Here is a 72,089-nt window from a genome sequence, read left to right as displayed (position 1 = left end):
GAAGGTGCTGACCTCATTACTCCATCTAACTGTCTTCTTGCTGTCCACTGCGGGGTCTTCTTCTCTTTTTATTTGCACTCCAGACATTGCTTTTTCCAACATCAACAACTTTTATCCCACCATCAACCTGGCAATGGACCAATGAAGGAATTCAGGAAGTGTTGCTCCAAGAAAAGTGAGGCATCAACTCATTTTTCATAAGCACATAGGGCTGCCAAGCTCCCGGTCCAGGCAGGGAATCCCCCGCCTGGGATGTTCCCAACCTGCCAGCCCACATTGAGCCAGAGGGGGGAACCTCCCCCTACATCGCTGGTGCAATGACATTACCCAGAAGTGATGTCATAAAAATGGTGGCCCCCATGCGGGGACGATCTAGCCATTTGGGAGGGAAAATTCTATGGTACAATAGGTACCATAGTGTTTTTACCTCCCAAATGACTAGAGCATCCGGGAAAACCATAGAGTTTTCTTGGAAACACCTAGAGTGACCCTGCACAGATGCTGCCATTTTGATGACATCACTTCTGAGTGACGTCATTGCAAAGTGCACAGACTTTGCACGCGCGAAAATCCCCCACTATGGGAAGCTGGGGACTTGGCAACCCTATAAGCACATCATAAGATAAATCACAGGCAACGATAATTACTGTCCCCCTGTCTACTCTTGTCACCCAGCTGAACTGCCCCTTCTATTTGTCTATTTGTAAATAAAGTAAATATTAGATGTTAAAAGTCTATCACACTTCTATTCTGCCCTTCCTCCAAGGCACTCTAAACAGCGTGCATAGGGTTCCCCCTTCCATCTTATCCTTGCAACAGCCATATGGGGGTAGGGTGGAAAGAAAAAACTGCAGTGCTATTCCAAGCAAATGTACTCAGAATCATATGCAGGTCTATTCAATAGGGTTTAATCCCAGGAAAATGTTTTTAGGAATATGCTGCAAGTAATCTAAGGACATGTAGGGTGCAGTCACACTCACCATTAAATACATCTGCAATGCGCCTCTATTATAATCTGCACAACCAATTTTACGATCAGACAACAGCCAGGCTCCCGTTCTCTCCCATGTGGGTCCCGTCGCTGGTCGATCAGAGTGCTCTACCAGACCTCGTTTCATGAGACGTCAATCTGCATTAGCGCAGGCGCGGTGATGCCCGCTATCTGCAGCGTGTCACTTTTAAATGGGTCGGACCACTAACAGTTTTGCTAGTCCATTGGCACTACTTTTCCAGCACAAGCACTATGCGTGCAGAAAAAAACCCGGGAATTCAAATCAGTTCACATCTAGTTCACATCTACTTTCAAATGTGAGTTTTGTTTCCGGACATAGGGGCGGGTAAACGATTTATCGAGCCAAAATTCGCTCGCTCATTCACTGGCGCAGTGATATCACTTGCAGGGGAGGGAAGCCGTGGAAAGAAAAAACTGTAGTGCTATTCCAAGCAGATGTACTCAGAATCATATGCAGGTCTATTCAGTAGGGTTTAATCCCAGGAAAATGTTTTTAGGAATATGCTGCAAGTAATCTAAGGACATGTAGTGGATTTGAACCTGGTTCTCCCCACTTCTAGTCCAGCACTCTAACCATTACTGCTATTGCATCCCTTGTATTATCTCATCCAAAGGAAACAAACACAGGTTTATTTGGAATTGTTCCCTTCTTGTTTAAGGTGGCAGTACATTGTAACAGAACAAACAATGGTATCTCCTTGTGTCACAAAAACAATTATACTGCTATAAGAGCCCTTGAGTACATGAGATGTTTGTAAGTGCCTTAAGTGACACATGCATAATAATGAAAAGCCCCCTGGCAATTCAGAGACTAACTAATGTAACAAATGTCATGAACTTTTGTATTGTACAGAAAGGGCTGAATAATATTGTATATGGTTTGAGGGAAGGGCACAGAACTGCCTGTTATACAAGATGTGAAAGATAAAGGACCATATCCTGTAAGCAGGAGTACTATTCACAAATCAGTCAACTGAAACTGGTAAGACTCAGTAATTAAGTATCAACATGCCCAAACATGTTGAGAAACTCAGGTACACATACCATTTACAAGATGGGTAGCTGTGTTTGTCTGTAGCAGTATAAAAGAGTAAGAGTCCAGTAGCAACTTAAAGACTAACAAAAATCATGGCAGGGTACAAATTTTCATGAGCCACTAGTCAGTTCTACATCACATTTGCAGATAGACACATTCTAGCTGTATCTGAAGAAATGAGTAGTGACTCACAAAAGCTCATACCCTACCACAAATTTTGTTAGCCTTTAAGGTGCTACTAGACTTGCACTTTTCTACCCATTTACAAGCTGGAGTTTACTGGCAATCTGCATAACATTTAATCTGCATGTATTTCTTGCTACTTCTCTACACTTCTGGACTGTGTCAAATCGAAATTTCAGAGATGAACTTGTTTACTAAGGGCATCACCATGTATTACAGTTGCTATAGGAAACACCAGTAAACCCACTGAATTATTTCAAGTATTGCTTTATCCGGCCTTTCCACCATTTAGGTCTTCAAAATTACTTCCAAGGCATTACTCTGCTGTCTGCCCCCGTGCTCTGGACCCAAAGTGGATCGTGTTGTGTTGATACAAAGTGCCTTTAAGGCCAACAAAGTTTTATTCAAGGTTTGAGCTTTTTGCCTTCCTACAGAGAGAGAGAGAGAGAGAGTTTTATTGGCTCCTTATGCCAGGGTTTTCAAGGGTACTGCTGGTTTGCCTCCCTCTTTTCCAGTATTCATGCCTTCATGATTCAGTCTTTCTCAGTAGGAAAGCCTCAGTAGGAAAGCCTTCATGATCCAGTCTTTCTCAGTAGGAAAGCAATGTGAACTATTTAGATGAGGAATAACAACAAGCCAGTGAAATGAGTGTGTTTGTTTATGTCTTTTATAAAGTTTATATCTCTCCTACCTGGCATTACTTTTTATGACACACATGGCCCAGCCTGACAAGGTCACATTTATGTCAACTCTGGCCCTCATAACAAATACGTTTGACATCCCTGAGCTAGAACTTCTGGCTGCCAGATAATCATAGGATCTCCTGGCTACATCACACACATGAAAACAATGGGGCCTAGAGATCTCCCAGAATTACAACTGAGTTCCCAACTGTTGGAGTGTGTGACTCAGCCTGCCTGGACATTGCGGGGTGCTATATCATTCTAAGTGTGTATACATGTTAACTTCTTGAATAAGATACTTCCTTTGTCTTAACCTGGGAGCTACCTTCTGACCTCTCCTCTCTCTTTCTCTTTGTCCTCTCACTCTCACCTACATGGCCTTCCATGCAGACATGTCTCTGCAGTAGGATTGCCAAGCCCCCGGGCAGGGTAGGAATTCTCCCACCCTGGAGGTTCCCAACCCACTGGCCCACATTGGGCCAGTGGGGGGAACCTCCCCCGATGTCACCAGCTCGATGACGTCACTGGCAGTAGGTACCATAGAGTTTTCTCCTCCCAAATTGCTAGAGCATCCAGGAAAACCATAGAGTTCCCCCAGAAAAGTCTAGAGGGGCTGGTGCGCAACGTCACAAGTGCGATGACATCACTTGCAGGTGATATCATCATGCCCCGTGCACTTTGCGCACGCGAAAAAACTCCCCCACCAGAGGATGCAAGAGAATTGGCAACGCTATTCTGCAGGTCTCTCCTGTAGATACAATGCCCTCATATTCCCACACACATGATGTTGGACAAGTTGGCCATTTGTGATAGGGAAAGTGCTCTTTAGGTTAGGTCGCTTTCTCTTCTTTTTACTGAAACCTGAATGTCAACTGGATCCACTTGAATAAACATGTTTATTTATTTTTTTTTTTGCATTATACTTCTTTGGAGATTTATTTACTGCTCTCAGTATCATGCTTCTACGACTGGGCAAACGTTCCTATATTAACCAACTATTCCAATACAGAAAACAGAGCTGTTCCCCTGGTGAAAATTACTTCTTTGGAGGGTCAATGTTATGGCATATGTGTCTGAAGCCTTTCCTATCCCCAAACCCTGCCCTCCTCAAGACACCACCACAAAATCTCCAGGAATTTCCCAACCTGCAGATGGCAACCCAGCTCAGTCATAGCCTGGTAAGTCTTCCCTCAGAGGCCAAAATAGGCCTGGAAAGGACTCTGCCCTTTTCCCTGACAAGCATAATTGAACTCCAAGGGAGTTCTGGCCATCACATTTAAAGGGACAGCACACCTTTTTAAATGTCTTCCTTCCATAGGAAAAAAAGAAGGATAGGGGCACCTATTTTGGGGCTCATAGAATTGGACCCCCTGGTCCAATCATTTTGAAACTTGGGGGGTACTTTGGAGAGAGGCACTAAATACTATACTGAAAATTTGGTGCCTTTACCTCAGAAAACAGCTCCCCCAGAGGCCTCGAAACCTCCAGATCAATTCACCATTATACCCTATGAGAATCGATCTCCACATAGGGAATAATGAAGTGCTCAGCAGAAGTTTCCCTCCTCCCCCCCCCTCCCGTTTCTGGCGACTCTGAAGCAAGGGATTGGCCTCTCTACTCATGAGTTGCTGCCAACTTCTTCAAAGTAACACAGTCACACCATCCCAAGAGGAAGCCTTTCAATCGGAGACTGAAGCCTCCGGAGGTGAAAAGGCACATGGTCCTCTGGGGGCAGGGCTTCCCCCCGTCGGCCAGCTGACTGGGGGTGAGAAGGAGCCTGGGAAAGTGGAAGAACCCCTGCTGGGACCTGGGGATTGGCAAGCCTACTTGGGGGCCTTTTCAGGTTTGTAGAAAGGTCTATCTTGCTCATTCACAGCTCCATTCACTAAATTTAAATATCCTCAGATTTAGACAACTTGGCCAATGCATCCTGAGTGGATCCTGATTCACTAGGCCTTGATCCATGAGCTAAAAGCTAACTGCCAAGCATTGTTTGGCTTTTGTCCTTCAGTTTACACCTCTAGGCACTTGCACTTAAGTACCTTTCAGGGACGAGAAAACAGGCAACCTAATGATATTCAGTTGCTGATAACAGAGGGAACCTATTAATATAATGTTGTGTGAAAAGCTGAGGCATCAGGGTTCATCATGTCTAGTTGAAAGTAGGGCTGCCAAGCCCCCGCCTGGGAGGTTTCCAACCCACTGGCACACATTGGGCCACCGGGGAGAACCTCCTGCTACGTTGCTGGCATGATGACATCACCTGGAAGTGACATCATCAAAATGGTGCCGCCCCCACGCAGGGCCACTCTAGGCATTTCCAGGAAAAATTTATGGTTTCCCCAGATGCTCTAGCCATTTGGGAGGGAAAACTCTATGGTACAATAGATACCATAGAGTTTTTACCTCCTAATCTAAACCATAGATTTTTCCTGGAAATGCCTAGAGCAATTCCGCATGAGGGTCCACAATTTTGATTATGTCACCTCCGGTCTGATGGTATGACAGCTTAATGTCATGGTATGACAGCTTAATGATGATGTCATTGTGAAGTGTGTGCACTTTGCACGCACGAAAGTCCCCCGCTATGGGAAGCTGGGGACTTGGCAACCCTAGTCGAGAGGCATTCTGGATGTAGCCTTCCAGACCTGGAACTTGCCTTGAATCACTAAGTGACAGAATGACACACCCCTGAGTTGCAAGCATGCAATAGGAAATCACATGACATCACAACCACATGCCAGGAAGTTATGTGGTATTGGAGTAACACAATAGAAGGGTTATGTCCAGGACTGTAAGTAGCAGTCCAAGAAAGCTGGGGACTGGAAACATAAGCTGACACTAGGGGATGTTCCATAGTGAGGGACAAACCCATACAGGAAAGTAAAGAGATCCCTTTCCCCATAAAGGCTCACCCTTGCTTTTTCTCTCTCCTCACTCTGTATGACCCTTCTCCATGCCAGTTGTCCAGTGGTCCTCACTCTTGTTTGTGTAGTCCTATCCATCCATGAACAATCAGAATTCTCAGTGTAAGATGATTCTGTTCTATAAGGACAAGCTCAGAGCATTGGAGGACTGACTAGAGGGAACAGGATTGTTATGGCAAGGTCAATGATGGAAAGAGAGAGGCTGAAACAACTTCTGCAGGAAAAGGTGGTCTTACCTCACCCTGGCATCCTGCTGCCTCTGTCAGTACACATACAAAAAGGGGCAGGTGGCATGGCATCCTTGTCCTCCATGCATATGCAGCAGCATCAGCAGATCCTTCCACAAAGCAACCGGAAAAATCAGTGGCTCAATGAGGATTCTCAAGCCAGTAGGTGTAACTCTGTGAGTGTGGCCCATGGGTTGAAGGCAGGCTGCAGATTCAGTGGGAGCTCACAGGAGCACAGCTCCTGAACCTTTCTGAGAGTTCCTCCTCCTCCTTCTAAGAGTTCCACCTCCTTGTCCATTGAATAGTATGTGCAGCTGCATAACAATCCCTGGATGAGCTCCACCACCTATTTTTCTACAAAATAACCCCTGGTTGAAGGACTACTGATCTAGATAACAACATCCAGAATGCCGCTCCTAGTGCACAATTCTTCCACAGGCAGCTGGTTTGATGGCATTTATAATCATTATAGGAAAGGGACAGATGGAATTTTCCTTTTCCCTCTTCAATGACTGTGTCAGTTCAGGTTGTGCCAAAAAGTGGTGGCAGGCAAGAAAAAGTCCATCCCACAAGCATGTTCCCCAATCCAAGAATGCAGCAGATAACAACACCCAGGATACAGGGCCAGGGCTGTTTCACTGCAAAAGACCAGTGATTTCTGAAGGGCATGTATAACGAAGAACAGCAGAGTTAACCCTGCTGTGTCCTGCAGTGTTGTATTGGGTACAGATACTATAAATAGCCTGGACGGAAGAACAGAAGATACTAATAATTGTTAACAGGCTACTTTGCTCACTGTGGAGCATATTTCTCATGGGGTCATATGTTTGGCTGATTCTATACATAGTTACACTTTCCTTCCTTGAAAAAGAGAGCCAGTGAATGGCTTCATGACTATCTGCAAGTGCTCTGGTTTATTCTGTGTTCCTCCCCCAGGAGAACTAAATGATGTGGAACTGCCTGTGTTTCCTCTCTTTGTCTTTGCTCACTACAGCCAGACTCCCTTCCAGTTCCTTTCGATACTAGAATTTTGACTAAGCATGAAAAACATTGATGCCTCAGCTTTTTGCACGGTATTACATGAACATGTTGCCTCTGTTACTGACAGTGTTATCCTAAACAAAGTTTCACCCTGCTAAACCCACTGATCTAAATGGATTTAGAAGGATGGCACTGTGAGTTACCGATGTTTATTTTTTTTTTTCCTGTTTGATGCTAGTAAGCTAGCAGAAGAATGGATTTTTCTGAGCATGAATTTATCAGTAAAAAATGAACACTGATTACTGTAATTTGTTGGAAAAAATAAAAACCCTTGAAATGACTGTCCATGTAATCCTAGCATGTCAATGATTTAAGAAGTGTGTAAACTTTTTCTGGTCATTGCAGTGTTAGTCATGCATAATTTGTATATGGAACATAAATTCAAAGTTGGGATAATTCCTTTGAATTCCCTTTGAAAAACCAAAGAAAATGATGACAGCAGAAAACTTATTTTTAACAATTGCCTTTTAATTTAGGCTTGCCAACAGCCTGAAAGGGGGGAGACCTTGGCCCTTTAATAGAGGCTCACTGGGATTTTTGTTTTTTACTGGCTGATCTTAGTGACCCGAAAATTTTCAGTTGGCCATTTCCACAAATTAACCTTTTTATTAAAGGTAGGACATTTTTTTTCCCCTCCAGGCTGCTGGCAACCCATTTTTCCATTTAACTGGTGTACTTAATTTCAGTAAGAGTTTGCTAATATCATGGTCCAAATTTAGAACTTGATGCTGGATAATGGACTCAGAAACAAGGGCTCAACATGGTGCCCATGGGTGCCCATTGGTGCCTTGGCACCTGTCAACACCTTTCCCCACTCTAGGGTTTCAGATACACTCCCAATACTCATGGGAGACCTGAGGTATGAAATTAGTTCCTGCTGGGCTTTTTCTCCAAAAAAGAATCTTAATGCCTTTCACAGACTATTATGTGGGATTCTAATCAGAAGACTGCCTCTCAGACTCTGTAGACTGTTGACTGATCACAACTGAGAGTTAACTGCTGATTGACTCTCTACATTCAAATCATTATAGGAACTCTGACTGAACTCATGGTCCTAGAACCCTTATCTCCCTGGTATCCTGACTAAAAGCCCAGGCTTCTACACTGAGTGAGTTAAACCTAAACATGCAACGGTTCATAAAGTTAAATATTTATTTAGACCCAAACAAAATGTATAATAAATGTTCAAAACCTGAGGAAAAAGGAGCTAGAAATTTAATTTAATTTATGAGCACTTGTAGTTTAAATCCAGACTTGAATATATTTGTTCACCAGAGCAGGAATAAAATAGCTAAGCCCCCAAGTTAGCCCCCATCTAGGGTTACTAGCTTGGGGTTGGGAAACTGCTAGAGATTTGGGGGTGGAGCCTGTTAAGGGCAGGATTTGGAGAAGGGAGTTACCTCACCAGGGTTTAATGCCATAGAGTCCATCCTCCAAAACAGCCTTTCTCTCTCTAAGGGAAATGATCTCTGTTGTCCAGAAATCAGTTACAATTCTGGAAGATCTCCAGGTCCCACCTGGAGGATGACAATGCTACCCTTAGGCAAACATACAGTGTCTACTTAGTCTATTATGATATATATTTTCCCATCAGTAAGAAAATCTATTTAAAAACTTTTCACCTGAGCTTGCGGACTCTCTCTCTCTCTCAGGTTGCCATCAACTGCTATTTTCCAACTGTCATACTCCCCATGGAACTCAAAGCTTATAGATTCACACAGATAAAAAATAATATTTAACAATTCCATCGCAGTATGCTAAAAGCCACATTCAATTGTGGGCCTACATGAGCATGCAAGTTACTGGCTGAGCATGCATGGGCTGAGCATGTATGAGCTAGGATTTCTTCAGATGACGGATGAACTTGAGAACAGAAGTTGAGATACCCCTAATGCCATTTCATGTCAATGTGACTTGAAGTATGCCATCATAATCACCATCAGGTTTGTCAAGGGGTTTCTTTACGTTTGTTTATTTAAGATGCTTACATTAGGTCTCAGTGATAACAGTCCTGAGAGAAACATATGCTTAATACTCTTCCAATGCATTCTCATACGTGAAATGAGAATACCAAATTAGGTGGCAGAGGTGTGGATGAGCAAAAATGCCTGTCAACATGTTGGGCAGGTGAGTGTGTGGAAAGAGGGTACACAGTGCAGGGATCCAGGGAAGGGGATAGATTTCTATGTGCTGTGCCTCTGGGCATGGACCACCCAGGGTAAAGGACAGTAAGCATGTTTTGTCTTCAGTGCAATGTTGTCCCCCAGTGCAGAATTTTATTGATTATTGTAGCAGTAAATGGCAACCATTCACTTACATGGAAGAACGTAAGAGTCCATTTGCAATAGTAGTGGGGTGGGCACTAAAACTGCTTGACAACCCCCAAATCCTTGAGAATCAAGCATGTTCCAACCTGCATATGTCTGACTGCACAGCCTTATCCTGCCACAACCACAGGGAAACCACTTTTCCATGAAACAATCAATCCCATGTCACTGGGAGCTGCGCATGAATATTAGAACCACATAGGCAGGGATGAATTCAAGGATCTCTGCCATGTGCATAAGAAAACCAAGATGATATCCAGAGTGGCACAAACCCCCAACACTTGTCCTCCTTCATCCTCTGCAGGACCTGCAAAGGCTGCACCCAACTGTGTTGCCACCGGAGGAAAGAGTGACCATCAGTGGGAGGAAGAACTGGCCCACTCCCTCTCAGCAGGGAGAAAAATAGGGGAGCAGGGGGCCCCTCCTTGCACTTGGGCTGCTGTAGGTGGGACTTCAAGGTGGGCCACCCTCCAAGAGGTCGACAGGGTTATATTGAGGCCCCAAGAAGCAGTCACTTGCCTCATCGTCACTGAGATGGTTGCTGTGGATGGCCAACCCTTTCCTCTCATGGAGGATGTAGCCTTTTGCTGGTTGCAAGGGCAGTGGTTAAGGCTCAGCTCTCCAGAGTGCAAGGCAGAACTGTGCACTTCATGGCAGACTTCTGGAGCAGCCAACAGGACTGTTTAGGCATGACTCAGGGCCCAGGATGGGACAGTCCTGCCATCAGGCTACAAAGTGGTTCTACTCCATATGCAGAGGATGGATGCAAACCAGATAATGTGAAACATCACCACCATGTGATACAGAGTAGCCTGAAGGAGTGGGTGGGTGGTGATAGTGGGTGGCTACGTGGTCACAGATGCTAGTGCCAACATGTTAGCAGAGGTGAAATGTGCGCACCTCAAGGACATCGTCTGTCTGATGCACATGCTTCACCTAGTAGTGAAGGATGCTCTGAGGCTGGGAAGCACTGTCAAGGCCACCTGGGATGCTGCCCTCCTCAAGATGTGGACCTTGCTTGAGACCTGTGTGCTCACTTCTCATGCAGCATCAAGTCTGCCCATCTGGTGTGCAAGAGGCAGGGAGAGGTGGGTGAGGAACTTCATCTATGCCATGATTGTGCATTTGGTGGTGCAGAACAGCATGATGCAAGATGCCATCATCTCCTCCATGACCATCCTGCACAGGGAAGAGGAGCTCAACATCAGCTTCAATGAATGGCTGACGATCTCTCAAATTAGTGTGTGCCTTCAAGCCTTTCCAGGTCACCACTGGTGCACTCTGTGCTCATACAGCCAATCTGGGGTAAGTCATCCCGATTTGAGAGCTGTACCAGCTGTTGACCTCTGCACTGGAACTGGGCCCCAGGAGGATAACTGTTCTTCCATGAGTCAGGACCTTGGTAGAGAGGCTTCAGGTGACATCACCATCAGGCTGCATCCTCTCTGCAAGAAAGGGTAGTACAAGTTGGCCTGTATAGACTATGACGCCCAGATAAAAGGCGGTATTGCTCTCCTGAGTGCAGTGCTCTTGCAATGGAAGCATGAGTTCTGCAAAGAAGTGCAGAGGCTACAAGCCAGCAGAAGAGGCCAGAGAGAATAGTGGGTGGAAGAGGCTAGGGAGCAGGAGGGGCCTCAGCCCAACACTTCTACCTCAAAGAGCCCAACCAGGGAGAAGCTCCACTACAGGTTGTCAGTAGTGAATCTGGAGGTCAGCAGTGGCAGGGGATGCCAGGCATGCAATGGTGGAGGGTTTAGCAGAGATTATGGTGTGGGAATACCTTGCCAATCTCCTGGAGTACTGGTCATACAAAACTGTTAGCTGGCCTGACCCTTCTTGTGTGGCTATCAGCCCTGAGTGCACCTAACACCCAAATCCCAGCAGGAGAGGAGTTCACGATCAGGAGGGTATAAAATTTACGTCCACAGCCAAGGCACTTGCCATGAGCAAAGAGATGAGGAAGCTCAGAGCCCTGAACCCACATTAACATCCAAATCCCAGCTGGAGAGATGAGTACACAACTAGAAGGGTATAAAATGTAGCCAAGGCACCCAATAGCTAAGCCCCACTGCTTGGCATGAGCCAAGAAACAGGGTGGCTCAGAGCCCTGAGTCCACCTACCACCCAAACCCCAGTACGGGAGAGACATTCACAATCAGGAGGGTCTCACTCAACCAAGCAGGTCTCACTCAACCAAGGTACCCAGTAGCTAAGCCCTTCCGTTTAGTGTGAGCAGAGAGATGGGGTGGCTCAGAGCACCCAAACCCCAGAAGGGGAGTGATGTTTACAATCAGGAAGGTGCTGCTTTTAAGAAGTTCCCTGGCTCTCTGTCTAACTGCCAATAGCCATCTGTGAAGAGGCTGTGGAGCTGAGATAAGGGTATATATAGCATTCCGATCCCATAGAGCAGAATTGGCAGTCAGCAGTGCCTGTTAAGCTTTGAAGGCTATTGGTATTTCCAAGGCTGGAGAATTCTGCCCCCTGTTGCTTTGAAGTTTTGTAAACAGTTTAATTGAGCAAAGACTGTCCAAAAATGTATTCATTCACAAACCGTGGAATGTTCATGCTGGTTGCCCTGCCACAAATATTGCTTTGCAAACCATAAACCAGCCAAAATTCCTGATAAACTTTAGTTCATGAGCCAGTTGTGCCCATCCCTAGCTGAATACTTGCTTAAGGTCACCCAGCAAAGTTTGTGGTAAACTGGGGATTTGGATGTGGGTCTCTTGGCTCATAATTCAAGACTCTAACCACTACACAGCCCCAATTCTTTATTTTTCTACGTACTAGTAGGGATTGCTGGTGTATTTCCACTAAAGTGAACTAATTTTCCAGAATTTTCATGGTATCAAAAACAGTACATTTTTTCTAGCTAGAAGTGGTCCAAAAATTAGATAAATGATGTCTCTCTCTAAACAGTCTTAAGTATCTTGAAAATGATTGCTGGTTGATTAGATGTACAAAAGCTGCCTTATGTCTAACATTGGTCTGTCTAGCTCAGTATTTTCACTAGCACCAACGTCAGGCAGGCAAAATCCTTTCCCAGAATCTGCTACCTGAGATAACAGGTATGGAACCTGGGACCTTCTGCATGACAAGCATCTATGTATTTTGTAAGGTTTTGCCCAAGTTCAATCACAAGGCTCCTTAGGTTGGTTCAAAAGAAGCTTTCATGATGAGGCTCAAAGCAAACATTAATGGCATGCATAGCAAGACCAGGTCTTGGCAAACTGAAGTGAATTGGCAGACCCTTATAGGTTACAACATAACGGCTCCCCTTTTCCCTCATCCGCTAAAAGTCTTTTTAATTACTTCCTGTCAAGGTCACATTCTACATACTCTTCCCCTTTCAGTTGGTTCCTATTAGCGCTGTCTCCCTGTGCTCCTCTTCCACCTGCAGGCCCAGAGCATCCCATGACACATACAATGCTAAATAAATAATAATAAAAAGCAATAGGGTTAGTTCCATGGATACAATTACAGTATGGAGTTAGTACATCAGATAAATGCTTGATAATAATGGATCACTAATGGGCAAGGATAATACTACCAGCAAAACAAACAGCAATGCCATCTCAAGTTATAACTGACAGGGACTTGTTCCTGACATATTCTACCACTGAGCCACTTCTCCCTCCCATCCCCAGCAATCTATAGTCCCTTTCACAAGTTACAGTGAACACATGTACAGACCACTGTTCCCCCTAAGCTCGGTCGGTGTGAGCTAGTTCATGGTTTTTTAGTCTCCGGCTAAAGCTGCAGTACTGCAGTCCTAAACTCTGCTCACGACCTGAGTTCGATCCCCGGTGGAAGCTGAGTTTTGAGGTAGCTGACTCATGACCTGAGTTCAATCCCCAGTGGAAGCTGGGTTTTCAGGTAGCCAGCTCAAGGTTGACTCAGCCTTCCATCCTTCCGAGGTCAGTAAAATGAGTACCCAGCTTGCTGAGGGGAAAGTGTAGATGACTGGGGAAGGCAATAGCAAACCACCCCATAAAAAGTCTGCCGTGAAAACGTTGCGAAAGCAACATCACCCCAGAGTTGGAAACAACTGGTGCTTGCACAGGGGACCTTTCCTTTCCACACATTTTTGTCTTAGTTCTGGAAAAATGGCCACAGAGCAAACTAATTTATGCAGTAGCCCACAACTTTAATGTCAGTAGCCCACAAAGAAGAATTTTTGCTCACAAGACTCCACAGCTTAGACGGAACATTGGTACAAACAATCTGTGCACAGTGTACACTCCATCTTTTAAAATACATGGGTTGAGTAATTTTCATCTTAGAGTCAACTCAAGTATAGCTGAATATGCGATGAAACGGCACATTAATTTATGCATTGGACCCCGGTTTCATTTGTATGTTTTCTTCCAAACAGATGTATGCATGTACAGGCAGGATGTACGTGCATTCCCTGTAACACGAAAACAAGAATCTATCAATTTTCTCTTTTAACTGTCCAAAGTTCATCTTTCGTCTTTGTGTGGCACTGATAAAATCATTAATAAATAAAAACCAAACCCAGGCATGTGGGGGTTTTACTTTCTGTTAGGAGCATGCCTCTCTCCCCATGTTTTCTTCCTTAATTGCTCCTAATGGCAAAAGAGAATCACTACCATCTGTTGTGGAGCTGGGCAGAGAGCGCCCTATCTTTTGCTGACACAGCAAACCCTCCGACTCTTTTCTTTGACAAAGAAGGGAAAATGCAACGGCGGGGGGCGACGGGAAAGAACGTCAGCGAGCTTTCTGCTAGCAGCGCCTCTCCAATGCCTGCTGAGCTCCGTCCACCCCTCGACGCCGGTCCCCAGCTATTTGCTTTACAGGCAAAAACAATACTTGGAGAAAGAAGGCCCGCCCTCTTGCTTGTGATAGGCTCCCCCGGAATAGCAACAGCCTGTGTCACCGCAAAGGGCAAAGCCTCCTGCAACTCTGAAGGCAAAGTTGTGCGCGGCTTACTTCGTAACTTTTCCGATTTCAGCCCGCTCCTGCTACACGCGCTGCCATGACCCGGGCAACCGTAAGCGGCGCCTCTGTTGACAGCCAGGGGTCCGTGGTGGTCATCCCGTGACGATTTTGGAGCCCGACGCGCCACGAGAGGACAGCTTCCACACAGCCATGATGATACCTGTGCGGGACACGGAAGACCCCCAGCAGCAGTGCCAGAGAATACCAGGCGAAGAGTGCAAGGACGACAACCCAGGCAGCTGCAGCAACAGCCTCGCCAACCTGAGGAAGCTTCCGGCTCAAACAGGTAAAACAGGGCCGTTTTGAATGACAACGATGCCTGCAGGACAATAGCAGCAAATATGCAAGACTAATGTTCTTGGGTCAAGAAATGTCACAGTCAAAAGGACAAAAGCAAGCAAACCTGTCCCGGGAAAACCTAAACTTAGCATGCCAGTCAGGCTTGATTTGCAGGCAAGGGCAGTCTGAAACTTCTCTTTTGACATACAGATTTATATTTGTCTTATTTCTAAGTCAGCTTCCTTGCAAGGAACTTGGTTGAGAGATCTGTACGGGGTGGAGGGTGATCCCATTTTTAGCTTCTGTGAAGTGGACTCGACTAAAATATAAGTATCTGGCTGAGACAGTACAGTCCCAAGGAGAGTTACATCCATCTAAGTCTATTAGGTATGGAACACTGTAACTCTGTTTAGGATTGCACAGTTAGAGAATGTCAGGGCTGACTGGGTATTTTAAAGCAGCTCACTTTAATCCTACTCCAATAACATTCGTTATATCATAGGAAGTCTCATGTCTGAATGATAGATTTTAACATATGTATTTATTTGCTTCATTTATACCCCCCCTTCTCTCCAGTGGGGACTGCAAGGAGCTTACATCCTGTTCTCCTCCTCCATTTTATCCTCACCATTGGCCGGTGAGGTACCTTACACTGAAAGTGGGTGACTGACCCAAGGTCACCCAGTGAACTTCCATGACAGTGTGCCTCTCAGATCCTGGCTCTGGCTTTTGATCAAGTTGATTGTATAGTTCGTAATTTAAAAGAAAAACGTAAATCTCAAATTTGCAGACTGGTTGTATGAAAAATCACAAATACCCATAATCACCTATAAATGCTGTTGAGTTCTTAGGGTTTAAGCAAGAAGAGCAGGGGTGGGATGGGGACCAGAGGTCAGGCTGCAGACCAATTGCTATGATATGTGTTTTTGTCATTCAGAAACAGATTTTTTTAAAGACTTAGGACACTGTATTTTGAGATAAGAGTAATTGTGTGTGAAAGAGCAAGAGACACAAAGAGAGAATCAGATGTTAAAAGTCTAGAGCAGGGGTCCCCTTGCTGAGCATGGAAGTGTTGAAATTTTGAGAAGGGGTAGTAGGCACCACCTCAGAATTGCTACCATGCATTTTTGTTTCTCCAAAGAGCATCTCTTTTTTAAACATATGTGAGTCTTCACACAGTGGAGGGTAGTTGCTAGATTTTGCCCAGTCCCATTACCCTTTCATACATATTTTTTCAACTAAGGTTCCATTGGATGAAGCTTTCAGTGGGAATGGGAGATTTCAGTTTTTGAAGGGGACCATGAACACTTTTCAGATGCTAGTGAAATTGCCTGCACTTACTAACATGTGTCCAACTGAAATCAATTGTGGTGGATGTGGTCTTAGTTACCGTTTGCAAGTCTTGGCAGAATTGAGAGTTCTGACTGCAAAATCCCACTAAAGCCCATACTGGGGAGTCTATAAGCATGTGCAGAACAGATTCTGTTTGTTGCATGGTCATGAAGGTATTCTGGATGTGGAAAGTGCTACAGATTATTTTGGCTTTGAATTCTGATCACAGCAAGATTAGTACAATTATTTTAGAACAATAAAAGGCATGACCTTATTATTGTTGCTTCACTTAGTTTATCCCTTCCATTCTTGAACTTCTGAAGTAACACAAAACAGCTACGTGGTGTTACATATTTGCACAGAATGTGCTAATGCAGAATAAACAAGAAGTTGGTGTAATCACTGAGCTGCTGGCATTTTCACATGACAACTGAAAGTGAGTTGTGTCCCTTGAACACTATTTATGTGCACATGTAAATGTTGCAGTGCAAGATGGAGCAGAATGCCTGTTATAGTCTCAGTTACAGTTTTTTTCATGTAGAAATGACAAATAGAACTGCAGGTGCGGGGAAATTTTTTTTAAAAACCAAAAAACAAGCTAAGGCTGCATTCATGAAATAAATATTTTGTGTGTTCCTTCTGTTGGATCAAGTCTGCTGGCTCCTCCGCCTCCTCTGTGTATAGCTGGCCAACATATAACTGGCCCTGTATGGGCGGAGAGCCTATTTCGGCTCGCCCTCGGGGCCTGATGGACCCGGAACGGTTCCAAACGGCCCTGAGGGATCCCTGGCCCACTGGCAATTCCCTCGATGACCTGGTGGAAATCTGGCAAGGCCAGCTATCCAGGGCTATCGACGAAATTGCACCCCGGCGTCCTCTGCGCCCTCGTACGAAGCTGGCTCCATGGTATACCTTGGAGCTGCGCCAGCTGAAACAAGGGCTCAGACGACTAGAGAGGCAGTGGAGGCATACTCGGGATGAAGCGACGAGAACATCCTATAGAACGTTTATGAAGTCTTATGAGATGGCAGTCAAGGCTGCAAAGAAAGATTACTTTGCAACCAAGATTGCATCTGCAAATTCGCGCCCAGCACAATTATTTAGAATAATTGGGGATCTTATAACATTGCCACAAGGCAAACCAAACGCTAGAGAATTAGAAATAGGCTGTGAGGCATTTGCGAAATACTTTGCAGATAAAATCTCGTTACTCCGCCAAGACCTGCCTACCACATTGGATACAGTGAGTGAAATTGGGGCTCCGTGCCTGTCTTCGGGTTCAGTGCTGGATCACTTCGACCCACTCAGCCTGGAGGAAGTTGACAGAATCCTCTCCGCTGCTCGCCCGACAACATGTGATCTGGACCCTTGCCCCTCTTGGCTGATTAAATCTTGCCAGAGGGAGCTTAGATGTCCTTTACGGGACATCATAAATAGATCCCTCCTAGAGGGGCATTTTCCAACACCTCTGAAAGAGGCCTTGGTCCGCCCTCTCTTGAAAAAAGCTACAGCAGACCCGGCCGAATTGGTGAACTATCATCCGGTGTCTAATTTACCGTTTTTAGGTAAAATTATTGAGAGGGCTGTGGCGTTGCAGCTACAGAGATTTCTGGATGATGCTTCTATCCTAGACCCATGCCAGTCTGGCTTCCGGCCGGGCCATGGAACGGAGACGGTGCTGGTCGCCTTGATGGATGACCTCCAGCGGCAACTGGATCGAGGCGGCATTGCGGTGCTGATGCTGTTAGACCTGTCGGCGGCATTTGACACAGTCGACCATCAGCTGCTGACGCGCTGCCTCGCCGACATTGGGGTTGCGGGGTCGGCCTTACAATGGCTTTCCTCCTTTCTCCTGGGTCGGGGACAGAGGGTGGCTATCGAGGGTGAGCGGTCCCGGAGGTACACACTGGATTGTGGGGTGCCTCAGGGAGCAGTTCTCTCCCCGATGTTGTTCAACATCTATATGCGCCCCCTTGCCCAGATTGCCCGGCGGTTTGGGCTGGGTTGCCATCAATATGCAGATGACACCCAGCTCTATCTATTAATGGACGGCCGGCCCGACTCCGCCCCAGGGAATCTCGACCGGGCTTTACAGGCTGTTGCGACGTGGCTTAGTCTGAGTGGGCTGAAGTTGAACCCAGCGAAGACAGAGATCCTTTGCGTGGGTCACGGTGCTCTGGGAGGGGGAATAGCTCTCCCAGCCTTCGACGGTGCGCCATTGAAAGCAGCGCACCAGGTAAAGAGCCTGGGTGTTCTACTGGAGCCTTCATTATCCATGGAGGCCCAGATAGCAGCCACTGCCAAGTCAGCATTCTTCCACCTGAAGCGGGCAAGGCAGTTGGCCCCTTTCCTTGAGCGCCGGGACCTCGCAACAGTGATCCATGCAACGGTCACCTCAAGATTGGACTACTGTAATGCCCTCTACTTGGGGCTACCTTTGTGCCGGACCCGGAAGTTGCAGCTAGTGCAGAACGCGGCGGCCAGGCTGTTGTTGGGACTCCCGAAATGGGAACATATACAGCCGGGGCTACGTGGACTGCACTGGCTGCCGATTATATACCGGGTCCAGTACAAAGTGTTGGTCATTACCTTTAAAGCCTTATATGGCCGAGGACCCGCCTACCTGAGGGACCGTCTTTCCCCATATGAACCCCAGAGAGCACTGAGGTCAGCCGGGAAAAATCTAATGGCTATCCCTGGGCCGAAAGAGATTAAACATCAAAATATCAGAGCACGGGCCTTTTCAACCGCGGCCCCTGCCCTATGGAACCAACTCCCTGAGGAGGTGCGGGCCCTGCGGAACCTTGACCAGTTCCGCAGGGCCTGCAAGACCACCCTTTTTAAACTTGCTTATTCAGACTGCTAAAGAAGGCTGTTAAATAAGGATCCGCCAATGCGGTTTAAAGACCTAGACCGCTGTGTATAAACTGGCAGAACTAGCATCAAACACCACCAGCACTGTCAGACCAAACTATCGAATTGTATTGACTGGTTTTTAATATTGTTAAATTTAATGTTTTATATTGTTTTATATTGTTAAATTTAAAGGTTTTATTTATTTCTGTATGTTTTTAAGAAATGTTGTTAGCTGCCCTGAGCCTGCCGAGGCAGGGAGGGCGGGATATAAATAAAATTTATTATTATTATTATGTTGTGTGCAGAGTGGAGACCAGCTTAAAGGAAATGGAGAGAAGAACCACACACACACTGGGCTAGGAGAAAATCAGGCCACAACATTATTGATCACAGGTTCCTTAGGGTATGTCCCTAGCCAGCAGCCAGTTATGATAGTTATGCTCATTCTAACATATGCAGAATATACACTTCTGCTATGAGGAAAGCAACCCACCCCCGCAAAGCCTATACCTTCCTGGCCCTATTAATCTGCACTCCCCTGCTGACACAGCAAAGATGACTGCCATAAAAATTAAAATACGAATGCTTGGGGAGGGGGGTCCTGACAGACTGTTCCAAATGTCCAGCCTGTCTCCAGCCCCCTACTTTTAAACATTCAGTGCAGACTAAATTGGATCAAGTCTGCTGGCTCCTCCGCCTCCTCTGTGTATAGCTGGCCAACATATAACTGGCCCAATGGGGGTAGGCTGCAGAAAGCAGTGTGAGAGCCCCCTGACTGAGCCAACGCTGGGCATGATTGCCCACGGTCTTTGACTTTCCCACTCTCCCCACCCAGCTGTACTAATTGCTTCAGCTTAAGGCTCTGGGCAGGCTTTGCTGGTACCAATGTGGAGACATTTGTAGCAGCAATGGAGCATCCATATGGTAATTTCCCCCACACTTTCCTTGCCTCAGCCTCCAGCCCCCTGTCCCAAGTAACTGACATGTTGTTATAACCTTAAACTATAATGATATAACATCTATTGATTTTAAGATATAGCTGATAACTGACGTATTGCCATAACTTAATACTGTAGTAACAAAAAAGAAAACAAAAACAAACAAACAAACAAAACACTCTGATGGGGGTGGGGAAATTATGGCCATAAAATGGTACTGCTGTGGGCAGGACCAGAAAAAATGTGTACTCTTACATCCAGATAGTGTGCAAAGGCACCTTGACTAAGACTCTCAAAGTTATACCAGTCTGGTTTGGGACAGACCACAGCAAAGCAAGAGGAAATGCAAAAAGTGAATGATGAGGGGAAGACATCATGCAGGTGCTCCTGTAAACACCATTTTAGACATGAAAGCAGAGCAAAATCTCCATGTGAAAGCAGCCTAAGTGTGAAAACAGCTTTACATTCTGATCTTAAATATACTTCAGAGTAAAGAACAATAAATACATATTGCTCATGATCTCAGTGCATTGCCACAGCTGTGGAATCTTCAGATATATACAAATGTGGGTTATAAAGCTTTGCACAGATTTACCCCCCCCCCCCCAATATCATAAGCAAGTACTGTAAGGATGAAGCAAGAGGATAGGTAGCGGGAAGAATATGAAGGAGCTGGCATTGCATTACGCCTGTTTTGATTTGAGAAGCAACATGACCAAAAACAGATGACCAGTCATGCATGGTAGCCCAGTAGGGGTTTGACAGACCTCTTGCTCCTGTTTGCTAAAACTGGGAGTAGGGAGATGGTGTCAGGCACCTGGGGAGATCACAATATATTGTTGGTGGGTATCATTCTTCTTAGTGGGTCCTCAGTTGTCTAGGCCTGGCCTTGAAAGAACAGCACATGAAAAGCTTTCCAGAGTCCTCCCACTGCCAGCTGTTTGTGTGCCTCTGAAAGAAACAGAAAAAAAGCTACAGGATCTTTGTCTTAGCGCCACAGCCTGAGAAGGAGGTGGTTGCAGAACCTGTCTCAGATGTTTAATTTGGGATACAGTTTGGGTACAACCTGCACAGCCCAGTGGTCTTTATCTTACTGACTTCAACACCTTGAGGGACAGGGACAAGGGGGAAGAACTTCCAAGTGGGAGTTTGCAATGTGCATGGCACCCAGTTTTTCTCATGAAGCTCAATCTTTTCCAAGTAAATATTAGGCCATTGCTCTAGGAAGCTGGCATTCCATGTACAAGTTCTGGACCATCTGAGGCTAGAGACATTAATAGAAACAGGAGAAAGAATGGGAAGAGACAAATTCTGCTCCCAACCACCCCCCTCCTGCATTGTCTCATGTGCTTGGCTCTGATTCTGATTGTTGCCCATCCTCCTGTACTTCAGCTGTGTTGTCTGCTTTGCTTCTGGTTATTTTCAAAGTGCCTGCATGGTTACCCAATTAAAAGTTCAGCAGTTTACTATTTTTATGGTTCTTTGTTTTTCTACTTTGAAATTTTCGCTGGCAATACACAGAGGACGTACTTCATGACTAACATAAAGGCCAACCAATTAGCTCTGTACACAGATGTACTTTGAAGGGGTGAGGGAGGTAGCTTCACAATCAAGACAAGGGCCAGCCAGCTAGCACTGTGCAAAGCCAGCTTCTCAAAGAAGAAAAACAGGTTCCCCCTCAGACCCATCCTGGGCAGAAAATGCCACATGTATTGCAAATGTAGTGAAATGTCATGCATCTGTACGCAGTCTTAAAGGCATTTTTGGCCTTCACCACTGCCACTGAAGTAGAATGATCATCTGTAGAGGCGGCAGAATGGGGTGAGGGCTAGGAAGTGCAAGAATCCAATCAGAGATAGTAGATAAGGATGGAAGATGAGACTGATCAAGAGGGAGAAGAGACAGACATTTCTTAGATTGGGAATAGTTAAAGCCTGGATTTGTGCAATACAAGCAGTAACTGCATTAGCCAGCCTAAACACCTGGGCTGAAGACCTCTTCCGTTAAACACACATGCACGCAATTTACAGTACAAAGTATGCCAACTGAGAGTAATTATGATAAGAAATTGTTGAGGAGTCCAGCAATACCACTGTTACTGGGTTCCAGCAGATGGTTAATTAATAAAGAACATACATTTCTATCTAGTTTGTTGACACAGTATGTAAAGTCCCTTTAGGGCACAAGGTGGTAAAAGTTGATCCAGGGTCACATTCTTAAGAGAGGATAAAATATTTTTGGTAACCTGTCAAAACTCTATAATCTGTAGAGCCTTTGCAGACAAAGCAGTCTGTTTAGAACAACTTGTCTCTCCTGTTCATAGTTGAATTTAACTATGACATTTCTGCCAATTTAATTAGTGGCAACATATGTAGGCAGGTTTTTTTTAAAAAAAAAATTGGAAATCTATGAAACAGAAAGGCCATGAGTTAAGAAGAGCCCTGCTGGATCAGACCAATAGTCCATCTTGTCCAGCATCTTGTCTCAGAAAGTGGCCAACCAGTTTCTCTGGACAACCAACAACAGGGCATAGAGACATAGGCCTTCCCCTGATGTTGCCCCCTGGCTCTGGGATTCAGAGGCTTAGTGCTTCTGAATGTGCAAGTTGCCCTTATCCTCCATGAATTTATCTAATCCCTTTTTAAAGCTGTTTATTCCTGTGGCCATCACCACATCCTCCAACAGCAGATTCCACTTTTTAATTACTCTCTGTGTAAATAGTATTCCTTTTGTCCATCTTGAACCCACTACCCATCAGTTTCATTGGATGCCCTTCATTTTATCCTCACAACAGCCCTGTGAGGTAAGTTAGGATGAGAGTGTGTGCCAAGCCCAAGTTCACCCTGCAGGCTTCCACGACAGAGTGGAGAATCACACCTAGTCCAAAACTCTAAATACTACATCCCACTGGGTCACTGTACAGTAAGTATTATAAGCAAATAGTTAAATACTGAAATGGCATCTTTAAACACTTATCTGTCTATTTAGATGGATAAGAACCAGTGTGCTGTAGAGTGCTGGAGTGTTAGAGTGTTGGACTAGGAACTGGAATACCCAAGTTCAAATCCCTGCTCTGTCATGGAACCCTACAGGGTGATCTTGGACCAGTCACATACTCTCAGCCTAACCTACCTCACAGAGTTGTTGTGAGGATAAAATGGAGGAGAGGAGAAGGATGCTAGCCGCTTTGTGTCCCCTTAGAGGAGAGAGATGGTGTGTAAATGAAGTAAATAAATAAATGAGATAGCAAGTTTTTAAGAAATACCTACAGGATTTAGCTTTTTGATTGTAATATCATGGGAAAGATGCTGTGACTAAAGACACAGGTATGCCAGGCTGCTCCTCAGTTCTCTGCATACTCATTTCAGTGTTGCAAGAAAACATAAAGAAAAAAATCCCTTGTTACAAGTTTTGATGTTGGAATAACTTGAAGTGGCTCTTCTTCCAATGAAAAATGCCTGGGGAAGAGCCTCATGTTTCCTGGGAGGCAGTTCACATAGACATCCCCCCCCACACACACACACACACATGATCAGCTCAAGACACATGCATACTTGCAATAATATAAAAGGAATTATCAGTGAACTGATAGATATACTCCTACAGCAATTCCAATAATCATGGTAGCCCGGCCGGGGGGGGGAGGTGTTGTCATACTGGCAGAAACCACTGTCAGTGTAACACCTGGTTCATAGAATTACCTCATAAGAACATGGGCACACATGTGGAGTGGGAAATTACAACTGTTGATCTGCAGTATCAATTGTCTGTGTGAACTAGCTCCTAGTCCTCACAAAATGGGTTAGGCATTCTGTTGGTGGGAATAATTTGTGGGTCTGCCTTACTGACCTGACCTCAACAGTGTTGATTACTGGATTCCTAGGTTAGTTGTCTACCTCAGTTAATACTGAGTCCTACACATTGTGGATTGGGTGTTTGCACCAGATGTGAAGCAAACAGTCTTAAACTTCAATAATTTAAATTTTGATGTATATATAAATTGTTTAATCTCAGGATGAAAGGTTTCTATGACATGTTGCTTTCTTATGAATGCAGTCAAAATCAAGAACTTAATAAATGTAGAAGCTACCTGCCTTATGAGAGAGCATGAATTGAGATTGTAATCACCACTTTTCCTTGTAAGGAAAGTAGAATGAATGAGGAAGTTAAAGGGGGAAAATTCAGCCAGGCTTTGGCAGGGTTCTAATAACTTTTTATTATGTGCCCGCTAACATTTCACAAACAAAAATAAAGGCATGAACTTTGTGAGCTCTGCCCCATCAGTTATTACATACTGTTGAAATAGGGTTGCCAGACCTGCTGGCAGGAGATGGGGGAGGGGTGAACTTACTTGGAGACAAAAAACCCCCATGATATTCCTATGTGACCCAGAAGTTACATAGGCTTGTCAGGGACATTGTGGGAGGTGATGCTCTGGTTTTTGGACAAAACTTTATGGTAGGATTGGCTGGTGGCAGAGAGGTAGGACCTGAAAGCAAAGAACCCCTGCCAGTGGTGAGTTGGAAACTTTTCATCATAGGTATGCACTCTATTAATTTACTCTGTTTCCATATTTACTCTGTAGTGAATAATAAGTAGCAATGGAAGGGAACTGGGCTTACAAGGTAGTTCTTAATTATGAGAATGCCCTCCACTGATTTAAAAGCCAAGAGGATGTTGATTTTCTGGGTTAAAGATATATTAGAGGAGACATCTATCCTATTAAATGTTATCAACAGTTCAAGATATACCTCAACAGCTGTCATCAATCACTTCTGACTTATGGTGACCATTATGAATCAGTGACCTCCACAGTGTCCTATTGTGAACACTCTTGCTCAGGTCCTGCAAACTGAGGGCCATGGCTTCCTTTGTTAAGTCAATTCATCTCATGTTGGTTCTTCCTCTTTTCCTATCATTATCATCTTTTCCAGTGAGTCTTGTCTTCTCATAATGTGCACAGCATAGGTTGTGTATTAAAACAGGCCTAGGCTGTAGCACACTCATTTCTGTTGAAAACCTCAACGCAGCCCTGTAGCCAGAAAATTGTCAGGGACTTGGAGGGCATGCCCTGATGTGCAACCTGCGCATGCAGGTGTTATGTGACAGTGTCACATAACACCTGCAGCAAGCACCTTCCTTACCAACCTGGCACAGGCACAGTCAGGTGCAGGGTGGGTCTTCTCTGCAGGACCTTCCTTCTCCCTCCTCTCTGAACATCTACTGCCCAGGCACCCAAACTTGCCCGCTACTATCCTGCCTCGCCTGGCCCACTGCTGGGTCAGCTGTCTGTGCAGCGCTGGCACTGCTCAGGTGCTTCCTTGGGGGCTGCTGCTGTAGTACATTCAGTGGCCAGGAGCAGCCACACCAGGCCAGCCCAGCCACTCACGATCCCTCAGGGACAGGAAAGCCACACCATGCCTACTGGATGGAGCTGCCTTTTAAAGCATGGCTGGCAGATGCCCAGAGCTCCATGCACCCTCACCAGCTTTCTGGGGCATTTCAGAGACAGCTGCAGTAGGTGAAAGTGTGGCTACTGGAGCTCATGGCTAAGAGAAGTAGTGGTAGGATCAGGGAGGAAAGGGGATGACTGGTGGTGGAGTGCATGACAAGTTAATGAGGAGGTGGTGCACTGTCTGCACCCCCCCCCCCCCCGGCTATTGCCAGCACACCCCCTGGCTATTGCCACCTCCTTCCTTCCTGGTTTGAAATAGAGTTGCCAGGCGTAGGCAAGCAGTAGGCAGGAGACCTGCTTTGAGGGGTGCCTAGCCAGAAGTGTTGTGACATCACTAATATGTGATCCAGAAATGAAATAATCACATGGGGTGATGCTCTAGTATTCACTCAAAACTCTGTGGTTTAACCATAGAGTTTTGGGAAGATGCTCCAGCATCACCCGTTCTGATGATATCACTTATATGTTGCACTGGAAGTGATGTCATGGCATTGCTGGTGATGCTGGTCATCCCCCTCCATTTTCTTCAGGATTCCACCTCCCCACTACTCAGCTGAGTGGTGGCAGGGAGATCTGGCAGGAAGTGGGAATGGAAAACCTGGCATTTCTGTTGTGGAATGGCAGCTTAACTCTGCATGGTGCCTTAGTATTCATAGTACTATATACTAAATTGGTGTACTAAATTAGTACACCAATTTAGTATATGTGCTTTAGAGATAGGGTTGCCAAGTCCTCTTCATCACGCACGCGCAAGATGAATGACGTCACCCAGTCGATGACGGCGGCACCCCGTGCGGGGCCACTCTAGGCATTTCCAGGAAAACTGTATGGTTTTCCCAGACGTTCTAGCCATTTGGGAGGTTAAAACTCTATGGTGCAAAAGTGCCATAGAGTTTTAACCTCCCAAACGGCTAAAGCGTCTGGGAAAACCATAGTTTTCCTGGAAACACCTAGAGCGGTCCCACATGGGCGGCGCCATTTTGATGATGTCACTTCCGCGTGACGGCATCACAAGGGGAGGTTCCCCCCGCTGGCCTGATGTGGGCCGGCGGGTTGAGAACCTCCCGGGCAGGAGATTCCTCGCCCGGACCAGGGGGTTGGTAGCCTTATTTAGAGACCATGCAACCCATTATACGGTTGGAGATCTAATATTGAAATAGATTTAAAGTCGAGAGACCTGAGAAAGATCCAATATTTGAGAAGGGCACTTTGGAGTATAATAGTGACAAAGTAATGATTAATATATATGGCATGTTTTCCCAAAACTCTGACCAGCATGCATTTTTCTGCTTTACTTTATTAGGCCCAGTTTTTATGCATTCTGTAGATGGAAGTGGTAAAACTTTCCATAGAATGTGTAATATTAGGTTCTAAAGGAGTATTTGCATGTTAGAGTGCAGTGTTGTGGAAGAAAAATGGCCTTTTAATGTAAAAAACCAGCATGCTAGATATTAATGCTATTTTTTCTTTTTCTGTTTTAACTCGGGAACAAAATGTGTATCGATAAGGAAATATTCTGGTGGGCAATCATGCAGAAAGGTCCAGAGGCAGCCTTTCCAGTTCCTTTTGAAACATATAGAGTTTTTGAAGTAGCCTTTTCATTATAAATTGATGTTAGTCAAGAGGAAGGAGGCAGACACCCAGACAGAGATTGTATTTAGTAGCTCAATAAGTTGTAATTTGTTTAAGCTATGATTTTTGCAACAAATGTCAGTGAGTCTACCAAACATAAGTAACAATTCCTCCTATAGACATAAAACCTATGCCTCCTAGCAAAGAAGATATCATCCCATAGTCTGGAGGGCCTAAGAGGTGCTGCAACTTAACTAACTGGATTCATAACAAAACCACAATTAGTACAAACCAGTTACAATCTCCAGTTTTCTCCAGAGCTAGTGTCACAGGAATGTGGTATTCTGGAAGCTGATAAGTGGAACACGTCTCTCAGATGAAGACATTTGAAACAGTATTACAAGCTTTACTGTTAGAGGCTTATGACCTTCCACTATATAATAAATGTTTTTAAAGAAAGGAAGTTTAAAGCAACGCCTTAACAACATAAATTCTTTGCTGAAGAACAAGAATTATTTGCAATTGCAACACATTGGACACTGGCACTTTAAGTAATAGTTTTCAAGGATTTCAAACTGGACATGGATTAACTGCAAGCACTTTTGAATATTTATTCCTTGTACTTTATACTTTGCATTTTTGATAATATGCTGTTATATGTAATTATATGTGAAAGTGTGTGAAGTTGAAGTGTTTAATTCTCTAATACAATTTTGAAGTATTTTTCATTAATTTTTCATTATTTTCCACAGTTTTTTGTTGTTGGTTGAGTCATTCTCTGTGGAACTCTAGGCTTTTCATTCACAACCTCCAGGGGGAGCCTGAAGATCTCCTGGTATCACAACTGATCTCCAGACAACAGATCTCTCTCCCTCTGGATAAAATAGCTGCTTTGGAGGGTGGGCTCTATGGTATTCTATTCAGCTGAGGCCTCTCCCGTTCCCAAACTCTGGCTTCCTTAGACTCCACTACAAAATCTCCAGGAATTTCCCACCAACTTGGAGCTGGCAACTCTAGTCAGTACAGGTCCCAATGAGTTCTTCCTCAAAGGCCAAAATAGGCCTGGAAAGGGCCTCTCCCCACCTTTTATTGACAGAACCAAGCTTGGTTGGCTAGAAATTCCTCAGTGTCTCAATCCTCATTTTTCTTAGGGCTGGAGAGTGGGGTTGCTCTTTAAGCGACACACAGCTCAGCCAATATGGCTAGACATACATATATATATATATATATATATATATATATATATATATATATATATATATAGTGCAACAGGAAAAAAATGTGAAGAAAATAGCATCTACAAAGAGGTGATAGCAGAAAAATTGTAGCAATATGGGTGAGTTCTTTGCAGGGCAAGAAAATGTACAACATTCACTTCAGGGGACATGGTAATGTGCTTGGACCATGTTTTTTCCAGATAAATTAGAGAGGGTTTAGGAAAGACCATACTGAGGATGGGGAAAACCTGAAAACAAGACAATTGCAGCATGATGTTTTGTGGAAGAGTTTAAAAAAAATGCTCCAGTTTGAAAACCAGGGCGGGGAGGGAACTCTGTGTGGAAGCAGGTACTGATTTCCTCTGCTTTCATTTCAAGAAACAAAACAAGTAACATTGCTGGGGTCTAACAATTGCTTATTAAAAATTCCTTTCAAAGAAATGCCTTTGAAATTGTTGGCATGTTCTTGATTTTTTAAAAAAACAAAACAAAACCCTGATGTGTTTTCTCTTCATTCATTCTCACTTGCATAGTATTGAAGAACAATTGATTATAGTGTCTTCATATCTTTCTCAGCACACAATTTATTCAGAGGACTGGCATTTTGTGTAAAGTGTGAGTTTTAAATCAATGGCACTGTGCCAGTTTTTTAAACTTATGTCCTCATTTCTCAAATGTTATGAAGGTGCTCTTTCTGTTATCTCCATCCTTTCTATTTTTTTCCTCCCTAATTAATAAATCTTATGTGGTGCTCTAGGAATTCCCCAAAGCTTCATTGGGAATTTGTAACGGCATTGTGACATCACTTCTGGGTACAGAACAATGACATTGCAATGTTATATGTAACATTTCTTCACCTCCCCCTATTTTTGCTCTTGCTGGCATGAAGAGCCCAGCTGACAACCCTATTAGAATATAATGAAGTGACAACAGGGAATGTATAGCAGATACCATATTTACTTGAAAGAAAGATGATCCTATACATAAGACAACTCCCCTCCCCAAATACATTATACCCCCCCCCCCCAAATTTTTATTACTGGGCATAACTGTAAGTTGTATGCAAATATAATATGACCTCCCCTTTTATGCCATAGTTCAGGGGGAAAACCCTTGTCATACATACTATACATAGATCCAAGCGGGCAGCCATGTTGGTCTGAAGCAGTTGAACAAAGCAGGAGTCAAGTCTCACCTTTAAGACCAACCAATTTTTATTTAGAACGTAAGCTTTCGTGTGCTCTTAAGCACACTTCATCAGACGAGGAATCCAACACAGTGAGCAAAGCCATACATAGCTGAGCAGAGCCATACATAGCTCGTAGGCAGTGGCCCAGAATGCAACATGGTACAGATTTAAGAACCAATGACAGTGAAGTAAAATTATCTGGTAGGCAGTGGTTTAGATTGTAAAATGGTACAATGACAGAATAGTAAAATTAACAAATTGAGCAAACCTTTGATCTGAGTAGCATGAGCATGCGAAAGCAACAAAACAGCAGTATGCAGTAAAATTAACAAACTGAGCAAACCTTTGATCTGAGTAGCATGAGCATGCAAAAGCATGTCAAAATGTGAGATTGTCTGTCAATGACAATGGGAGATGGGTTCAATATATGTAATGGGATAAGCAATCAAAGTCCCTGCTTGAGTGTGTCAATACAGCTAAAAGAGAAATACATTGGATAGTGATATTCTTGTCCACCTAATTTACTTTTTAACATGTAAATATAATTCTAGTTTGCCATAGAAAAAAGGAATACAATAAAATATAGTGCAAATGGGTAAAGCATATGTAATGAGTTATACAGCCAATATCCCTATTTTGAGTATGTCAATACAAATAATTATACTGATACACAATTCTAAAAGAAAAACGCATTGGAATACTATGGATGTATAGCTATACTCACTGAGAGTGGGTTTAGCATCTGTAATGAGATAAAAAAAACCAATATCCTTGTTCAGTCCTGGGGAGGTGTTTGTTCCAAGTTTCATAATAATTTGTAATTCAGCAATTTCTCTCTCCATTCTGTTCTTGAAGTTCCTTTGCAGTAAAACAGCTACCTTGAGGTCACCCATTGAATGCTTTGGAAGGTTAAATGTTCTCCCACAGATTTCTCAGTTCTTTGATTCCTAATGTCAGATTTGTGTCCATTTATCCTTTGGTGTAGGGTTTGTCCTGTTTGCCCTATGTAGAGAACTGAAGGGCATTGTTGGCATTTAATGGCATATATAATGTTGGAAGATGAACAAGTGAATAAGCCTGAGATGGTATACTTAATGTTGTTAGGCCCAGTGATTGTGTTGTCTGGGTATATGTGGCAGGAAAGTTGGCACTTGGGTTTATTGTAAGCTCTGGTACCGGTGTCCATGCTCAGATGAGATGCTGTATTGTTGTGGGTGAGGAGTTGTTTGAGGTTGGGGGGGCTGTCTGTGTGCAAGCAAAGGCTTACCCCCCAGTGCTTTTGAAAGAGAGCTGTCACTGTCCAAAAGAGGTTGTAAGTTGTTGATGATACGTTGAACTGTTTTAAGTTGAGAGTTGTGTGTGACCACTAGTGGTATTCTGTTATTTTCTCTTTTGGGTCTGTCTTGTAACAGGTTTTCTCTGGGTATCATTCTGGCTTTGTTGATCTGTGTCCTGACTTTATCAGGAGGGTACTTTAGTTCAAAAAGGTTTGTTGTAGATCCCTCAGGTGAGAATCTCTGTCAGAAGGATTGGAGCAAATGCAGCTGTAGCGTAGAGCTTGGCTGTATACAATGGATTGTGTGGAGTGTTTGGGGTTGCAGCTGGAGGCATGCAGGTATGTTTGTCAGTTCAGTAGGTTTCCGATATAAAGTGGTGTCAATGCGTCCATTGTTTATTTTTACAGTGGTGTCCAGAAAATGTATTTCTTGCATAGACTGGTTCATTGTCAGGTTGATGGTAGGGTGAAAGTCATTGAAAACCTGATGGAATGCGTCCAGGGCTTCTTTATCATGTGTCCAGACCATAAAGATGTTGTCAATGTAACAAAGGTATAAGGTAGGTATGAGTGGGTGGGAATCTAGGAAGTGCTGCTCCAAGTCAGCCATAAAGATGTTAGCATATTGTGGGGCCATGCGAGTGCCCATGGCTGTACCATTGATCCGAAGGAAAAGCTCATTGCCAGATCTGAAGTACTTATGGGTGAGAACAAAATGGCACGGTTGGGTAGCAAAGTCAGCTATGTTTTTATCAGAGATTATATTATCCTATACATAGTCCAGGGTCTGTTTCCCTTTACAAAATGCCTTCCTAAACATTCTCTTGTGGTATCCTTGAGGCATCTCTTGACTGACTGTTTGACCAAAGAAACTCATCTGGTTGGTACATGAGACAGGACCTTTTCAGTGGCAGCCCCATAATTATGGAATAACCTGCCCAGCAAGATGGAGTGCCTCAAGGTTCTGTCCTGGGACCTGTTTTGTTCAACATCTTTATAAATGATTTGGATGAAGGAATAGAGGGAATGCTTATTAAATTTGCAGATGATACTAAATTGGGAGGGTTTGCAAATACAGTAGAAGACAGAAACAGGATACAGGATGACCTTGACAGGCTGGAAAACTGGGCTAAAACCAATAAAATGAATTTTAACAGGGATAAATGTAAAGTTCTGCATTTCAGTAGGAAAAATTCCATGCATAGTTATAGGATGTGGGAGACTTGTCTTAGCAGTAGTATGTGCGAAAAGGATCTAGGGGTCTTAGTGGATTATACGCTGAACATGAGTCAACAGTGTGATGCGGTGGCTAAAAAGGCAAATGCAATTTTGGGCTGCATCAACAGAAGTATAGTGTCCAGATCACATGATGCGATAGTATCGCTTTACTCTGCTCTGGTAAGACCTCACCTGGAATATTGTGTTCAGTTTTGGGCACCACATTTTAAGAAGGATATAGACAAGCCGGAATGGGTCCAGAGGAGGGTGATGAAGATGGTGAGGAGTCTGGAGACCAAGTCCTATGAGGAAAGGTTGAAGGAGCTGGGGATGTTTAGCCTGGAGAGGAGGTGGCTTAGAGGTGATATGATCACCATCTTCAAGTACTTGAAGGGCTGTCATATAGAGGATGGTGTGGAATTGTTTTCTGTGGCCCCAGAAGGTAGGACCAGAACCAATGGGTTAAAATTAAATCAAAAGAACTTTCGGCTCAACATTAGGAAGAACTTCCTGACCATTAGAGCGGTTCCTCAGTGGAACAGGCTTCCTCGGGAGGTGGTGGGCTCTTCTTCCTTGGAGGTTTTTAAACAGAGGCTAGATGGCCATCTGACAGCAATGAAGATCCTGTGAATTTGGGGTAGATATTTGTGGGTTTCCTGCATTGTGCAGGGGATTGGACTAGATGACCCTGGAGGTCCCTTCCAACTCTATGATTCTATTTTATGATTCTAAGATGTGCCTGGCTCCCTCACTCTTGTTCTTTAGGAGGCAGTTGAAGACAGTTTTATTCATGATGACATTTGATCAGTTTTAGTGGCTTTTAAAGCTGCTGACAGTTTTAAATTGCGGATTTTTATTTCTGGATTTTTAATATTTTATGCATTTGTGCTTGCATTGTAAGCCACTTTGAGTTCCTGTAGGTAGAAAGGCAGCTAATACATGTTTTGAATAAATAAAATAGTATGGCCCTATTGGTCGGTTTGCCAAGTGCCTGTTTATGGTGGGTAAACTCCTGGCAATTTTTGCTGCTGCCCACTGATGCTCAGTTGGTTGGCAGATGGACACAAGCTGGCCAAATTGTGTGTGTGGGGGGGGCAGTGATTGTCATTGCCACAAAACATTGTCACTTCATTGTCAAACATTGTGACCTGGGAGTGCTTGCATCATGCTGGGGTGATTCTTTAGCATTTTTGTTTGGGGGTGAGTGTTATAGCATACTGACATTTCTGGGTCATGGCAGAAGTGACATCATGGCACAGCGATGATGATCACTGCCCCTGCCAGGCCATGCCAGGCTACCCTACCCATTATCTTTATAGAAAAGCTCCCTCGAACAGCTCTGTTATACTTCCTTTTAAGGCAATTTAGAATTCAGAAAAATTGCCCACAGCATACCACAAAGGGAAGAGGAAAACAAACAAAGGGTAGTAAATTCTTAGATAATGTATATAATTTTTTAAATACTTATATAATTTATATAAATATTCTTAGATAATTTATATAAATGTTTCCTAATGACCGCTGCAGGAGGTGGTTTTGTGATAGGAGAAGCCAAAATGGCTGTTGGTTCCAGGCTGGTCAATAAACGGGGTCTTACTGTCATCTTTCCCTGTAATGCTGTTAGATGGGAGACCTGATAACGTAAGCAGGGTTTTTAAAAGTTTATATTTACTTAATTTATAGCCAGGGTGACCATATTACCACCTACCCACCCGTGAAGACCTTGTTTGATGGTACTCCAGTGGCCAGCGGGAGGCTTTAAAAAAAAGATGCTGTCAGTGATGACATGACGTCACGTCTGGAAAAACCTGGAAGTTGCATCATACCTCTCTGGGAATTGGCTGAAGCTGTATGGTAAAGCTATAGAGCCTGGCAAGCCTTCAAAGCAACCAAAGTTAGTTAAAGGCAGTGGATACCATGTGCACTTTTGTGGCCATGGTTGTCCTTATAGAGGAGTGCAAATTGTAACTAGGGTTTCCAGGACTTACCTGGCTGCCAGCAGAGGACTCCAGTCCTCTCTCCTGGAGTCTTTGGTGTACCCAATATGCCGAGTGTGCTGACATCACCCGGAAATGACATCATCATGCTGGACATGTTGTGTGTGGGTGTGAACTCTACAAATGTGGTGTTGTGGGGTGTGTGAACTCTATGGTCAACACAGGGGTTTCCCCCAAATGATAGAGTGTCCCCTGCATGATGTGCCTGGTGCAATTACATCATCTCCAGGTGACATAATTGCACACAACATGTCGGGTGCACTGGAGCTCTTTGGGGGCAGGGCTCACCTACTGGCCAGCTGCATGGTGGTGAATTGGAGGCCCCAAAAGCAGGAGAACCCCTGCCCCCATTGAGGGGGGGCAGGATTGGGAACCCTAATTGTTACACTGTCTTGAACAGGTCGACTCCATAAACCATGGATCATGACCTTTTGGTTCATGAACTGTACCTCAGTTATGCAGCAGTTAAACATGCCATTGTCTAAGAAAAGGAGATTATTGGATTTCTGGCTTTACTCTGTGACTGAAGGATTTCAGAATTCATTTCTTAGTTAAATGCTATTCTGCTGTGGTTGATGTTGAGTTTGAGTTTGATGTTATTTTATGATGCCTTTTATAATGTTTCAGCTGTTGCTGTAAGCTAAACGGAACCATTTGGACCAAAAGGGAATGTACAGATATAATAAATGAATAATGGCTATAGCAATTAAGAAATGAAGATTTCTTCAGCCATATACTGAGAACCCTTCCTTTTTCCTCTACAGAGTTGTGTTTTCAGAATCTTTTGCTAGGAAACCAGCAGAAAAAAACTGTGACTTTGGTCTCCTGTTGTGGGACAACCAGCAACATGCTGGGAAAATGATTAGGCTGATGGAAAGAAAGGGCCTGGCAATAATAAGCAACAACTATCCATCAAAGAGTGCACAGTAATAAACAAGAATGAGCAGTACAAAGAGTGCACTAGAGGCAGAATGTGAGCAGTTACTTTGCTTTGTAATAATAAACAGTGTTTACAGCTGTAGAAGGCTAAGTTTACATTGGCAACTTGGAAATTAAATGGCATGTGTTCTCCATTAGGTCTCTTTTTCCCCTGTGTAACTCTTAGAGACAAAGTTATCTAAACGAATTAATAATTAAGTGGCCAGACATTAGTGATCTGTAAATGGGTCCAACTTTACTCGGTAGGACATTATACAGGGAATGCTTAACTAGCTCACTAGTACAAGATAACAACTAGTTGAGATGATTGTACAAATAATTGGGGAGGAAGTGTATGTAAGTTTTATATAAAGGCAGCTAAATCAGAGCTCCTGCTTGAAGTAGTGTACCTCTGAGTATCAAATGCTGGCGACAATGAACAGGGAATATCTATTACCATATTTCCCTCCTCGTGAACTCCCAGAGGAATGTGGATGACAAATTTGGAAACAGAATGATGGAATTAGGGTTGCCAATTCAAGAAATATCTGGGGACTTTGGGGGTGGGGCCAGGAGCAAGGTTGTGACAAGCATAATTGAACTCCAAAGAGAGGTTTGGCCATCACATTTAAAGGGACCGCACACCTTTTAAATGCCTTCCCTCATTTGGAAATCATGAAAGATAGGGGTACCTTCTTTTGGGGCTCATAGAATTGGACCTCCTGGTCCAATCATTTTGAAACTTGGAGGGTGTTTTGAGGAGAGGTATTGGATGTTATGCTACAAATTTGGTGCATCTACTTCAAAAAACAGCCCCCCTCTAAGCCCCAGATACCTGTGAATCAGTTCTCCATTATACCCTATGGGAATCGGTCTCCATAGGGAATAATGGAGTGCCCAGCAGACATTTCCCTCCTCACCCCTGCTTTCTGATGACCCTGAAACCTCCCTACCAGGGGATCTCCTGCCCCCACCTGGGTTTTTGGGAACCCTAGATGGACTGCACCAACCATTGTTTGATCTCGAAAGGCAATTTCTTAGATTCTAACCACAGAGATCTAGCTATATAAATAGGGCTTGATCCAGGCTTTGTGGAGCTCTGAGCAAGATGCCTTCCAGTGCCCCGCACACCCCAATAAAAGCACTGCCATCACCTCTTCCTTCCCCTCAATCAGACAGCACAACAAAAACTTGAGTACACACGCACATAAACACACACACACACATCGTGCTTACCAGCGTAATCTCTTTGGGGTTGGGGTTGGTAGGGCTACTTGCTATTCCATTCCCACCAGTATCCCTTTGACCAGGAAATGGAAGATTATTCTAGAAGTAATGTTTCAAGGGCCCCTTGGGCTATCTTCCATTTCCTTCTGGGAGGGAATGAAACCTTGACTCCTTGAAGCTCTTTTTAGCCTTGTCACAACTGACAGACCTTAAACAAGCAAGAAATAGTTATACATCAGTCCATCCTCTAAACATCTCTCCTACTAAGAAATGGTAGAGCATCCTAGTTTATATAATATTGCATGGGCCTTCAGAACATTATGGGGTGGGACGGTGGCTCAGTGGTAGAGCATCTGCTTGGGAAGCAGAAGGTCCCAGGTTCAATCCCTGGCATCTCCAAAAAAGGGTCCAGGCAAATAGGTGTGAAAAACCTCAGCTTGAGACCCTGGAGAGCCGCTGCCAGTCTGAGAAGACAATACTGACTTTGATGGACCAAAGGTCTGATTCAGTTTAAGGCAGCTTCATATGTTCAACATGCTGTCCTTTCTTGGTAAGAGAGATGCCTGTGGTTAGTAGCAGAGCAGAGCAGTAACAAAGGACTCCTGCGCTTCCTACAGGTGCTCCCCATTAGGATACAGGAGGTCATCCCAGAGGCCCCATGACACTGGGCAGTTGTTCATTTTGAGTTGGATGCAGATGGAACTAGCATCTCTGGTCAGTAGTGGGCCTTCTGCTGTGCTGTTTCTGCAATCTGGCTCATTGTCTGCTGGTGCCTGAAGTGCCAGGGAGAGGAAATGGAGTCATATTCTGGCATTATGCTGCTGTACTGATTTTACCTTTGTTGAAAACCAGAAGTGACACCATGGGATGTTTAAGATGTGCAAAGAAACCCAACAACAACCAAAAACCCTCTAAGATTCCCACTCCTGAATGCCCTCAGGGTTGCTGGCTGGTTGGCAACCCTATTCAGCAGGTCGTAGAATTATGGAGTTGGAAAGGACCTCCAGGGCCATCTAATCCAATCCCCCCTGCACAATGAGGAAATTCACAAATACCTCCTCCCACACCCCCAGTGACCCGATTCATACCCAGAAGATGGCAAAAAAAAAAAAAAACCTCCAGGATCCCTGACCAAGCCCCAAAGTGGCAATCAGCATTTCCTTGGGTGTGTAAGAAAGGGCCACAAGAACTAAGTACTGAAGCAGCCCTTCCTGCACTCCCTCTCATGGTCTGCCTAAGTTGACAGAATCAACATTGCTGTCAAATGGCCATCTAGTCTCATAAATAAATACAGGTTAAAAGCTACAAATTATATGATTGGACATTTGTCTTTGAATTATGCTTAGGTACTCATATGAAGAACAATAGGATTGTATTTTTAAATGATATTTTAGCTCTTTTGAATTAATAATTATATCTTATATTATCATTAGCACTACAAGCGTGCATTATGTGCATTAGAACTACAAGCGTAGCTGTATTTTAGTTTCTTTGTCTTTGCCTCAACCTTTTTGGTTACCTTTCTTGTGTTGGGTTGTGTTTTTCTCCCCTTTTCTTTCACACCTCTTCTCTTTAGAATGGAGATTTGAACATGGGTCTCCAGGGTTCCAAGTGAGATGCCATGAAGCCTGCCAATACCTTTCACAGTGCATAGCAAGTACATTAGAAATGGGCAGTGCCAAATAGGGCTGTTGCTGGGCAGGGTTGATAAACAGAGCTTTAACTCTTGTTAAACATAGTTTCTGCTTGAAATATCAAAGAGTTAAATTTATGAATAACCTGATCCCCTGACATTTTGCAGTTGGCTCTACTGCCTGTGACAGTTATTTTGTGGTTGTGCCCACTACACTGTGTGAGAGTGCTTGCAGGCTCAAAATGGTTGAGGACCCCTGTCTTAGTCCAATACCATACAACATTGGGTCCTGAAAATGATGATAATAATGATGAACTAACTTGATTTTTTAAAATGTCCTTTTATTCTTCTGATTTCCTTTTATTCCAGGCTGCGGAATGCTTACTCTTCTGTCATCTGCCATTGCTGCTGTCAGTGGATTTCTGATGGGTTATGAACTTGGAATTATCTCTGGAGCCCTTCTTCAGCTAACTAGCATATTAGCACTTTCATGTCAGCAGCAGGAAATGGTTGTAAGTGCTCTTCTAATTGGCGCTTTGCTAGCTTCATTGACTGGTGGATTCCTGATAGACAAATATGGGAGACGAATGACCATTATGATGGCATCGTGTTTACTTGTACTGGGCAGTCTGGTCTTGATACTCTCTGCCTCATATGGACTACTTATAATAGGACGGATTGTGATAGGGGTTTCCATTTCACTCTCCTCAGTTGCAACATGTGTGTATATCGCAGAGATTGCCCCCCCGCACAGAAGAGGCTTGCTGGTATCTTTGAATGAACTCATGATTGTAGTAGGTGTTCTTTTTGCTTACATTTCAAATTATGCATTTGCTAGCTTTTACAGTGGATGGAAGTACATGTTTGGTCTTGTTATTCCACTGGGCACCTTGCAAGCCATTGCTTTATACTTCCTTCTACCCAGTCCTCGGTTCCTGGTTATGAAAGGTTTTGATGAAGATGCTAGCAGAGTACTTGGAAAGCTGAGGAGAACTGCAGACACTACTGAAGAACTGGCTATGATCAAATCTTCCTTGAAAGAAGAGCACCAATATAGTGTATTTGATCTCTTCCGTGCAAAAGACAACATGAGGGCCCGGCTGCTGATAGGAATCACTCTTGTGTTTTTTGTACAGACAACAGGACAGCCTAACATCTTATTTTATGCATCCACTGTCTTGAAATCAGCTGGATTTCACAGCAATGAGGCAGCTAGTCTGGCTTCCACTGGTGTTGGAATGGTCAAAGTGATCAGTACAGTTCCGGCTACCCTTTTTGTGGACCACATAGGAAGCAAGATGTTTCTCTGTATTGGTTCATCCCTCATGTCTGTGTCGTTGGTCACCATGGGAGTGGTGACACTTAACATACACATGAATTTCACTACTGTTTGTAAAAACCAGTCTTTAGAAGATTCTTCATTCCAGAAGGTACGAACGCTGACCTTCACCAATGAGACTCTTGAGGACCAATTTGCCGGCATGGCTTCATCTATCAGAATTTCACGATGGAAGGTTCAACTTGCTAATAGAGGGGAGCAGAACAGCACAGCTGTGACAGAAGACACAGCCTCTGTCACAAGCCAGGCTGAATCCCATATAGAAACAAGAGCTATGGAAGTTCCAGCAGCTCTGAAATGGCTCTCTTTAGCCAGCTTGCTTGTTTATACTGCTGCTTTCTCCATAAGCTTTGGACCAAGTAAGTGATGCAGATATTGTTTATAAATGTACTTTCGTAAGTTATTTGACTAAGCACTTATGAAACATTCTCACGCTTACATCACTAGAATTGAAAGCTCAAAATTTACATCAAAGCCAAAGCAGAAGTATTGTTTAGATGTCCATAATAATGTACCATAAGAAGCAAGTTTGTCAGCAGCTCTAATGCAGTGCAACTTTGTAAATTAAAAAAAGTCCTTTAAAGGCTGGGGAGGGGTGGAATGTAGTGCTGCCATTTTGAAGGTGATGCTTAGCTTTCTGTGGTGGCTATGGGGAAGTCTCTTGATCAGGGGTGCCTAAAGACCAGTCCACGGGCCAGAACCAGCCCACCCAGGGCTTTAATTAGGGCTACCAAGCTTCTGCTGGGGTCAGGGTTTCCTCTTGTTTGGCATGGAGCTGGCCAGCAGGGGGATTCCCACCCCCCAAAAGCTCTATCAATGCTTGACGTGGCCAACATGATGACATTGCCTGGAAGTAATGTCATCATGGTGGGCATGTTGTGCTGGGGACACTCTAGCATTTGAGTAAAATCTCTATGGTACCATAGAGTTTTTTACAAGAATCCTAGAGCGTTCCTGGTTCAACATGCCGGCCGCAATGATGTTACTTCTGGATGACATTGTCATGCTGTGTGTGTTCTTAGCTTTAATATGGCCCACAAGCTTGGTTTGATATACTTTGGGTTTCCCTGGTTCAGCTGGCTTTGCCTTCCCCTTCCCTCCTCCAGTGGGTGTTTCTTTTAATTTTTTGCTGGGCTTCTACTTGAGTCTCCTGGACGCAGCTGGCTCCACCTCCCCTCCTCTGTGTTTTTTCTTGCTACAGTGGATGTTTTCTTTCTTTCTTTCTTTCTTTCTTTCTTTCTTTCTTTCTTTCTTTCTTTCTTTCTTTCTTTCTTTCTTTCTTTCTTTCTTTCTTTCTTTCTTTCTTTCTTTCTTTCTTTCTTTCTTTCTTTCTTTCTTTCTTTCTTTCTTTCTTTCTTTCTTTCTTTCTTCTGCCTTGGGCTTTCCCCAGTGCAGCTGGCTCTTCCTCCCCTTCTCTCCTCAGTGCTTTGCCTTGCTACAGTGGGTGGGTGTTTAAACTATCTTTTTTTTGGGGGGGGGGGTGGCTGGACTTCTTCTGTCTTGACAGTCCTGAGTGTAACTGGCTCAGCCTCCCCCTTGCCTCCTTCATGCTTCCCCTTGCTACACTGGTGCATGTGTGTGTTTCTCTTTTTTTGCTGGGCTCATTCATGTTGACTTTAGTTTGGGGGAAGGGGATGTAGCTCAGCTGAAGAGCCTCTGCTTGGCATGCAGAGAGTCCCAGTTTTTATCCCTGGTACTTCCAGTTAAAAGGACCAGGCTGTGGCTTATAAGAAAGACTTCAACCTGAGACTCTGCAGAGTCACTGCCACTCTAGACTGGAGGGGTGGGGGCAGTGTTCCCTCTAAGCTGAGTTAGCATGAGCTAGCTCACAGATTTTTAGCCTCCAGCTCATAAATTTTTGTCTTAGGTCAGGAAGAATGACCCCAGAGCACACTAATTTATGCAGTAGCTCACAACTTTAATACCAGGAGCTCACAACTTTAATGCCAGGAACTCACAAAGTAGAATTTTTGCTCACAAGATTCTGCAGCTTAGAGGGAACATCGGTGTGGGGGGGGGAAGCTTGCAGTGCGCAGCCATTTCATGCTTTCTTATGGGTCCTGGGATGGCTCAGAACATTGACCATGAGAGCTGATTGGGGAAAGGGTTTCCTCCCCACTCCAGGCAGCTCTCCTGGCTCTCCAGTCTGCCTATGTGGATTAGAATTATAGAGTTGGAAGGGACCTCCAGGGTCATCTAGTCCAATCCCCTGCACAATGCAGGAAATTCACAAATACTGCCCCCCCTAAATTCACAGGATCTTCATTGCTGTCAGATGGCCATCTAGCCTCTGTTTAAAAACCTCCAAAGAAGGAGAGCCCACCACCTCCTGAGGAAGCCTGTTCTCCTCTGCACCTGTGGTGAGGACACACCAACTTGATGCTTACCAGGAACACACCAATTCCATGCTTATTCAGATACTGGTAAAATATCTTTAATTGTGTTTGTCTATGCTTTTTATAATTTTAGAAAACTTCAGATCTCCACTACCTGGCATTACATTTTATGACACAAATGGCCCTGTCTGACAAAGTTCCATAACATGAGTTCCGACATCCCTGGTCTAGGTAGATGTGTCACCTATAGCCACCTCATGCTTTTCTCTTTACTTTGGAGAAGAGTGAAGTTTATATTTTCTCCGGAGTAAATGGGAAAAAATGAAATCCAGTTGCCAACTTCAGCTTGGCAAAAATCTAGAAATTTGGGGGCAGTGTGTGGGGAGGGAGTTCAGCAGGGATCAAATGCCATAGAGCTCACCTTCTGAAGTAGCCATTTCCTCCAGGGGAATTGATCTCTGCCACATGGAGAGCAGTTGTAATTCCAGGAGAACCCCAAATAACCCTAATTGAAGCCAATAACCCTAAAGTAGTTATATGGACATTGCTCGCCTTTACTGTGGGGGCTTCTTGAGGGCTGGATTTGATACAAATGGGATTTTGTGGGGCCAAGCCATGTGTGTCGTGAAATGTAATGTGAGGCATTTATTTATTTATTTATTTCCGTAGATTTATAGGCCGCCCTTTCCCATAGTGGGCTCAGGGCGGCTTCCAACACAATAAAATAAGCTAGCAGAGATATAAACTTTATAAAGGGCATAGACAAATGCAATTAAAGATATTATGTTTTAATTTAAAATACAAACATGCTTAAAACTCTTGCAATATTTGGTTTAAAATGGAAAGGTAGTTTTGCAATGTAATTTTTAAAATAAAACATCAATAAAAAGCACAAGGATTACAGCAGAAACAAAAAATAAAAAAATGCACTGAGCCTGGGGAAATATGAAAGATGGGGGAATAGTGGGGTTCGGGAATGCAATTTTTAAAATAAAACATCAAGAGAAAACACAAGGTACACATTGGAAATTAAAAATATAAAATGCTCTGAGCCTGGGAAAACAATGAAATGGTATTGCAAGCTTCCCCCCACCCCCTGAGGTCTAGTCAGATTGGCAGTAGCTCTCCCTTTAGCTTGGGCTCCCAGGTTAGAGTACTCACTTCTCAACCTTTTGGCTAAGATCAAGTGTGTGTAGAGTACTCACTAGACACCAGTTCTCAGGTCCATTGACCAGAGATGATGATGATGATGATAATAATAATAATAATAATAATAATAATAATAATAATAATAATAATAATAATAATAATAATAATAATAATAATAATAATAATAATAATAATAATAATAAATTTTATTTTATATCCCACCCTCCCCTGCAGAGGCAGGCTCAAGGCGGCTCACAGGACATGGTATATACCATGATTACAATAAAATACAGTCATTACTATAAAAGACAGTTAAAATATAATTAAATTACATTCATAAATTAAGTTAAATAAATCAGTTAAAACCAAGCTGGTTCAAAGGTTCAGCCCTCTATTTGCAAGGACACAACTCCAGGAAGCATAAGCTTCAGCTAGCCATAGGAACACTGTAAAGTGAAACTGATCTCCACTCCATTGAAACACATTGCAGCACAGACAAAGTTGCAAGGAAAACATGGAATGGATTTTCCATTAAGGTCTCTTGGCCCTACTTATCTGGGCACAGAGACCTTCATGGAAATTCCACTCTACATTTTCTTTGCAGCTTTTCTTCCTGCTGCATCCAGCAAAGCCAAGGCAGAAAGAGCATGGAAGTTTGGTAGCCTTGGAGTTTCAAAGGGTAGAGGGGGAAAAAAAGAGCCACGTGGGTCTGATTAAAGCTCTGGGTGGACCAATTCTGGCCTGCAAGCTGGACATTTGACACCCCTGGTCTACGTAGTTCTGACATTCTGGCAAACCAATTCATACTGCAAAAAAAGAGGGTTGGGGTGAAAATCTCCAGAATTAAATGGGAGATATACATGCTCTGCTTCCCCCCCCCCCACTTGATTGATTTGAAATCGATATTTGTACACGTGAATGCTTATATGTCATGCCTATGCTTAGGCTTCCCACCCACCCCCGCCCTGGCGGGGGACCCCCCGATTTGCAGCCCCCTCCCCCGCTTTCCAAACATTTGGAAGCTGGGGTGGAGGGGTGGGGGGAACTGCTTCCTGCGCCGCCTCCAAGTCAGCTGACCAGAGGGGGAAGCCTCTGCTCCGTTGCTGCTGGCTGTGCTCGCCGCCTTGGCGCCCGCAGCCACTCCGCAGGCATCGACGGCTCCAGCCGCATCACCACCCCCTGCGCCCTCGCTTCCTACCAGGGGCTGCAGCAGAGCCACTTCAGGAAACCCCCGGCAGAGCAGGCGCTGAGTGGCGACAGGGAAGGGGGGATTGCGTGACGAGGTGGGGAAGGAGGGAGTGAGGGGAGAGGGCCTGGCTGAGGAAGAGGAGAAGGAGCCCCCGGTGGCGTCCAAATGGAGGCCGAGAGAACCCAACTTTTCTCCCTGCCCCGTTCCCTCTCGTGCCGGCGGGCGCTCCAGACAGGCCGGATCGGCTCGAGGGCTCTTCGCTCGGTTCTCCCACTGGCGCCTCCCTCCTCGCTACTGCCGCTCACACGCGCCCGCCTGCTTTCGCCCGGCCGGAATCTCCGGCAGCTTCTCCTCAGCTTCCCTCCCACTCCCAGGCCTGGCTCCCTTCAACGTGCCGGCCTTTTCCGCTCGCCCGCCGCTTAGCAATGCCTGCTCCTGGGGAAACATCAGCCTTTTTCTAGGGCGCCAGTCGCTGGGCTTTGGCTTTCCCGGTTTAGCGTCTGCAAATTGCAGGCTCCCCCCCCCCCCCGCCTTTGGGTAAAGAGCTGCCAATAGGAAAGGGTTGGTCATCAAAGCCTTTGGGATTTCAGCCAGATGCAGGACCATGGCGGAGTGCAGATTTGCATTGGGGGGTGGATCCACATTTCACTTGAGGACTTATCACCAGCTTTAAGAGGGGATTGGATAAAAATATGGAGCAGATGTCCATCAGCGGCATAATTGTCCATCTTGGAGTTCAATTATGCTTGTCATACCCTTGTTCCTGGCTCCGCCCCCAATGTCTCCTGGCTCCACCCCCAAAGTCCCCAGATATTTCTTGAATTGGACTTGGCAACCCTACCTATGCTTGAGAAACAGAATAAAAGTTTACATTTTTAAGTTTTCATAAAGATTAGTATTTAAAGTTGTATTTTTTCTAACCAAAGATTCAGAATGCTATTCAAGACCATGTCTACTGTACAATTTCTTTATTTAAAAAACTGGCTTAATACCATAGTCTGTCCGTTAGGAACCCTGGAAGCTGAGCAATTCTAACCAAGACCAGGATTCTCTAATAGAGGATGTTCAGATTCCTCACCAAAATACAATTCCCTGGTTTCTTTGGGAGAAACTATATCTTAATTTGACATAAAATCAGTATATCTGAACTACTAATGTGTCCCATTTATTTTATAGCTGCCATTTGAATGAAGACATTGAACTTAGGTGTTGGCTCCTTATCCTTTTCTTAAAGCATTAGAAACAAATTAATTTTGCTTTGAACTACTCAGTTTTCAATTTTTTTACCATTAATAATATTGATCAAACACTTACAAATATCACAGAATAAGTGGGTGTATAAGAGAAAATAAAAATGAAAAGATCAATGGAAGCCCTTTTTGCATTATAAAGGAGTCCTGAATGACTGAACATCTGTTCTGTTTCTTTTCAGTTTGTACCATACACAATGAGGCTCCAGTGGAGATAAAAAGAACAGCTTTTATTGTCTATTTTGCATTAATTAAATCTGATTAAAAGTAATTCTGAATCCTATTTGCTATCTGTTTCAAGCAATTACTGTAGTACATTATCAGTGTAATAAATCAATGTTGCAGTACACTTAAATATTCTGCTTGCTTTGCTTTAGGCAATTTGGTTTACATGTTCTAAAAGCCATTTAAACTTGTATGTTACCTTTTGATTCCACTGATGTTTGAAAATCAACCTGGAATAAACTTCCCCTTCCAGGATTAATCAGCAAAGCCTCTAGCAGAAACTTATAAATTTATACTCTTCATATACTTAATTAATCCAAAATACCTAACTGGTTTTACATTTGTAAGCCTGACTGTATACCGAAATTTTTGTATCTCTGTTGAGAAAACAGGGAATCTGCACTTTTGCACTGCAGGATACCAGACAAAGCCCCCCCCCCTCCCCGGGTTGGCACTAGGGTTGCCATCTGGTAGCCGGCTTCTAGTAGGAGACAAGGGTTGGGGAGGGGGGGACATGGAGGGCACTTTCACATTGACAGCATATCATTTCCAGGTTGAATCCAGAAGTTATATTATGCCACTCAAGGATTTGGCAGTTTTACAATACAGTTTGTGCTGAATCTGAGGGTACAATCACTTGAGCAGTTTGGCCTGACATAGCCACCCCTCCCCTCCAGATCAAATGGGCACTATCGAATGTGAACATCTGGCTCTCACGCCCCAGTCATCCCTACCTTGCATTAAAATGACTCCCATGCAGATTAAATAGCTACCATCAAATTCTGGAGGCTACTTCAGCAAAACACTTCCATGGTGGGTTTCCAGGCATCTGATTACCCAGGTGTGCCATGGAAATGCATGAGTGATATGATTGTTCCACTCTGTTTCTGGTGCATCTTTTTTTTTAACCCCACTCCAATGTGCACTTCAGCACCCCCATAGAATGTAGCCTGGAGTATGTGTGTGTACGGCCGACCTGGCCGCTAGGCAAACTAGGTGATTGCTTAGAGTGCTGGCCCTCTAGGGGCACCAAATTGGGTGCCCCCCAAGTGATTCAGAGATGTTACCAGTGTTGGGGGTGGGACACCAAACGTTAGCCTTGCCTAGGGTGCCAGACAGTCTAGGGCCAACCCTGTGCGTGTGCTTGCTCACTTCTGTGCATGTGCAGTGGGAGTTAGGAAAAAATCCAACAAAGCTGCAGGTCCATGGTTGTAGCGCATTAGTGATTTGAATTACCAAACATGGGCCTAAGGTGCTATGATGCCAGATTAGAAGGCACTGTATGATTGAGAGAAACTTCCCCAAACTTAAGCAGCTTATTTAAAAGCTGAGATGCTTCTGCAGCAACCTGCCTGTCTAGTGTTGCCAGGTCCGACTCAAGAAATATCTAGGGTGGAGCCAAGAAACATTGTAGATGGGGCCAAGAGCAAGGTTGGGACAAGCACAACTGAACTCCAAAGGGAGTTCTGGCAATCACATTTAAAGGGACTGTGTGCCTTTTAAATGCCTTCCCTCCATTTGGAAATAATAAAGGATAGGGGCACCTACTTTTGGGGCTCCTAGAATTGGACTCCCTGGTCCAATCTTTGTGAAACTTGGGGGTGTTTTGAGGAGAGGCACTGAATGCTATGCTGAAAATTTGGGGCCTCTGCCTCAAAAAATAGCCCCCTAGAGCCCCAGATATCCACAGATCAATTCTCCATTATAACCTATGGGAACTGGTCTCAATAGGATATAATGGAGTGCCCAGTAGACATTTCCCTCCCCTCCCCCGCTTTCCTATGACCCTGAAATGGGGGGAGGGCTTCCAACCCAGGGGATCCTCTGCCCCCAACTGGGGATTGGTAACTGTACACCCGTCTAACTGCACCCTGAGAGCAGTGTGACTTGCCTTGTCGTGTGTCCCCACAGGTGACCAGACCTCCCTATTTTCTCCCCCTAGTCTTTCATGAAATTGTGTAATACTGAATCAAACCAATGCTATATCTAACTGAACCAAGTCTCACCTTTTCAGAAGCCTTGCAGCAAAAGCCCTTGCTTTAGTCCCTCCAATTTTGTGAACAATAGGGTGTTTGAACTGGATTATGCAAGATTTGCTGCAATCTTCTTTGCCTTCATAGCAGCTGCATGGTGGATAGAAATTCCTCTGACACGATATTTTCAGGCAATGAAATGCAATGATGCGAAAAGTGGTACCAGTAATATTTCTGTCAGACAAGTAGTTGGCAAATACATATAGTAATTGGGGGGTGGGCTAGAGGGGAGGGAATGGAACAAATCTTAGCCATTGGCAGTTTTTCCAACAGCCCCCATATTTGTCTTGGCACAGGAATTTCAGAGTTGTCTATGTTTAATAGCTTAGGACAAAATTAATGGTGATTAGTAAAGTCACTAGTGTGAATGCCCCTTGGCCTTTTTTTACACTAATGTTGCCATGAGAACTTCCAGGCATATGATAATCTATGTTTAAACTATGGGAAGTATATCTCTAGTTTCAGAATGAACCATGTATATGGCATTGACAATACTAAACTAAACCTCAGTGCAAGAAACCTGAAGACCAAGCAAGAACATGTTTGCATTACTCTGAATAATCCTTCTTTCAGAAAAAGAAACAGGCGAGACTTTTTTTACCCTGTATGTTATGCTGGCAGCTTTGTTTCCTTTAAATACTCAATTCAGGATCAGACATATAAAACAATATGATTTTGTTTCTCAGCTATTAGATTCTCTGTCACTTCCTTTTTGAAAATTAGGTTGCCAGTTTGTAAACCAGAAACTGTGCCTGCACCTCTAAATGCCTTGATACCCTCTACCTCACCAGTCTGCTGGCCTGCTCATCACATCCAGAACAAGGAAGCTGGATGGAGGGACCATGGAGTAGCAGGCTGAGAAGAGCAGCAGTTGCATTTTCTTGCTGCATTTGGGTACTTAAAGAAAAACTCTCCAAGTTAAGATCTTGCATCTCAGTTTGTTGTTTCATCTGTCATTAGCGTAATTAAGTTACTCAGGGAGAGCCAGTTTGGTGTAGCGGTTAAGTGTGTGGACTCTTATCTGAGAGAACTGGGTTTGATTCCCCACTCCTCCACTTGCACCTGCTGGAATGGCCTTGGGTCAGCCATAGCTTATTGCAGGAGTTGTCCTTGAAAGAACAGCTGCCATGAGAGCCCTTTCAGCCCCACCCATATCACAGGGTGTCTGTTGTGGGGGGAGAAGATATAGGAGCTTGTAAGCCGCTCTGAGTCTCTGATTCAGAGAGAAGGGCAGGGTATGCATCTGCAGTCTTCTTCTTTTTATGGACAGTTCAGATGACATCATCACCAATGCCAGTATCATGCCTGTTTCCCCCACACACATGATTTATAATTATTTGAAACTTACAACACAATTGCACTGCCAGCCTGTTGGTGTGGACTGGCAGTGTACTACTGATACCTTGTACAGATATCATTCCTTTAAATCTTCCTCCTTGCCTTGTGCAGCTTCTGCACCTCATCATAACTAGCTGTTTCCTGTTGACAGGAATGACTGCACAAGCACAGTCATGAAAAAGAAAAGAAAAATCATCGAATCATAGAGTTGGAAGGGACCTCCAGGGCCATCTAGTCCAACCCCCTGCAAAATGCAGGAAATTCACAAATAGCGCTGCCGCCCCCCCCCCCCCCCCAAATTCACAGGATCCACATTGGTCAGATGACCATTCAGCCTCTGTTTAAAAACCTCCAAAGAAGGAGAGCCCACCACCTCCTGAGGAAGTCTGTTCTACTGAGGAACCACTCTAACAGTTAAAAAGTTCTTCCTAATGTTGGGCCGGAAACTCTTTTGATTTAATTTCAACCCATTGGTTCTGGTCCTACCTTCTGGGGCCACAGAAAACAATTCCACACCATCCTCTATATGACAGCCCTTCAAGTACTTGAAGATGGTGATCATATCACCTCTCAGCCACCTTCTCTCCAGGCCAAGCATGCCCAGTTCCTTCAACCTTTGGGACTTGATCTCCAGACCCCTCACCATCTTCATTGCCCTCCTCTGGATCCGTTCCAGCTTGTCTATATCCTTCTTAAAATGTGGTGCCCAAAAATAAACACAGTACTCCAGGTGAAGTCTTACCAGAGCAGAGTGAAGCAATACCATCACTTCACGTGATCTGGACACTATACTTCTGTTGATACAGCCCAAAATTGCATTTGCCTTTTTAGCCACCACATCACACTATTGACTTATGTTCAGCGTATGGTCTACTAAGACCCCTAGATCCTTTTTGCGCAAACTGCTGCTAAGACAAGTCTCCCCCATCCTATAACCATGCATTGGATTTTTCCTACCTAAATGCAGAACTTTACATTTATCTCTGTTAAAATTCATTTTATTGGGTTTAGCCCAGTTTTCCAGCCTGTCAAGGTCATCCTGTATCCTGTTTCTGTCTTCTACTGTATTTGCAACCCCTCCCAATTTAGTATCATCTGCAAATTTAGTAAGATTCTCTCTATTCCTTCATCCAAATCATTTATAAAGATGTTGAACAAAACAGGTCCCAGGACAGATCCTTGAAGCAGTTAATATTAAGATGCAGTAGTTTTTGGTGGCAGTCTTTAAAGTCCTTTCCTTCTGTGCAAGTAACAGGAAATAATTAATTGCCAGTTTTGGAACTCTTTGTGAACACCCCAGGGTTTTTTTTAAATTATTATTACATCCAAAAGCAGACACTTCTTTAAAAGGCGGCAAAGAGGAAATTAAAGGGACAGTATCAGGGAAAGTGAGACCTTGAACAGGATTTACCTCAAAACAAAAATATGGTAGGATATATTTATACAGATCACAGTGCTAAACTTTGATGGATTTCTCACTAGCATTGCTGCGCTCCCAAGCTTCTATTTCTCCTGACACAAGCGATCGATTACCCACCAGTTGTTCTGTGGGTGCATTTTAATGCAGGCCTCCCTCTAATTCCCTGCATGGCTTTGTGATGCTGTCTTTTAAGAATTACAATACTGCATGGGGAAATGAAGAAGCCCTGTGTCAAAATGCGCCCAAGGAGCAACTGGTGGGAAATGCATTGCTTGTGCCAGGGGAAAACAGAAGCCTGGGGATGGAGCAACACTAGTGAGAAATTGGTCTTTGTGTGGAACACCATTTTCATTCTGCTTCCAGTTTGAGAAAAAGGGATATTTCAGTAATATAAAAGGTTTGTATGAATGGTTGCCAGGACACTAGAAGCCCTCCAACTGTGCCCCTCCCAAGCACCAAGAATACAGAGCATCACTGCCCCAGACAGAGTTCCAACAATAAACTGTGGCTAATAGCCGGTGATGGACCCCTTCTCCATATGTTTAGCCAATCTCCTCTTGAAATCTATGTTTGCAGCCACTGCCACCTCTTGTGGCAGTGAACTCCATGTGTTAATCATCCTTTGGGTGAAGAAGTACTTCCTTCTATCAATTCTAACCCGACTACTCAGCAATTTCATTGAATGTCCATGAGTTCTTGTATTGTGAGAAAGGAAGAAAAGTAATTCTTTCTCTACCTTCTCTATCCCATGCAATTTTGAAGTTCTGAGCTGGACACTTATTTCTTTAAAGAGTTAGGAGGTAATGAGAGAGTAGGTGGAAGCAACGGGAGTTTTAATGGTCTCTTCTGCAGTGCTGCTATTTTATTGTTCCTTTTGCCTTTTCCCCCTGCCTGCCTCTGGTAGCAAACATGTCTGTAATTATGCCTCATGTTGTTGTTTAGTCGCACAGTCAAGTCTGACTCTTTGTGACCCCATGGACCAAGTCATGCGAGGCCAAGTCATGCCTCATATTAGGGAGCAATAATTCCAGGCCAATTTGGCCATGGATCCTGGAGGTCCCCCACCACCATCTTCTAGGCATGGAGGTATTTGTTTATTTCTTGCACTGAGCAGGGGGTTGGACTAGATGACTCTGGAGGTCCCTTCCAACTATGATTCCATGATCCTAAGAGAAAGCGAGGACAAAAGGATACTTGGAATAGTGGAGCAAGAGCAGCATCTGCTGGATTCTTTCTGATTGCTCCCAAGCTTTTAAAAGGGCACCCAAATTCTCTAGGTTCTATATCTAATTGTCCGAATTGTCTAGGGTTGCCAGGTCCTTCTTCCTCCCCAGCAGTGGACTTTAGGGGGTGGGACATCTCCAGTGCAGTGACATTATACAGAAATAACATCATCACTTTGGGGGACCGGTGCCCATCGGGCCTGAACTCCAAGCAACGAATTCACCACTGGAGTTCAGGTTTCTCTCCCTGCTTCTTGTAAACAAAAAGTGAGGGTCACTTGAGCCTGAACTCCAGCATCAAATTGCTGCTTGGAGTTCAGGCATGTGACTGGTGGCCACCCCTCTTCCTCCCTTCCTGCAGGTTTGAAAGGACCCTCTAGCTGATCCATGGGAGCACATGATCAACTGGTGGGGCCCTTTAAATCTTTTCAGCCTTTGCTGAGGAACTATCAAATGTTTTCTGGAAGTCTATATTAAGTTCCTTCCCATTATCTGTATCTGTTTGATCAGGGCTGGTGCTAGAAATTCTGCTGCTAAAGGCAGATACCTGTGCAGTGCCCCCCCCCCCCCCCGCCGGAAATTGAGCTGTACGTGTGCAAAGCGCATGTGCCCAGCACGATAACATCAAAAGTGATGCCAGCAAGCAGGTCAGGGACGAGATCAGGCAAAAAGCCCAATGGGACGGGGAAAGCCAAGTCTAGCTTGCATATCATGGTTGAGAGCACACACGGTATGCAAACCCTCCCCCCCCTCAGGTTTCTTGCTTTGCAAGGAGCCTGATGGGGCAGAGAAAGCCGAGGCTTACGTATTGCGCTCAGGAGCAAGCGCAGTATGCAAGGCCCCCCTTCTCAGGCTTCTTGCTGATTGAAGCAGGGAAAGACAAGGCTAGTTTGCATATTATGCTCAGGAGTGAGCGAGGCATGCAAGCCCCCCCCCCAGTCTTCTTGCTTTGCAAGGAGCCTGATGGGGTGGGGAAAGCCGTGACTTGCGTATCGTGCTCGCTCCCCAGCGCGGTATGCCAGCCCCCCCCCCCCCGTCAGGCTTCTTGCTTAGCTAGAAGCCTGATGGGGCGGGGAAGCAGAGGCTAGCATGCAGGCCCCCCTACGCAAGCCTGATGGGGCGGGAAAAGCTAAGGCTTGCACCCCGCCAAGAGTCAGCGCCTGAGGCAACTGCTAAATGTTGCCTAATGGATGCGCTGGCTCTATGGAATGTATGCTTAGACTGCTGGAGAAACTAAACTTAACAGCCAACCTCCTGGGAGCTGGGAAACCGCTGTGTCACTCAAGGCCATGGCTCCTATCTCGGGATCTCTTGTAGAATGCTTGATAGTGAGTGTGTGTGATTTATAGCCACTAAGTTTAAACTGTTTTCACACCCTAAATTAAGGTGCACTTATAACAGCTCCTGCAAGAGTATATATCCAATGCCTGCTTTGCTGTATGCCAGTTTCAACACTGACTGCATGTCCTGTATCCTGCCTTACAATAAATGCTTATCCAAGTACATGGAGAGTCATAATTACTGAAGAAGAATTGGGAAGTTGACATAGTGTCACAACTGCCTCTTTAAACGTAACCGAATTCTAAGTGTCTTGCTGCTATGGCAGAAAAGGCCTTGGATAATGGAGACGTTTGTCATGAGCTCTGACGAGGAGGAGCTGGAAGGGTTAACAGACCTGGAAGAGTTGCCAGCCAGTTCCTCCTCATCAGGGCTCATGACAACGTTCCAATTAAGCAAGAGACACTTAAGCAAGTGGGCCAGGAGATGGGAGCCATTCCAAAGCGGTTACCTTGGCACGTGCTAGACCTCAAGAAAGAGGCTCCCCAATCTACATGGAGCACCTGTTCGTCAGTCCCCACACGTGGAACCCCAACAAGTCCACTGACATCATGGATGCCAGTCAAGTCCTCAGAGACATGCTCCTGAGTGGTCGGGATGAGATGGGTGCTGGAGGAGGCAGATTGGGGGAGGAAGATGAGCAGGGTGAAGAGGGGTTGAAGAACCCCAAAAGGAGAGCACAAGCCAGTGGGGACAGGACCAAGGATGAAGAAGATCCATTGCAAATCATGAGATGCTAGATCTAGCCCGGTTGTTGAGACAAGAAATGTGAGCCACTACTGACTTCTTAGCTCAAGATGTCAGGCAGCAGATCGCCCTGGCCCAACTTGCCCCACCGGCTCAAGATGGCACAGACAGAGGCCAACCAATCCCTCCACCTCACCCGGTCCAAGAGAGAATGGGGTCCCAAGAGCTATCAGTCACGTTCAATGGGGGCCCAGAACAGATTGAATACTTTGTGATCCAAGCCAAGGCTACCTCCACTATTGGGGGGACACCTTTCCAGATGAGGCCAGTCGAGTGGACTACCTTGGATCCAAAAAAACACTCCAGGAAAAAACCCTCCAGGAGCAAAGTGACGGCAGCAAGTGAGAGAGAGGACGACACGTCCCTGGCGCAGAGCTCGGACAAGGACGCATCATAAGCAGCGCAAAATGGCAGGTCGGGGGAGTATCAGTGCCAGAATAACTTGAAACTTTGTTTTTTATCCCCTTGACTTTATTGAATCCAAAGCTTAAACGCTTCATGCATGTGCGTGCCCTGTTAGATTCAGGGTGCACTAGAGACATAATGACTCTCAAATTAGTGGAAACTTTGAGACTTTCCTCCTCACCCCTACATCAGGTGATTCAATTTGAGCAAATGGATGGAATGCTCATGCATGTGGACCTGTACACCCATGAAACAGAGCCACTCCCGGTGGGAATAGGCCCTCATTGGGAGTCAGAGATTTTCATGACTGCCCCCTCCTCTTCTTTCAACTTAGTATTAGGAGTGGGGTAGCTGGCCAAACATGAGCCCCACATCAGGTGGAGTGAGCACATCATAAGCTTTGAGCACCAGATTTGCACTGACCATGTGAGGAAAGAGGAGTAGGAGCCCTTTCCCCCCTCCCATTAATGAAAAACTGTGTTTGACTATAGAGGAAGTAGCTAGCATTCCTGAGGAATACAGAGATCTGCTGGGGGGGGGGACTTTAAGGAAAAAGAAGCAGACAATTGCCCCCCTCCCCACAGAGACACAGATTGTGTCATTGAACTCATACCAGGGCAACCGCTACATAAAGCTAAAGTGTATTCTATGGGAAGGGAGGAACTATGCAAATTCTTAGAGAAAAATCTAGTGTGTGGTTTCATCTGCCCAGCAACCTCCCCCCATGTGGCCCCAGTGCTTTTCTGAAAGAAGAAAGAGGGTTACGGCTATGTACTGACTACCAAGGTATAAATGGGGTCTCGATGACTAACGCCTACCCCCTGCCCCTCATCTGAGACTTATTAGATACAATGGCCCAGGGGAAAGTTTTCTTCAAATTAGACTTACGAGATGCCTACTTTGGGGTCCGCATAAGGGAGGGAGACAAGTGGAAAACTGCTTTCAACACACCGATGGGGCAATTAGAATACCTGGTCATGCCATTTGGACTACAGGGGGCCCCTGGGGTGCTCATGAACTTCATAAATGAAGTACTCTGGAAGTATCTTTATAAGGGGTGGTGGTGGTCTATCTGGATGACATCTTTATTTATTCAGATGATGTCACCTCCCACGTGAAACTTTTTTGAGAGGTGCTTCAGACCTTGTATGAGAACAAACTGTTTGCCAAACTCTCAAAGTGTGAATTTCATAAATCAGAACTCGACTACCTTGGGTACTGCATTGCCATGGACCCCACGAAGGTGCAAGTGGTGCTGGAGTGGGAGGCCCTCAAAACCCAGAAGCAACTCCAAAGTTTCCTTGGTTTTGCAAATTTCCAAATGGAGGGAAGGTATTTAAAAGACACGTGGTCTCTTTAAATGTGATGGCCAGAACTCTCTTTGGAGTTCAGTTGTGCTTATCACAACCTTGCTCCTGGCTCCACCCCCCAATGTCTCCTGGCTCCACCCCCAAAGTCCCCCGATATTTCTTGAGTTGGACCTGGCAATCCTATTCTGTAAATTAATCTGTTTTTCTTACATTCTCAATCTTAACTGGAATGTATATACCCTCTTTGACATACAGAGCCACTCCACCTCTGACCCTTCCTTCCCTATCCTTCCAATATAATTTATATCCAGGAATCACTGTATTCCACTTTTTAGCCTCATCCCACCAGCTTTCTGAAATGCCCAGAGTGTCTATGTTCTCCTCTGACACTAAGCATCCCAACTCCCCCATTTTACCTTGGACACTTCTAGTTTTTGTATTTATTTATTTTTATTATTGTATATAAACATCTATAATTTCCCAGACACATTTAGTCCTGCAACCTTTCCCCTCTGACCACTAGACCTTGTCAGGCAGTCAATATTGTTTGTCACACTGTCCATGGCCAGTCCTAATCCATATCCCTAATCCATATCCCAGTTAACAGTTACCCCTTCTTCACTTAGAGATGAAACATCCTGAACCAGAGACATTTCATCTTCTATCAGCTTTCCCCCAAGTTTTAGTTTAAAAATTGCTTTGCTACCTTTTTGATTTTAAGCACCAGTAGCCTGATTTCTTCTTGTGACAAATAGAGACCTACTTGTTACAAAAAGCATCCCAATGCCTAACAAACCCTTCCTCCCTATACCATCATCTTATCCATACATTGAGACTCCTAATTCATGCCTGCCTAGTTGGCCCTGTGTCAGGAACAGGCATCACTTCTGAGAAGGCCACCTTGGAGGACCTTGAATAGCCTGCCTAGCAGCCTGAATTTTTCCTCCAGGACCACACAACTACATTTCCCAACATCACTGGGGCCAACATGTACCACAACCACTGGCTCCTCCCCAGCACTGTCTACCAGCCTATCTAGACCATGCACAATGTCCGCTACCTTCACACCAGGCAGACAAGTCACCATGCAGTCAGTACATGGGTTTGTAACCCATCTATCTACATGACAAAGATCAAATCACCAACTACTAAGAGCTCTCTGCCCAGGAATGGTTCCTTGGTGCAAATGGATACCTGTATACCAATTGAAGAAAGGATCCGTTCTGAGGGAACATTCCTCTTATCATCAGCACAGTGCCCTGTTTCCCCTTGACTCTCATGCTCCCTTACAGTGGTGGGGATGCCATTATCAGAGGTGGACATGTCCAGCAAGTCACCAAGAGTCTTATTCATGTGCCTTATTGCACTCTCCTCTTTTTCCTACCTTTCGTTCCTATGTAACACATTAATTGCCATCCCAGCTTTTTTAGAGATGCCATGTTTCCCCCCTCATAGTAAGTTCCTTAACCATGGGTCTCTGACCCAGTCAGAAGCAGAATACATGTTATTCTTGACCAGGCTGTTGAAAGTTATCATGGACTCCACTGTTCCCCTTTCATTCTGCCCAGATCCAATCCAATCAAAATTTCATAAATAAATCCCATGAGATGACTTGCTTGACTCCACAGGCCCCCACAGTGCTATAGCCCCAGGAATTCGCCCACTGTCCACTCTAGGTGCTACTGGTCTCAACTTGAGAGAGCCAGTTTGGTGTAGTGGTTAAGTGTGTAGACTCTTATCTTGGAGAACCAGGTTTGATTCCCCACTTACAGCTGCTGGAATGACCTTGGGTTAGCCATAGCTATCACAGGAGTTGTCCTTGAAATAGTAGCTGCTGTGAGAGCCCTCTCAGCCCCACCCACCTCACAGGGTGTCTGTTGTGGGGGGAGAAGATATAGGCGATTGTAAGCCGCTCTGAGTCTCTGATTCAGAGAGAAGGATGGGGTATAAATCTGCAGTCTTCTTCTTGTCTGTCATCAATGTAAACATGAATGAATATACTCTCATACAACATCTGATTAGTTGTACCCTCTGAGTTCCTTGCTCACAGAGCAGTTTTCCAGTTGGTAGTTGCATTAGTTTCATATATTTGGCACACTCCCCCCCCCCCCCAGGACATTGTGCTTCATTGCCTGAAGAATAACTCCTTCCCTTTTTCCTTCAGACTTGCATCATTCCATAATAATCCATTTCTTTCATAGGCTTTTATATCCCAGACCTCATTCATTTCTAAGGGATAAGCCTCATTCATTTCTAAAGTATAAGTCTGTCCCTGTCTGCATACCTTTAAAATCCGACAATTATTTCAAGTGCTTTGAACTCTACTTTTTGAAACCAGTTCTTAGTAGATTGAACTCAACCATCACACAAAAATCAGAAAATTATCACTTAAGTTAACCTTTTTAGCACTATTTAGATCTCAGGTGTGTTGTTGAACTTACAGTGACAAGTGATCAAAAAGAGAAGCTCTTCAAAAGGATGCCTGTCAAATGTGTGTTCGGGAGACATATGTCATGCTAATATCCATAGCTGAGTCAAGTCAGTGGAGACTTTAGCTCAGTGGACATTAGCTCAATAGCTAGGGTTTAATGTTTTGGAGATGGTTCTCCAATTCTATAGAGAGGCATACTTTGTAGTGTGGTGCATAAGAAGGAAGTTAGAGAACTGCATACAAGAATTGGAGCAGAACACAGCTAGTTAATCAGAGATGTTGTCACTTTATTTCAATTATCTGTCACAATATTAATGCAATGGTTCTATAGCTGGCCTTAGGAAGATACTGTATCCCACCTGAGGTTATTTGACCTGGTATAGTAATTGTGTGGTTCATAGGTAAGTTTTGAACCCAAGCAGAGTAATAGATACTAATAGATGCTTTTAATCATATATCGGAATGTCATATAAGAAGGTTATGGAATGAATGGAAGTTAGTCTAATCTTGTTCTTAAATATAGTCTCTCAAATGAATGGGAGTGGAAGGCTTATATATTGTGACAGAGACAATTGTCTTCTTTTGTTGAGCTTAGACCTGGATACTGGTTGATGCTTCTTGGCAGGAAAAAAAAAAGAATGACAATGCCAAGGAGATATCAGACACAAAGTATTTACCATCAGCTGAAGTTTCTAAAACATTTGACTACTAAGCCTGCATTACCAGAATATGTTTGCTTTGTCAGGACACTCTGTCAAGTACCCATATAAAAATACATTTACAAATATACATAATTTTAGATAGGGCTTTTTTGTAGGAAAAAGCCCAGTAGGAACTCATTTGCATATTAGGCCACACCCCCTGATGTCACCATTGTTTCACATAGGGTTTTTTTGTAGAAAAAGCCCAGCAGGAATTCCTTTACATACTAGGCCAGACCCCCTGACACCAAGCAAGCTGGAACTGCTTTCCTGTGTGCTCCTGCTCAAAAAAAGCCCTGATTTTAGAGTTTTACAAGTTATGATTATGATCCATTCTAAGGTGTTTTTTTAGTCCTATTAAGTAGGCTTGAAACTCAACATCAAAAAACCTAAGATCATGGCATCTGGCCCCATCACACCTTGGCAAATAGAAGGGGAAGACATGGAAGTACTGACAGACTTCACATATCTGGGATCCAGGATCACTGCAGATGGTGACTGTAGCCATGAAATTAAGAGACGTTTGCTCCTTGGGAGGACAGCTATGGTGAACCTGGGCAGTATAATAAAAAGTAGAGACATCACCCTGCCAGCAAAAGTCCGTATAATCAAAGTGATGGTATTCCCCATAGTAATGTATGGCTGTGAGAGCTGGACCACAAGGAAGGCCGAGTGCAGAAGAATAGATGCTTTTGAGATGTGGTGCTGGAGAAGAATCTTGAGAGTCCCTTGGACTGCAAGAAAATCAAATCAGTCAGTCCTAAGGGAAATCAACCCTGACTGTTCCCTGGAAGATCAGATGCTGAAGCTGAAGCTCAAATACTTTGGCCACCAAATGAGAAGGGAGCACTCACTGGAGAAGATCCTGATGCTGGGAAAGACAGAAGGCAAAAGAAGAAGGGGGCAGCAAAAGATGAGATGGCTGGACAGCGTTACTGATGTAACAAACATGAATTTGAGCAGACTTCGAAGGATGGTGGAAGACTGACGTGACTTTGTCCATGGGGTTGCAAAGAGTCAGACTCAATTGTGCAACTGAAAAACAAAAAATTATGGAATAATTAAGCATGTGCCTAAATTATTCTCCCTAGCCCTCCCTAATTCTCTTGTACTGGGAATATTTAAATTAACTTCAAGGAAAACAAGGAAAGTACTATGAAATATCCACCAAAACTCCCCACAAAAACCAGCAACAAGTTGTATTGTGGGAGAAGTCTCCTGATTTAGAGTTACTTTTCTAGAAATATAGCCCCCAGTTAGTTCAGGGTATATAATTACCAATATTTATCTAAAACTTTATGGTATACCTGCTGAGCTCCATCCCTCCCCAAACTACACCCTCCCCAAGCTCTACCCCTCAAAAATCTTTTGCTATTTTCCAACCCAGAGTTGGCAACCTTAATTCCTGTGTAAACTTTGACTGTGTCCCAGAAGTCAAGATCTCTGTTCCTATACAGAGCTAGGTTTTCCAAACAGGTCTTCTAGCTGTCTCTATAATTTCAGTTTGATCTACAGCAGTTGTCATGTGACGTTATTTACTGCCATTTAATGGAAAGTTTTGGCTGCCCATGTTTGTATAATAAACCACTGTTAAAGGAACAGAACTTTTTGGTCAGTTTTCAACCTTGAGGGGTGCAATGCAAGAAGCAGCACACAATCCTGAATTCATCCACTGCTTTTGATGTGTTGGTTGCCCTCTGACTACTGCTGACTCCAGGAACTGCCTCGCTTGCCTGTGTGAATGGGTAGTTCAGACAAAGCAAAAAAATTCCTTCCATGTAATGTTGCAGATTTTAGATACTGAGTCATTATAACTCTGAACTGAACCATAGATTATATGATCACTAGATTTGCAAAACAGAGCTAGAGACAGATGGGGGATTTTATTACAAACTTGAAGAAAGTTTCAGATTTGCAGAAAAACCTGAAATTAAAACAATTTCTTAAGGGGATTAAAACTCCACAAAATAATGGAAACAACACCTGTAGCTTTAAGTAAAGAATTCCCACTGAATTCTCAGTGGCATTTTGGAGGGTAGCTCTATCGTCAAGCCTAGTAACTATTGGTTTCTGAGCAGGAATGGACTGGGAGGCCAAAACAGCCTTGGAAAAGGTCCTGCCTCCCTTCCCTTTAATTTGTCCTGATGGATAAGAACTTGTTGGACCCAGGCTGGCAGCTACCATGCAACTTTTATAACTTGGCCAGACTTTTCCCGGGGAGAGTCTATCAGAGGGAGGCAAGGAAGGAAAGCTGAAGACTGGAGGATGAATAAAAGTAGGTTTGTTGCTAGGTGGGAAGGAGAGAAAGAAGCAGGGAAAGGGGAGAGGCTATTGGGGGCTCCTGGGAAACAAAAACAAATAAATAGGGGGGGAGGACTGTACATGGAAAAATGAGATGCCCCCACGCCTCACAAATCCTTGTGGATCCCTGCTTGTTTCTCCTAATTCTCAGTGATTGGTGCCTTAAACAATCAAGAATGATGGAATGATGCAACATATTGGCTATTATTGTAATACCAGAATAACAATATCATGGTATGATTCATTGTCAGTGAATTCATTGTTCCCTAGCCCAATCAGGGATTTGATGTAGTTTTCGGCAAATATACAAGGCAAAATAGTGCAATTTTAGCAAATATTCAGTACATACATACATAAGATGCCACTTTCCACAAAATAGATGCCCATCTACCCTTTTGTTTTCTACTGCATCTAGCTGTGGCTTGTCAGGATTTCAAGCAATGGGACTTTCCTTGCTTTCTGAGATCCTTGTGGCTGTGGATAAGTGAGGATGGGACCCAGTATTGTTTGCACACAAAGCATGTTCCCTGCCAGGGAGCTAAGGGCCCTCTACCACCAAGTGCACAAGCAGGCTCCTGTACCTTGGGGTGATTTAACTTCTAACCTTCAAAGTTCAGAGCTGGCAACAGTACAGCACTGCAGAGGCAAGCAGGAGTGTAGCTGTCTGAAGAGGGAAAGAAGTCCTATTCTTTTAATAGAAGCTTAAAGGGATGTCCTTAGCAGTTGATATTTACCTCCATGCCACAAAAAGCTTTGGTTGACCATTTCCACAAATTAAGCTTTTATTAAAGGGACATTTTTTTCTCTAGGACAGTTGGCAACCCTAAATATCCAGGCACACAGCCATTTTACTCCTGTCCCAACTGGACACAAATTCTGAATTCCATATGTGGCACCAGTCCTGCAAGTAGGCCACTCATGATTTAATGGCACAATCTGGTCTTTTGATGTGTGGACCTGGATTCTTATCACTGAACCTTCTTGAGTTTGTTTTTTTTTTTATTTCAGTGTCCTGGCTGGTACTGAGTGAAATATTTCCTGGTGGAATTAGAGGAAGAGCAATTGGTTTAACTTCTAGTGTGAACTGGGGAGTAAATCTCTTGATTTCATCAACTTTTTTGACAATAACAGGTATGGCTAGTATATCTTGTCTTGTATCTATAGGGCTGTGTATGAGCATGATCAGCTTCCTCTGCACATAGATAAAGAATACGGTGGCTCAGTGGTAGAGCATCTGTTTGGTAAGCAGAAGGTCCCAGGTTCAATCCCTGGCATCTCCAAAAAAGGGTCCAGGCAAATAGGTGTGAAAAACCTCAGCTTGAGACCCTGGAGAGCCGCTGCCAGTCTGAGAAGACAATACTGACTTCGATGGACCAAAGGTCTGATTCAGTATAAGGCAGCTTCATATGTTCATATGTTCAATACTTTAAAATGCAGAAATTGAATTCTTTGAAATATCTGATGCTCAAGAATCTGGAAATGATTCAGTACATTATATGTTAATAGACATGTGAAGAAACAGTTTTCACCTGGCATTGTAATTGCCCACAGATGACATAGTGCTTACCTGGCAACCATGGTGTGCTTCCTCCATTCTTCAAATTATAGAACCTAAAGCAGGAATGGCTTAGTGTTTACTAGCAGTCTGCCTCAGCTATGGTGCCATACACTTCTTCTGTCCAATAGAAAGGCTTACGGTAAACAAACTCAGACAAATTCTCTCAGCGATGATTCTTTTCAGCCAGCCTTTTTCAGAGTCCCTTGGTCATGTCACATTTTTATTAACTTCATTTATATTTTGTGTTTCTCACTGAGTTACAAAGTGGATATGTAGTATATATGTGTTACAGAACTTCGGTGTGTACCTAACACAATGCCAGAACATGTGGTTCTTTTTTGCCATGTGTTTGAAGAAAGGACATTTGGCAAAAGAAATGAACACGTGTGCCTCAGATGTTAAAACAGTACATCTGTAAAGCAAACCTGTATGAAACAGCTCACAGAGAGGGGCTCTTTCCTAGCCCAGAGGCCTTTTAATCGACGAATTTGTGAGCCCACCAGGGAGCTAATTGATATAATATTAATGTCTCAGGGAATCAACAAATTCTGATTTTCAAGCATTGCCATTCCTGGAAGTGCTGCTGTAACTTTATATTGTTGGCATTATCCCTCACATCTAGGTTTCAGATACCTATAGTCATAGTGCATTGCTTATTAGGTGTCTCATCTTATTGATCACATTGATTCACATTGTGTAATCTGTTTTCAGTCTAGGTGGGAAAGGCAGACTGTTATTATTGTATTCATATCACATGCATGTATATGCCTTATACTAAGTAACACCTTTGGTCTATCAAGGTCAGTATAGACTACTCTGACTTGCAGCACCACTCTAGGGTCTAAGGCAGTGGCTCACATCACTAATACGTGATCCTTTTAACTGTCTGGAGGTACTGGGGATTGAACTTGGGATCGTCTGCTTACAAGGAGATGTTCTACCAGTAAGCCATGCCTTATCACCATTCATAAGGCAGATCTGATGGGGAAAATGTATTGCAAGGAGAAAAGTTACATGGGCATGATATTTTCAACAAAGCCTATCCATTTTACGGAGTGGGGAAAGGAAGAAAATGTTAGGATTCTGTGATTGTATAAGAAAATAGCACAAAAGCAGATTCCATCCTTTTACACTATATTATCTTAATGATAATCTTTCTCTTTCCTTCTTAGATCTAATTGGTTTACCATGGGTGTATTTTATTTATGCTTTGATGAGCTTAGCATCATTAGCATTTGTCATTGTCTTTATACCTGAGACAAAGGGGTGCTCCTTAGAGCAAATCTCCATACTACTGGCAAAACAGTAAGTACAAGGCAATATTTGAATTGGGACTGACACCATCCTAGTTTCTTAATATAACCAAGGGGTTGTTCAAATATACAGAAACAGCACACTGTACAGCCTGTATTGTATCATTTCAGGTCAGGGGGTTGGGTTGGGGTGGATGGAAAGGAAGGAGGATCACAGATTTAAATACATTCTCATGTCAGAAAGTTTCTGTTCAGTGATACGATACAGCAAGGGCTAATTTTCAGCACATTACTTCCATGGGTGAAAGCAGTTCTGTTCACAAAACTTGACTTTCTCACCTCTCCTCCTGTTGCAGCCTAAAATGTCAGGAAAGGCACAAATAGGTATTTTAAAAAGCCTGCATGGTTAACAAACAAAGTAATGGAAGCTGTAAAAGGTAAGAAGAATCCCTTTAAGCGGTGGAAAGCTAGTTCAAGTGAGGTTAATAAAAGGGAACACAGGCTGTGGCAAATCAAATGCAAGACTGTGATCAGACAGGCAAAAAGGGACTATGAGGAGCATATTGCAAAAAAACATAAAGACCAACAATAAAAACTTCTTCAAATACATTAGAAGCAGGAAACCAGCCAAGGAGGCAGTGGGGCCCTTGGATAATCAAGGGGTAAAAGGATTACAGAAGGAGGATATGGAAATGGCTGAGAAGCTGAATGCATTTTTTGCCTCTGTCTTCACTGTGGAAGATGAGAAGTGTTTGCCCACTCCAGAACTGCTAATTTTGGAAGAGGTGTTGAAGGACCTGAGTCAGATTGAGGTGACAATAGAGGAGGTCCTACAACTGATAGACAAATTAAAAACTAATGTCACCAGGCTCGGATGGCATACATCAAAGAGTTCTGAAAGAACTCAAAGGTGAACTTGTGGATCTCCTGACAAAAATATGAAATCTTTCATTGAAATCTGCCTCTGTTCCTGAGGACTGGAAGGTAGCAAATGTCACCCCCGTCTTTAAAAAGGGTTCCAGAGGAGACAGGACAGTCAGTCTGATTTCAATACCGGGAAAGTTGGTGGAAACCATTATCAAAAAGAGAATGAGTAGGCACATTGATGAACACAAGTTATTGAGGAAAACTCAGCATGGGTTCTGTAAGGGAAGATCTTGTCTCACTAACCTGCTAGAGTTCTTTGAGGGGGGTGAACAAACATGTGGACAAAGGGAACCCAATAGATGTTGTTTACCTTGACTTCCAGACAACTTTTGATAAAGTTCCTGATCAAAAGTTCCTTAGTAAGTTCAAGAGTCATGGAGTAAAAGGACAAGTCCTCTTGTGGATCAAAAACTAATTAATAGGAAACAGAGAGTGAGTATAAATGGGCAAATTTCACAGTGGAGGCAGTGCTCAGTACTGGGTCTCATGCTTTTTAACTTGTTCATTAATTATTTGGAGTTGGGAGTAAGCAGTGAAGTGGCTAAGTCTGCAGATGACGCTAAATTGTTCAGGGTGGTGAGAACCAGAGAGGATTGTGAGGCACTCCAAAGGGATCTGTTGAGACTGGGCGAGTAGGCATCAACATGGCAGATGAGGTTCAGTGTGGCCAAGTGCAAAGTAATGCACATTGGGGCCAGAAATCCTACCTATAGATACAAGTTGATAGGGTGTGAACTGACAGAAACTGACCAAGAGAGAGATCTTGAGGTTGTAGTGGATAACTCACTGAAAATGTCGAGACTGTGCGATTGCAATAAAAAATTGCATAATAATGCTGGGAATTATTAGGAAGGGAACTGAAAACAAATCAGCCAGTATCATAATGCCCCTGTATAATTGATGGTGCAACCTCATTTGGAATACTGTGTACAATTCTGGTCATCGCACCTCAAGAAAGGTATTATAGCATTGGAAGAAGTGCAGAAAAGGGCAACTAGAATGATTAAAGGGGTTGGAATACTTTCCCTAAGAAGAAAGGTTAAAATGCTTGGGGCTCTTTAGCTTGGAGAAATGTACTTTTCTCCATTTCTCACAATACAAGAACTCATGGGTATTCAATGAAATTGCTGAGCAGTCCAGTTAGAACTGATAAAAGGAAGTACTTCTTCACCCAAAGGGTGATTAACATGTGGAATTCACTGCCATAGGAGGTGGTGGTGGCTACAAGCATAGCCAGCTTCAAGAGGGAATTGGATAAGCACATGGAGCAGAGCTCCATCAGTGGCTATTAGCCACAGCTTATTGTTGTAACTCTCTGTCTGGGGCAGTGATGCTCTGTATTCTTGTGCTTGCGGGGGGTGGGGCACAGTGAAAGGGCTTCTAGCCACACTGGTGGACCTCCCGCTGGCACTTGGTTTTCTTGGCCACTGTGTGACACAGAGTATTGGGCTGGATGGTCTATTGGCCTGAGCCAGCATAGCTTCTCTTATGTTCTTATCCCAAATGTTGTTCCTGGGGGCTCCTTTCATCCAAAAACAGCATTTTAGGGGTCACGAGAGGGGGCAGGTAAAACAGTAATGCTGTAGCCAAGCCTGGCCCTTCTCCCTGACATGCTGGCTTTTCACATTCAGCATCCTTTATATTTATCATGGGGATGTTATTGAGTTTTTCCTACTCATGGGATGGAGTCAGGGTCAGCCCTAGAACCTTTGGCACCCTAGGCAGAAATAACTACTCCCACCCCCTCCCCCATTCTGTCCTATGAGCCCATAGGGTAGAATGGAGGGATTGGGCCACTGCCGTGGCGTGACGCTAGAGAAGGGATTTTAAACTTTAAACCCCTTATCTGGGGTAACACCACAGAGGCAGCTCAATCCCTCCATTTTATCCTATGGGCCCATAGCCTAGAATGGACACCATTCTATCCTATGTGCACATAGGATATAAGGGGGGGAGGGGAAGAAAGCCCATGCCTCTCGAGAGATTCTCGAGAGGAGTGGGGGTGGAGAAGATCCTTTCCACGGGTGCAAAAGCAGGGAGAAAGCTGCCTCTTCCACTCTTGGGAGGCATGGGTGGGGGCAACTTGGCAGGCATAACCAAAGCATGTGTGCAGGTAGGCAGAGTATGATGATACAAGTTTATTATTTTAAAAATTATAAGATATTTCCTTTAAATGACAATAAAAAATAGAGTAAATGTAGATACCATCTGAAAAGGGTAACAAGGGAGAAAACGAAAAATAGCAGGAAGTTAGTATGCCTACCGTGGACCCCCACAGTGGGAAAAACAGCCCCCCCCCCGAGCCCCTCCTCCATTGCACTGTGTACCTGAACCAAATTGCACCTCAAAGCACTTGGGAACTGTAGTGCCTCAATGTTACATATGGTTGCAAGTTGGGGTCAGAGATTCCCTCATATTACACATATTATCTAGTGTGGCTGTCATGAAGTCAGGAGTGCCTTATGTTGGATGGGGGCATTCTTTCTCTCCTAAAACCAGCCAAGATACCCTTTTAAAAATAGAATTGTAAGTATTTTAGCTTTTGCTCTGTTTATAATCATAAAATCATAGTGTTGGAAGGGGCCATACAGACCATCAAGTCCAACCCCCTGCTCCACGAAGGATCAGCCTGAAACATCTAATGTCTGGTTTTATTGGGTTTTATAGCCGGGGAAATCAATTAGGCTACAACAGAATTGCAGGTTACAGAATTCAAAGCAAATATTTCATGAGAATGAGTCTTAATTTATATCTCCTTTAAAAATACTGTACATAATATGTATAAAAAAGAAAGAAATGCATTCACACTGAATGCTCCTTTGCTCTGAACACAATGAGTTGGGAAGAATACATTCTTTAACATTCTTTGACAATTCCAATATAGAAGGGCTTCTCAAAATATGTTTAATTAGTCAAGTAAGCTATATTTTCGATGACTGACAACAAACATTTGGCTTGGGCATATTGACACAAATCTAAAGCACATCTTTGCAACCAAATGCCAAATATATTTATTTGAATACAGCCTCCACAACAATGTGTTGTGAAATGCAATATTAATTCCCATCATAATCTTCCCACACGTTCCCCAGCGAGCACTAAGATCAGGAACCCAAAACCTCCTGGTTGTCCCCGGGCCAAAGGAAGCCCGCTTGAAAGTTACAAGAGACCGGGCCTTCTCCGTAATGGCTCCAGCTTGGTGGAACCAGCTGCTGGAAGAGGTAAGGGCCCTGCGGGACCTTACCCAATTCCGCAGGGCCTGTAAGACATCCCTCTTCCGGCTGGCCCACAACTAATCGGCACTGAGCACTGAGTACTGAACTTCGAATACTGAACATCAAATACTGAACTTGTAACCAATGAGTGTAGCTGTAGGACCGCCGTCTGATTTTAATGTGTATGTATATAACAAATGTTTAGATTTTTAACTGTAATTATGTAATGTTAATTTTAAAGCTTAATCTTAGATTCTATGTTAGTTTTATATGTTGTAAGCCGCCCTGAGCCACCTAGTGGGAAGGGCGGGATATAAATCCTAGATAAATAAATAAAGTGTTCGGTGATGGTTAGGGGTGTACATGGAAAAAAAAATTGTTAAAAATCGGTATTGGGTTGATTAAACAAAAAAAAAAATCATTATTCCCTTGAAAAGCTGAATCTCATATTAGGTAAAGGGAAAAAACCTGAAAAAAATCGGTATTCCCAATTTTTTTCAGCTCTATTATACTCTATGGGCCATTTTAATCAATGACTAAATCTCTCAGAGTACATTCCATTGGCTGAGGGAAGGGGTTTTGAGCGAGAAGCACCAAATTTGCTGGGTACCTGCTGGAACCTCTCTCCAAAAGAACCCCCAAGTTTCAAAAAGATTGGACCAGGGGGTCCAATCCTATAGGCCCCCAAAGAGGGTGCCCCTATCCCAATTGAAATCAATGGCTGCAAAAACTCCATTGGTTTCAGTTGTGGGGAAAAAATGACTAAGGTCAAATAAGAGAATCTCTTACCTAAAAAACAGTGGTTTTTTAGTCAGCAGCAGAACCAGTGCATGTGCCCAGCAGAGGCAATGCTACTATGGCATTACTCAAAAAAAAAAAAAAAAAGGACAAAGATCAAATTGGGTAGGAGGGATTTCCTGGGGAACCATGTTGCCAATCTCCAGGTGAGGGCTGGTGTGCTCTCCAGGTGGCAGAGAGCAGCTCCCCTGGAGAAAACAGCTGCTTAAATTAGGGTTGTCAGCCTCCAGGTGGGGCCTGAAGATCTCCTGCTTTTAAGATCTTATCTGACCTACTTACAGGGAAAGTGCTAAAGCTCTATGCCAATTTCCTGTCTCAGACCCTAATTATTTTAAAAAGCCTACTAATGGCACTAACTAAGTTGTACAAACTCAGAAGCACCCACTGAACAACTCTCAGACCAACCAGCTTTTCAGTGAAAAACAACCTTCTGAAAGTCAAAACTATGCCCCCCAACAAAGCAATTAAACTTTTTAAAAAATGCCTAGGCAAGGGCAGCCTTCTCCCCCAACCCAAAGTAACCTCTCCTTAACAGCCCTCCCTTTAACCCACTAGGCAAATTTAAAAAGACCTAACAGGGAAATATTTTTTAAGCATTGCCAGGCAAACCAGGAGATGTCTTATTCCTGCAGCCAGGGACAGGACAGGAGTCAGGGGTATTCCTTCAGAAATGTTCAAGGACTTCAGCAGCAGGGTAATGCTCTCAGACCATGCACAGAAGATTTTCAAAATGTGAAAAATCCCCTGTGACTGGCATGCACTTCTTTGGCCCTAATTGGCCAGATTGTCCATCTCCCCCTCCCCACCCCCCCTTCCTGACTACTGGGCCTTACAACGGAAAGCAATTTAACTATACTGTGTAATTAAAGGAAACACAAAGGCATGATAAATTAGATAAATTACATACTAGCATTGTTTCTAGCTATTGGTTTCAGTCCATTCCTTTGCTAATCCATTCCTAAGTAGGTGTGAAATTATAAATATTAACCATTCTAGAGCATTTATTCTTATTTGCAGTAAAATAATAAACTTACTGCAACAAATCCCTCCTCTCCCCCAATTGCCCTGTGAGTTCACACTGATAAAACAGTTAACTTGATGGCTGAGTGATTGAGAACACATTGAGAATCTTCACCTCTTAATGGAGTCAAATTGTAGAGACAAAAGAAGATGGAAGATTCTCTTGAAGTATGCAAGGAAGGAGTATTCTTCTCCCCTTCCCCCTGTCATCCTCCTGATTCCCGAAGAAAAAAAGCCGGGTTTTTTTTGTTTTTGTTTTTTTGCTTTTATTGGTATGCTTAATTCAGCTACCAGGTCAGATCAGAGAATCTGACTCAGTTTTATGAAAGCCTAAAATTACCGAAAAGGACATTTTTTGGTTTTTTTTCACATTTTATCTTTACCGAATGGACACCCCTAGTGATGGTCTTTAGATTATGAAAAAAGTTTCCTCCAGAGCTGCAGGGTCAGTGAGTGGATAGTTCTCTTTTAAAAACCTGCCATCTAGTGGGCAAATGCTATAACAATTTGAGGTAGGAGTCCAGTAGCATTTTTAACACCAACAGAGTTTTATTCAGAATGTAAGCTTTAATTCTGAATAAAACTTTGTTGGTCTTAAAGGTGCTACTGGACGCCTACTTTCTTTTACTGCTTCTGACCAACATGGCTACCCACCTGTAACAATTTTAAGTGAGAGCAAGGAACTTGGGACTGAGCTAATACACACAGTCCTTAAATGCAGCACAAGCACAAGGGAGGGTTAAGATCCAAGCCATGTCTCTATTTTGTCCATTTTATACTGATAATAACCAAGTAAGCTTCACAACTAAGTGAGGATTTGAACCTGGATCTCTCAGATCTAGTTTGACACACTGAGTGGTACCTTACTCTGTGCTTCATAGAGTGACATTCACATTTACCATCAACCAAGAGCCGCATGACTGCAGTATACTCATCCAATAGAACCTTTAATGATCCCAGCTGTTACCCAGAGATCTCCACCCGTTTTGGAGGAGACGGGACCATATTGTGATATTGCATTCGTGTCGGCCGCAGTATGGAAAGCAGGGAGTCCCTTCAAATTATCTGTGATCCTAGGCTGCCAGAGCCCGATGGAAGTACAAATTGCTCTCATCTCCCCAGCATGGGGCACCCATAACATTAAATTGGCGTACTGGAAAAATATTTCCTGGGTGCTTCCAGAATGGAATTTCTTTTTACAAGGTCCCCCAGACTGGACTATTTTTCTCAATGATTCCTGCCTGGAAGGGCACGTCTCCAGGCTGAGGTTGGCGTCCCTAGGGCTTTTCAGCACGGAGGTTGCACATGAAGAGGGGAACTACTCCCTCACAATTGTATCACACAGTCTCAGCCGCTTGATGCTTGATGCGCTCCTCAGGGATCTAGAGTCTCTTAGCCAAAATGACTCGCACATAATTGGCTCACATGTTTTAAAGGCAGATATAAGCAAGCAAGTTTTGGTGCAGCCTCATATGAAGATATGAACATATGAAGCTGCCTAATACTTAATCAGACCCTCTGTCCATCAAAGTCAGTATTGTCTACTCAGACTGGCAGCGGGTCTCCAGGGTCTCAAGCCAAGGTTTTTCATGCCTACTTGCTGGGACCCTTTTTAGTTGGAGATGCCAGGGATTGAACTTGGGACCTTCTGCTTACCACTGAGCCACTGTCCCTCCCCTTATTAAAGGAGATCTGAGTTAGCCTCATGGAGCTCAATACCATTCAACACTTGCCCCAATAGTCCATATTTGGAACCCAGCAGTAAGGGCTGGGAAGCTTGCTTACAACTCTGGACTGGAGTGTTGCAGTCTAAAGCAAAAAGAAGCATTGTTGATTGGGTGGCCCAAGCAGCAGGAGGAATGGCACTGATGGTCTCTGTAAATATAGAAGTCTTGGCCAATAAATTTGCCAGTGCCACATCATACATATTACAATTGGGGAAGCCCATGACAGACTTCCTCCATTCCATCTTGGAGGTCCAACACTCTTATCAGTTTGATACTAGTGAACTGGGAGGGGCAAATAGAGTGGGATTTCACTCACGTTAAAGGGAACCCAGTCATTGCAAGCTAACCTTTCCATAGCCCTGTCGTGCATGCAAGCCCATAGTCTCAACCTAGCAATAGCAATGGGTATAATCAAACAGGTGCTGGTGGTCAATACTCTGTAATGACATTACCCACTTTCCTGAAGCATGGGGCTGGTTCCATATCAGAAGAGCCACATGTGACTCCTGAGCCACTGAGTATCATTGCTCTAACCAATATACATTGATTCTCTCAGCTTGAACTCTATGGGCTTTCTTGACACAGTACGTTACAGTGTGTACCACACTGCTATGGAGAATACTGCAAAAATAGCTTGTACAGACATTTTAAAACCCTATGCTAAAACTAAAGTTTTAAACATATTCTCTGTGAATTTAATAAATGCTTGCCCAGTTCTGCTGGTCACCCCATGTTTGATAAGTGTAAGGGTGAAAATCGATTCCATTAATAAATGAAGTTATGATTCACTTTAACTTTAGTCAAAGGGGAAGAAAGTTTTAATAAATACATATTGCTTTGATATGCTTTCTTTTTTTCCAGAAATCATAGAAAGAGTACCCTTTGCAGGATGAGCCAGCGCCAGGATCAATTGATATCTATAGAACTTTCCAACAAAGAACTCCATAAACAATTCTACTAGAGAGGCGGGTGCATGGAAGGAAACAATGGCAAAAGAACTGGTTTTCTGAAGAGGATTAAATCGCTCACGTGCTGTCACTGTGTTCATATGCTTACAATAAATATATTTCTCTCTATTCTATTTTTATTGAGGACTTTTTTTTGGTATCAACTATAAAAGTATTGTATACAAAGTTTTGCACATAAATGCAGTCCTTTAATTACCAGTGTATGGGGACTGTTGTACTAAAACCCTACAAATGCTTTACAGGCTATCAACACTAGAAACCTGTGAGGACTTCTCTTTTAAAGATTTAAGGGCAATATAAGGAGCTATATCATCAGACATTCCAACCAGCACATCATGGTCAGTTATATTCAAGTCACGAGCTTTCCTAGGCTTGCCTCTTGA

General features: G+C 43.9%; 1 protein-coding gene across 1 annotated transcript; it reads left to right on the top strand.

The window, feature by feature from the left end:
- Positions 1–14,333: 14,333 nt before the first annotated feature.
- Positions 14,334–71,811, top strand: SLC2A12 (solute carrier family 2 member 12). Its single transcript, XM_060239734.1, has 5 exons — positions 14,334–14,684; positions 37,875–39,203; positions 61,249–61,371; positions 62,971–63,103; positions 71,600–71,811. Exons 1-5 carry the CDS (start codon positions 14,549–14,551, stop codon positions 71,697–71,699), a joined length of 1,821 nt encoding a protein of 606 aa, XP_060095717.1. The 5' UTR covers positions 14,334–14,548; the 3' UTR covers positions 71,700–71,811.
- Positions 71,812–72,089: the final 278 nt, after the last annotated feature.

This window comes from Heteronotia binoei, chromosome 1 (genome assembly GCF_032191835.1).
Source record: "Heteronotia binoei isolate CCM8104 ecotype False Entrance Well chromosome 1, APGP_CSIRO_Hbin_v1, whole genome shotgun sequence".
NCBI classification, from domain to species: Eukaryota; Metazoa; Chordata; class Lepidosauria; order Squamata; family Gekkonidae; genus Heteronotia; species Heteronotia binoei.
Note: the sequence above shows the minus strand (reverse complement) of the source record. Positions and strands in the feature narration are given on the sequence as shown.

Excerpts from the sequence above, each read along its gene's own strand:
- SLC2A12 (XM_060239734.1), top strand. The coding sequence starts at position 14,549 with ATGATGATACCTGTGCGGGACACGGAAGACCCCCAGCAGCAGTGCCAG. Across the intron at positions 39,204-61,248 it reads CTCCATAAGCTTTGGACCAA|TGTCCTGGCTGGTACTGAGT; the intron begins GTAAGTGATGCA and ends TTTTTATTTCAG. Across the intron at positions 63,104-71,599 it reads TCCATACTACTGGCAAAACA|AAATCATAGAAAGAGTACCC; the intron begins GTAAGTACAAGG and ends CTTTTTTTCCAG.